General features: G+C 44.7%; 1 protein-coding gene and 2 pseudogenes across 1 annotated transcript; 2 read left to right on the plus strand and 1 right to left on the minus strand.

Annotated features, from left to right (window-relative positions):
• Nucleotides 1–16,764: 16,764 nt before the first annotated feature.
• LOC149361843 (uncharacterized) lies at nt 16,765–29,466 on the minus strand. The gene is made up of 8 exons (XM_089572841.1): nt 29,022–29,466; nt 26,281–26,384; nt 25,933–26,200; nt 25,371–25,444; nt 24,611–24,910; nt 20,651–20,722; nt 19,142–19,361; nt 16,765–16,892 (listed from the first exon to the last, which is right to left on the minus strand). Exons 1-8 carry the CDS (start codon nt 29,059–29,061, stop codon nt 16,783–16,785), a joined length of 1,188 nt encoding a protein of 395 aa, XP_089428967.1. The 5' UTR covers nt 29,062–29,466; the 3' UTR covers nt 16,765–16,782.
• A 1,928-nt stretch (nt 29,467–31,394) lies between these two features.
• Nucleotides 31,395–35,826, plus strand: LOC149361844 (uncharacterized; annotated as a pseudogene).
• Nucleotides 35,827–36,720: 894 nt separating this feature from the next.
• LOC149361845 (uncharacterized) lies at nt 36,721–38,111 on the plus strand (annotated as a pseudogene).
• The last annotated feature ends 33,978 nt before the right edge of the window (nt 38,112–72,089 follow it).

Below are 72,089 nucleotides of genomic sequence, written 5' to 3' on the forward strand. Positions count from 1 at the left end.
AACGCAAAGCAAGCACCACGGCCTTCACCAGAGCGAATGAGCTTTAGGGTACGCGCCCGGTTTTTCAGTGCGAATGAGGGAAAGGGGTGTGTCCGGTTTTGTCTAATAAGATAACCGCGGCAAGATTTCCAGAAATGGGATGTCCAAAATGTCATGTCAGATAAGGATTACAATTCCTGCACCCTCCTGATAACGTTTTCCTTATCCAGGAAGGCTGGCTAGCAGTGAGTCACGGATATCTGCATGCGTGCGTGTCCTGCGATTTTTCTGCCACCTTTGGTTAACGAATAGCCGGTTGTGTGGGGCGGCTTCTGGAAATTTCGATGAGGTGAATTCGTGACAGTGACTGCTAAGGAGCTTTGCGTTGGCACGTAAAAGCCTCGTACACGCCACGCTGCACTCAGAAAAATTAATGACACCAGCAATTAGAATTGAAGGTTTCAAAAAAAACTGAGAGAATGTATAGTTATGATCAAATACTTTTCTTAAACTGCACTGCATTAACAGACTGCGGGAAATATAAAATCCAAACCTCTGGCTACGGGATACAAAATTGTCCACGAAGTTACCTCGCTACTTAGATGCCCGCAAGTAGTAATCCATATAGTTGACCTACGTTGTATGCAGTTCATAACACGCCACGGTTGCCTTCCTTGGCTTAATGGTTTTCAAAAACTCTTTGACGGCGTTGCTTTAATTTTAAATTTCAGTAGAGTACAATCTGCAATTTTTTTTTTACCTTTTGGCTTCGCATTTGTTAAAATGATCTTGAACATATTCGTGCCTTTCCCTAGCTTTTATTTGATGATCCTATCGTTTTCTTCGTCTTGGGGCGTTTAAGTTTAGACTGCTTCAGTGAAGTTCCTTTGATTAATTAATTCTATTTCCGCTAATCGTTCAGCTAGATTTCTGGTTTAATGAAAGCTGTCTCCAAATGACCGAAACATTTGGCACCCAATCTGCCCCGCGTTGGATGCTAATTGCCTGAGTTGTTTCTATTCTGCTGTATTTCCAGTGTCGTGATATTTGTGTATATGGTGCGATATCTTCGGACGGAAAATTTGGAATAAAAAATGAATCCTACGTTCATGATTTATTAGTTTATTATATTTTGTACAATATGGCGTGTCGGTGCAAGCACTCGTTTTCATGAGTGGTTACAAAGCTTTCTATGGACGCTGCTGCATGTCATTTCGCCCTTGTGTCACTCTGTTCCACGGAGTGCATTCAAACTGGACCTGTACTTCTACTAGCAGAAGCGGTGTTCTTATCCGCCCTCAATAGCTGCTAGGCTACATCCGCGCATATTCGCGAGGTCGCACAGTATCGTTGTCACACGAGTACAACAATGTCGTCATCATCGGAATCACTGCAGGAGTCGTCCCCGGACTGCATCTTCAAAAGACTCTCGGCTTTCCGCACCATAAGTTGAACGAAAATCTCCACGATGAGCCTCACGTCTCTTCGGCGCGATCGCATCCCGTTCAGCTTCCTGCAGGAAGCAGCCAGGACTTGGCGGGCGTCGGCGTCCATGGCTAGGAAATGCTGGTTCACTGGAGCAGCACAAACGCAAAGCAAGCACCACGGCCTTCACCAGAGCGAATGAGCTTTAGGGAACGCGCCCGGTTTTTCAGTGCGAATGAGGGAAAGGGGTGTGTCCGGTTTTGTCTAATAAGATAACCGCGGCAAGATTTCCGGAAATGGGATGTCCAAAATGTCATGTCAGATAAGGATTACAATTCCTGCACCCTCCTGATAACGTTTTCCTTATCCAGGAAGGCTGGCTAGCAGTGAGTCACGGATATCTGCATGCGTGCGTGTCCTGCAATTTTTCTGCCACCTTTGGTTAACGAATAGCCGGTTGTGTGGGGCGGCTTCTGGAAATTTCGATGAGGTGAATTCGTGACAGTGACTGCTAAGGAGCTTTGCGTTGGCACGTAAAAGCCTCGTACACGCCACGCTGCACTCAGAAAAATTAATGACACCAGCAATTAGAATTGAAGGTTTCAAAAAAACTGAGAGTATGTATAATTATGATGAAATACTTTTCTTAAACTGCACTGCATTAACAGACTGCGGGAAATATAAAATCCAAACCTCTGGCCACGGGATAAAAAATTGTCCACGAAGTTACCTCGCTACTTAGATGCCCGCAAGTAGTAATCCATATAGTTGACCTACGTTGTATGCAGTTCATAACACGCCACGGTTGCCTTCCTTGGCTTAATGGTTTTCAAAAACTCTTTGACGGCGTTGCTTTAATTTTAAATTTCAGTAGAGTACAATCTGCAATTTGTTTTTTACCTTTTGGTTTCGCATTTGTTTAAATGGTCTTGAACATATTTGTGCCTTTCGCTAGTTTTTATTTGATGATTCTATTCGTTTTCTTCGTCTTGGGGCGTTTAAGTTTAGACTGCTTCAGTGAAGTTACTTTGATTAATTAATTCTATTTCCGCTAATCGTTCAGCTAGATTTCTGGTTTAATTAAAGCTGTCTCCAAATGACCGAAACATTTGGCACCCAATCTGCCCCGCGTTGGATGCTAATTGCCTGAATTGTTTCTATTCTCCTGTATTTCCAGTGTCGTGATATTCGTGTATATGGTGCGATATCTTCGGGCGGAAAATTTGGAATAAAAAAATGAATCCTACGTTCATGATTTATTAGTTTATTCAATGTTGTACAATACGGCGTGTCGGTATAAGCACTCGTTTTCATGAGTGGTTACAAAGCTTTCTATGGACGCTGCTGCATGTCATTTCGCCCTTGTGTCACTCTGTTCCACGGAGTGCATTCAAACTGGACCTGTACTTCTACTAGAAGAAGCGGTGTTCTTATCCGCCCTCAATAGCTGCTAGGCTACATCCGCGCATATTCGCGAGGTCGCACAGTATCGTTGTCACACGAGTACAACAATGTCGTCATCATCGGAATCACTGCAGGAGTCGTCCCCGGACTGCATCTTCAAAAGACTCTCGGCTTTCCGCACCATAAGTTGAACGAAAATCTCCACGATGAGCCTCACGTCTCTTCGGCGCGATCGCATCCCGTTCAGCTTCCTGCAGGAAGCAGCCAGGACTTGGCGGGCGTCGGCGTCCATGGCTAGGAAATGGTGGTTCACTGGAGCAGCACAAACGCAAAGCAAGCACCACGGCCTTCACCAGAGCGAATGAGCTTTAGGGTACGCGCCCGGTTTTTCAGTGCGAATGAGGGAAAGGGGTGTGTCCGGTTTTGTCTAATAAGATAACCGCGGCAAGATTTCCAGAAATGGGATGTCCAAAATGTCATGTCAGATAAGGATTACAATTCCTGCACCCTCCTGATAACGTTTTCCTTATCCAGGAAGGCTGGCTAGCAGTGAGTCACAAATATCTGCATGCGTGCGTGTCCTGCGATTTTTCTGCCACCTTTGGTTAACGAATAGCCGGTTGTGTGGGGCGGCTTCTGGAAATTTCGATGAGGTGAATTCGTGACAGTGACTGCTAAGGAGCTTTGCGTTGGCACGTAAAAGCCTCGTACACGCCACGCTGCACTCAGAAAAATTAATGACACCAGCAATTAGAATTGAAGGTTTCAAAAAAACTGAGAGTATGTATAATTATGATGAAATACTTTTCTTAAACTGCACTGCATTAACAGACTGCGGGAAATATAAAATCCAAACCTCTGGCCACGGGATAAAAAATTGTCCACGAAGTTACCTCGCTACTTAGATGCCCGCAAGTAGTAATCCATATAGTTGACCTACGTTGTATGCAGTTTATAACACGCCACGGTTGCCTTCCTTGGCTTAATGGTTTTCAAAAACTCTTTGACGGCGTTGCTTTAATTTTAAATTTCAGTAGAGTACAATCTGCAATTTGTTTTTTACCTTTTGGTTTCGCATTGGTTTAAATGATCTTGAACATATTTGTGCCTTTCGCTAGTTTTTATTTGATGATCCTATTCGTTTTCTTCGTCTTGGGGCGTTTAAGTTTAGACTCCTTCAGTGAAGTTACTTTGATTAATTAATTCTATTTCCGCTAATCGTTCAGCTAGATTTCTGGTTTAATTAAAGCTGTCTCCAAATGACCGAAACATTTGGCACCCAATCTGCCCCGCGTTGGATGCTAATTGCCTGAATTGTTTCTATTCTCCTGTATTTCCAGTGTCGTGATATTCGTGTATATGGTGCGATATCTTCGGGCGGAAAATTTGGAATAAAAAAATGAATCCTACGTTCATGATTTATTAGTTTATTCAATTTTGTACAATACGGCGTGTCGGTATAAGCACTCGTTTTCATGAGTGGTTACAAAGCTTTCTATGGACGCTGCTGCATGTCACTTCGCCCTTGTATCACTCTGTTCCACGCAGTGTATTCAAACTGGACCTGTACTTCTACTAGAAGAAGCGGTGTTCTTATCCGCCCTCAATAGCTGCTAGGCTACATCCGCGCATATTCGCGAGGTCGCACAGTATCGTTGTCACACGAGTACAACAATGTCGTCATCATCGGAATCACTGCAGAAGTCGTCCCCGGACTGCATCTTCAAAAGACTCTCGGCTTTCCGCACCATAAGTTGAACGAAAATCTCCACGATGAGCCTCACGTCTCTTCGGCGCGATCGCATCCCGTTCAGCTTCCTGCAGGAAGCAGCCAGGACTTGGCGGGCGTCGGCGTCCATGGCTAGGAAATGGTGGTTCACTGGAGCAGCACAAACGCAAAGCAAGCACCACGGCCTTCACCAGAGCGAATGAGCTTTAGGGAACGCGCCCGGTTTTTCAGTGCGAATGAGGGAAAGGGGTGTGTCCGGTTTTAACTAATAAGATAACCGCGGCAAGATTTCCGGAAATGGGATGTCCAAGATGTCATGTCAGATAAGGATTACAATTCCTGCACACTCCTGATAACGTTTTCCTTATCCAGGAAGGCTGGCTAGCAGTGAGTCACGGATATCTGCATGCGTGCGTGTCCTACGATTTTTCTGCCACCTTTGGTTAACGAATAGCCGGTTGTGTGGGGCGGCTTCTGGAAATTTCGATGAGGTGAATTCGTGACAGTGACTGCTAAGGAGCTTTGCGTTGGCACATAAAAGCCTCGTACACGCCACGCTGCACTCAGAAAAATTAATGACACCAGCAATTAGAATTGAAGGTTTCAAAAAAAACTGAGAGAATGTATAGTTATGATCAAATACTTTTCTTAAACTGCACTGCATTAACAGACTGCGGGAAATATAAAATCCAAACCTCTGGCTACGGGATACAAAATTGTCCACGAAGTTACCTCGCTACTTAGATGCCCGCAAGTAGTAATCCATATAGTTGACCTACGTTGTATGCAGTTCATAACACGCCACGGTTGCCTTCCTTGGCTTAATGGTTTTCAAAAACTCTTTGACGGCGTTGCTTTAATTTTAAATTTCAGTAGAGTACAATCTGCAATTTTTTTTTTACCTTTTGGCTTCGCATTTGTTAAAATGATCTTGAACATATTTGTGCCTTTCCCTAGCTTTTATTTGATGATCCTATCGTTTTCTTCGTCTTGGGGCGTTTAAGTTTAGACTGCTTCAGTGAAGTTCCTTTGATTAATTAATTCTATTTCCGCTAATCGTTCAGCTAGATTTCTGGTTTAATGAAAGCTGTCTCCAAATGACCGAAACATTTGGCACCCAATCTGCCCCGCGTTGGATGCTAATTGCCTGAGTTGTTTCTATTCTGCTGTATTTCCAGTGTCGTGATATTTGTGTATATGGTGCGATATCTTCGGACGGAAAATTTGGAATAAAAAATGAATCCTACGTTCATGATTTATTAGTTTATTCAATTTTGTACAATATGGCGTGTCGGTGCAAGCACTCGTTTTCATGAGTGGTTACAAAGCTTTCTATGGACGCTGCTGCATGTCATTTCGCCCTTGTGTCACTCTGTTCCACGGAGTGCATTCAAACTGGACCTGTACTTCTACTAGCAGAAGCGGTGTTCTTATCCGCCCTCAATAGCTGCTAGGCTACATCCGCGCATATTCGCGAGGTCGCACAGTATCGTTGTCACACGAGTACAACAATGTCGTCATCATCGGAATCACTGCAGGAGTCGTCCCCGGACTGCATCTTCAAAAGACTCTCGGCTTTCCGCACCATAAGTTGAACGAAAATCTCCACGATGAGCCTCACGTCTCTTCGGCGCGATCGCATCCCGTTCAGCTTCCTGCAGGAAGCAGCCAGGACTTGGCGGGCGTCGGCGTCCATGGCTAGGAAATGCTGGTTCACTGGAGCAGCACAAACGCAAAGCAAGCACCACGGCCTTCACCAGAGCGAATGAGCTTTAGGGAACGCGCCCGGTTTTTCAGTGCGAATGAGGGAAAGGGGTGTGTCCGGTTTTGTCTAATAAGATAACCGCGGCAAGATTTCCGGAAATGGGATGTCCAAAATGTCATGTCAGATAAGGATTACAATTCCTGCACCCTCCTGATAACGTTTTCCTTATCCAGGAAGGCTGGCTAGCAGTGAGTCACGGATATCTGCATGCGTGCGTGTCCTGCAATTTTTCTGCCACCTTTGGTTAACGAATAGCCGGTTGTGTGGGGCGGCTTCTGGAAATTTCGATGAGGTGAATTCGTGACAGTGACTGCTAAGGAGCTTTGCGTTGGCACGTAAAAGCCTCGTACACGCCACGCTGCACTCAGAAAAATTAATGACACCAGCAATTAGAATTGAAGGTTTCAAAAAAACTGAGAGTATGTATAATTATGATGAAATACTTTTCTTAAACTGCACTGCATTAACAGACTGCGGGAAATATAAAATCCAAACCTCTGGCCACGGGATACAAAATTGTCCACGAAGTTACCTCGCTACTTAGATGCCCGCAAGTAGTAATCCATATAGTTGACCTACGTTGTATGCAGTTCATAACACGCCACGGTTGCCTTCCTTGGCTTAATGGTTTTCAAAAACTCTTTGACGGCGTTGCTTTAATTTTAAATTTCAGTAGAGTACAATCTGCAATTTGTTTTTTACCTTTTGGTTTCGCATTTGTTTAAATGATCTTGAACATATTTGTGCCTTTCGCTAGTTTTTATTTGATGATCCTATTCGTTTTCTTCGTCTTGGGGCGTTTAAGTTTACACTGCTTCAGTGAAGTTACTTTGATTAATTAATTCTATTTCCGCTAATCGTTCAGCTAGATTTCTGGTTTAATTAAAGCTGTCTCCAAATGACCGAAACATTTGGCACCCAATCTGCCCCGCGTTGGATGCTAATTGCCTGAATTGTTTCTATTCTCCTGTATTTCCAGTGTCGTGATATTCGTGTATATGGTGCGATATCTTCGGGCGGAAAATTTGGAATAAAAAAATGAATCCTACGTTCATGATTTATTAGTTTATTCAATTTTGTACAATACGGCGTGTCGGTATAAGCACTCATTTTCATGAGTGGTTACAAAGCTTTCTATGGACGCTGCTGCATGTCACTTCGCCCTTGTATCACTCTGTTCCACGCAGTGTATTCAAACTGGACCTGTACTTCTACTAGAAGAAGCGGTGTTCTTATCCGCCCTCAATAGCTGCTAGGCTACAACCGCGCATATTCGCGAGGTCGCACAGTATCGTTGTCACACGAGTACAACAATGTCGTCATCATCGGAATCACTGCAGAAGTCGTCCCCGGACTGCATCTTCAAAAGACTCTCGGCTTTCCGCACCATAAGTTGAACGAAAATCTCCACGATGAGCCTCGCGTCTCTTCGGCGCGATCGCATCCCGTTCAGCTTCCTGCAGGAAGCAGCCAGGACTTGGCGGGCGTCGGCGTCCATGGCTAGGAAATGGTGGTTCACTGGAGCAGCACAAACGCAAAGCAAGCACCACGGCCTTCACCAGAGCGAATGAGCTTTAGGGAACGCGCCCGGTTTTTCAGTGCGAATGAGGGAAAGGGGTGTGTCCGGTTTTAACTAATAAGATAACCGCGGCAAGATTTCCGGAAATGGGATGTCCAAAATGTCATGTCAGATAAGGATTACAATTCCTGCACACTCCTGATAACGTTTTCCTTATCCAGGAAGGCTGGCTAGCAGTGAGTCACGGATATCTGCATGCGTGCGTGTCCTGCGATTTTTCTGCCACCTTTGGTTAACGAATAGCCGGTTGTGTGGGGCGGCTTCTGGAAATTTTGATGAGGTGAATTCGTGACAGTGACTGCTAAGGAGCTTTGCGTTGGCACGTAAAAGCCTCGTACACGCCACGCTGCACTCAGAAAATTTAATGACACCAGCAATTAGAATTGAAGGTTTCAAAAAAAACTGAGAGTATGTATAATTATGATGAAATACTTTTCTTAAACTGCACTGCATTAACAGACTGCGGGAAATATAAAATCCAAACCTCTGGCTACGGGATACAAAATTGTCCACGAAGTTACCTCGCTACTTAGATGCCCGCAAGTAGTAATCCATATAGTTGACCTACGTTGTATGCAGTTCATAACACGCCACGGTTGCCTTCCTTGGCTTAATGGTTTTCAAAAACTCTTTGACGGCGTTGCTTTAATTTTAAATTTCAGTAGAGTACAATCTGCAATTTGTTTTTTACCTTTTGGTTTCGCATTTGTTTAAATGATCTTGAATATATTTGTGCCTTTCCCTACTTTTTATTTGATGATCCTATTCGTTTTCTTCGTCTTGGGGCATTTAAGTTTAGACTCCTTCAGTGAAGTTCCTTTGATTAATTAATTCTATTTCCGCTAATCGTTCAGCTAGATTTCTGGTTTAATTAAAGCTGTCTCCAAATGACCGAAACATTTGGCACCCAATCTGCCCCGCGTTGGATGCTAATTGCCTGAATTGTTTCTATTCTCCTCTATTTCCAGTGTCGTGATATTTGTGTATATGGTGCGATATCTTCGGGCGGAAAATTTGGAATAAAAAAATGAATCCTACGTTCATGATTTATTAGTTTTTTCAATTTTGTACAATATGGCGTGTCGGTATAAGCACTCGTTTTCATGAGTGCTTACAAAGCTTTCTATGGACGCTGCTGCATGTCACTTCGCCCTTGTATCACTCTGTTCCACGCAGTGTATTCAAACTGGACCTGTACTTCTACTAGAAGAAGCGGTGTTCTTATCCGCCCTCAATAGCTGCTAGGCTACATCCGCGCATATTCGCGAGGTCGCACAGTATCGTTGTCACACGAGTACAACAATGTCGTCATCATCGGAATCACTGCAGGAGTCGTCCCCGGACTGCATCTTCAAAAGACTCTCGGCTTTCCGCACCATAAGTTGAACGAAAATCTCCACGATGAGCCTCACGTCTCTTCGGCGCGATCGCATCCCGTTCAGCTTCCTGCAGGAAGCAGCCAGGACTTGGCGGGCGTCGGCGTCCATGGCTTGGAAATGGTGGTTCACTGGAGCAGCACAAATGCAAAGCAAGCACCACGGCCTTCACCAGAGCGAATGAGCTTTAGGGAACGCGCCCGGTTTTTCAGTGCGAATGAGGGAAAGGGGTGTGTCCGGTTTTGTCTAATAAGATAACCGCGGCAAGATTTCCGGAAATGGGATGTCCAAAATGTCATGTCAGATAAGGATTACAATTCCTGCACCCTCCTGATAACGTTTTCCTTATCCAGGAAGGCTGGCTAGCAGTGAGTCACGGATATCTGCATGCGTGCGTGTCCTGCGATTTTTCTGCCACCTTTGGTTAACGAATAGCCGGTTGTGTGGGGCGGCTTCTGGAAATTTCGATGAGGTGAATTCGTGACAGGGACTGCTAAGGAGCTTTGCGTTGGCATGTAAAAGCCTCGTACGCGCCACGCTGCACTCCGAAAAATTAATGACACCAGCAATTAGAATTGAAGGTTTCAAAAAAACTGAGAGAATGTATAGTTATGATCAAATACTTTTCTTAAACTGCGCTGCATTAACAGACTGCGGCAAATATAAAATCCAAACCTCTGGCTACGGGATACAAAATTGTCCACGAAGTTACCTCGCTACTTAGATGCCCGCAAGTAGTAATCCATATAGTTGACCTACGTTGTTTGCAGTTCATAACACGCAACGGTTGCCTTCCTTGGCTTAATGGTTTTCAAAAACTCCTTGACGGCGTTGTTTTAATTTTAAATTTCAGTAGAGTACAATCTGCAATTTTTTTTTTAACTTTTGGCTTCGCATTTGTTTAAATGATCTTGAACATATTTGTGCCTTTCCCTAGTTTTTATATGATGATCCTATTCGTTTTCTTCGTCTTGGGGCGTTTAAGTTTAGACTGCTTCAGTGAAGTTCCTTTGATTAATTAATTCTATTTCCGCTAATCGTTCAGCTAGATTTCTGGTTTAATTAAAGCTGTCTCCAAATGACCGAAACATTTGGCACCCAATCTGCCCCGCGTTGGATGCTAATTGCCTGAATTGTTTTTATTCTCCTGTATTTCTAGTGTCGTGATATTTGTGTATATGGTGCGATATCTTCAGGCGGAAAATTTGGAATAAAAAAATGAATCCTACGTTCATGATTTATTAGTTTATTCAATTTTGTACAATATGGCGTGTCGGTATAAGCACTCGTTTTCATGAGTGGTTACAAAGCTTTCTATGGACGCTGCTGCATGTCACTTCGCCCTTGTATCACTCTGTTCCACGCAGTGTATTCAAACTGGACCTGTACTTCTACTAGAAGAAGCGGTGTTCTTATCCGCCCTCAATAGCTGCTAGGCTACATCCGCGCATATTCGCGAGGTCGCACAGTATCGTTGTCACACGAGTACAACAATGTCGTCATCATCGGAATCACTGCAGGAGTCGTCCCCGGACTGCATCTTCAAAAGACTCTCGGCTTTCCGCACCATAAGTTGAACGAAAATCTCCACGATGAGCCTCACGTCTCTTCGGCGCGATCGCATCCCGTTCAGCTTCCTGCAGGAAGCAGCCAGGACTTGGCGGGCGTCGGCGTCCATGGCTAAGAAATGGTGGTTCACTGGAGCAGCACAAACGCAAAGCAAGCACCACGGCCTTCACCAGAGCGAATGAGCTTTAGCGAACGCGCCCGGTTTTTCAGTGCGAATGAGGGAAAGGGGTGTGTCCGGTTTTGTCTAATAAGATAACCGCGGCAAGATTTCCGCAAATGGGATGTCCAAAATGTCATGTCAGATAAGGATTACAATTCCTGCACCCTCCTGATAACGTTTTCCTTATCCAGGAAGGCTGGCTAGCAGTGAGTCACGGATATCTGCATGCGTGCGTGTCCTGCGATTTTTCTGCCACCTTTGGTTAACGAATAGCCGGTTGTGTGGGCCGGCTTCTGGAAATTTCGATGAGGTGAATTCGTGACAGTGACTGCTAAGGAGCTTTGCGTTGGCACGTAAAAGCCTCGTACACGCCACGCTGCACTCAGAAAAATTAATGACACCAGCAATTAGAATTGAAGGTTTCAAAAAAAACTGAGATTATGTATAATTATGATGAAATACTTTTCTTAAACTGCACTGCATTAACAGACTGCGGGAAATATAAAATACAAACCTCTGGCTACGGGATACAAAATTGTCCACGAAGTTACCTCGCTACTTAGATGCCCGCAAGTAGTAATCCATATAGTTGACCTACGTTGTATGCAGTTCATAACACGCCACGGTTGCCTTCCTTGGCTTAATGGTTTTCAAAAACTCTTTGACGGCGTTGCTTTAATTTTAAATTTCAGTAGAGTACAATCTGCAATTTGTTTTTTACCTTTTGGTTTCGCATTTGTTTAAATGATCTTGAACATATTTGTGCCTTTCCCTAGTTTTTATTTGATGATCCTATTCGTTTTCTTCGTCTTGGGGCGTTTAAGTTTAGACTCCTTCAGTGAAGTTCCTTTGATTAATTAATTCTATTTCCGCTAATCGTTCAGCTAGATTTCTGGTTTAATTAAAGCTGTCTCCAAATGACCGAAACATTTGGCACCCAATCTGCCCCGCGTTGGATGCTAATTGCCTGAATTGTTTCTATTCTCCTCTATTTCCAGTGTCGCGATATTTGTGTATATGGTGCGATATCTTCGGGCGGAAAATTTGGAATAAAAAAATGTATCCTACGTTCATGATTTATTAGTTTTTTCAATTTTGTACAATATGGCGTGTCGGTATAAGCACTCGTTTTCATGAGTGCTTACAAAGCTTTCTATGGACGCTGCTGCATGTCACTTCGCCCTTGTATCACTCTGTTCCACGCAGTGTATTCAAACTGGACCTGTACTTCTACTAGAAGAAGCGGTGTTCTTATCCGCCCTCAATAGCTGCTAGGCTACATCCGCGCATATTCGCGAGGTCGCAGAGTATCGTTGTCACACGAGTACAACAATGTCGTCATCATCGGAATCACTGCAGGAGTCGTCCCCGGACTGCATCTTCAAAAGACTCTCGGCTTTCCGCACCATAAGTTGAACGAAAATCTCCACGATGAGCCTCACGTCTCTTCGGCGCGATCGCATCCCGTTCAGCTTCCTGCAGGAAGCAGCCAGGACTTGGCGGGCGTCGGCGTCCATGGCTAGGAAATGGTGGTTCACTGGAGCAGCACAAACGCAAAGCAAGCACCACGGCCTTCACCAGAGCGAATGAGCTTTAGGGAACGCGCCCGGTTTTTCAGTGCGAATGAGGGAAAGGGGTGTGTCCGGTTTTGTCTAATAAGATAACCGCGGCAAGATTTCCGGAAATGGGATGTCCAAAATGTCATGTCAGATAAGGATTACAATTCCTGCACCCTCCTGATAACGTTTTCCTTATCCAGGAAGGCTGGCTAGCAGTGAGTCACGGATATCTGCATGCGTGCGTGTCCTGCGATTTTTCTGCCACCTTTGGTTAACGAATAGCCGGTTGTGTGGGGCGGCTTCTGGAAATTTCGATGAGGTGAATTCGTGACAGTGACTGCTAAGGAGCTTTGCGTTGGCACGTAAAAGCCTCGTACACGCCACGCTGCACTCAGAAAAATTAATGACACCAGCAATTAGAATTGAAGGTTTCAAAAAAAACTGAGAGTATGTATAATTATGATGAAATACTTTTCTTAAACTGCACTGCATTAACAGACTGCGGGAAAAATAAAATCCAAACCTCTGGCTACGGGATACAAAATTGTCCACGAAGTTACCTCGCTACTTAGATGCCCGCAAGTAGTAATCCATATAGTCGACCTACGTTGTATGCAGTTCATAACACGCCACGGTTGCCTTCCTTGGCTTAATGGTTTTCAAAAACTCTTTGACGGCGTTGCTTTAATTTCAAATTTCAGTAGAGTACAATCTGCAATTTGTTTTTTACCTTTTGGTTTCGCATTTGTTTAAATGATCTTGAACATATTTGTGCCTTTCCCTAGTTTTTATTTGATGATCCTATTCGTTTTCTTCGTCTTGGGGCGTTTAAGTTTAGACTGCTTCAGTGAAGTTCCTTTGATTAATTAATTCTATATCCGCTAATCGTTCAGCTAGATTTCTGGTTTAATTAAAGCTGTCTCCAAATGACCGAAACATTTGGCACCCAATCTGCCCCGCGTTGGATGCTAATTGCCTGAATTGTTTCTATTCTCCTGTATTTCTAGTGTCGCGATATTTGTGTATATGGTGCGATATCTTCGGGCGGAAAATTTGGAATAAAAAAATGAATCCTACGTTCATGATTTATTAGTTTATTCAATTTTGTACAATATGGCGTGTTGGTATAAGCACTCGTTTTCATGAGTGGTTACAAAGCTTTCTATGGACGCTGCTGCATGTCACTTCGCCCTTGTATCACTCTGTTCCACGCAGTGTATTCAAACTGGACCTGTACCTCTACTAGAAGAAGCGGTGTTCTTATCCGCCCTCGATAGCTGCTAGCCTACATCCGCGCATATTCGCGAGGTCGCACAGTATCGTTGTCACACGAGTACAACAATGTCGTCATCATCGGAATCACTGCAGGAGTCGTCCCCGGACTGCATCTTCAAAAGACTCTCGGCTTTGCGCACCATAAGTTGAACGAAAATCTCCACGATGAGCCTCACGTCTCTTCGGCGCGATCGCATCCCGTTCAGCTTCCTGCAGGAAGCAGCCAGGACTTGGCGGGTGTCGGCGTCCATGGCTAGGAAATGGTGGTTCACTGGAGCAGCACAAACGCAAAGCAAGCACCACGGCCTTCACCAGAGCGAATGAGCTTTAGGGAACGCGCCCGGTTTTTCAGTGCGAATGAGGGAAAGGGGTGTGTCCGGTTTTGTCTAATAAGATAACCGCGGCAAGATTTCCGGAAATGGGATGTCCAAAATGTCATGTCAGATAAGGATTACAATTCCTGCACCCTCCTGATAACGTTTTCCTTATCCAGGAAGGCTGGCTAGCAGTGAGTCACGGATATCTGCATGCGTGCGTGTCCTGCGATTTTTCTGCCACCTTTGGTTAACGAATAGCCGGTTGTGTGGGGCGGCTTCTGGAAATTTCGATGAGGTGAATTCGTGACAGTGACTGCTAAGGAGCTTTGCGTTGGCACGTAAAAGCCTCGTACACGCCACGCTGCACTCAGAAAAATTAATGACACCAGCAATTAGAATTGAAGGTTTCAAAAAAAACTGAGAGTATGTATAATTATGATGAAATACTTTTCTTAAACTGCACTGCATTAACAGACTGCGGGAAAAATAAAATCCAAACCTCTGGCTACGGGATACAAAATTGTCCACGAAGTTACCTCGCTACTTAGATGCCCGCAAGTAGTAATCCATATAGTCGACCTACGTTGTATGCAGTTCATAACACGCCACGGTTGCCTTCCTTGGCTTAATGGTTTTCAAAAACTCTTTGACGGCGTTGCTTTAATTTCAAATTTCAGTAGAGTACAATCTGCAATTTGTTTTTTACCTTTTGGTTTCGCATTTGTTTAAATGATCTTGAACATATTTGTGCCTTTCCCTAGTTTTTATTTGATGATCCTATTCGTTTTCTTCGTCTTGGGGCGTTTAAGTTTAGACTGCTTCAGTGAAGTTCCTTTGATTAATTAATTCTATTTCCGCTAATCGTTCAGCTAGATTTCTGGTTTAATTAAAGCTGTCTCCAAATGACCGAAACATTTGGCACCCAATCTGCCCCGCGTTGGATGCTAATTGCCTGAATTGTTTCTATTCTCCTGTATTTCCAGTGTCGTGATATTTGTGTATATGGTGCAATATCTTCGGGCGGAAAATTTGGAATAAAAAAATGAATCCTACGTTCATTATTTATTAGTTTATTCAATGTTGTACAATATGGCGTGTCGGTATAAGCACTCGTTTTCATGAGTGGTTACAAAGCTTTCTATGGACGCTGCTGAATGTCATTTTGCCCTTGTGTCACTCTGTTCCACGGAGTGCATTAAAACTGGACCTGTACTTCTACAAGAAGAAGCGGTGTTCTTATCCGCCCTCAATAGCTGCTAGGCTACATCCGCGCATATTCGCGAGGTCGCACAGTATCGCCCTATTGAAAAAAAATGTACAAGATATGTATGAGAATTCTGTACGCAATTATTGCTGCGTACACCCTATGAGGACGTACACCTTATGAGGACGTACACCCCACGAGGACGTACACCCTACGAGGACGTACACCCTATGAGGACGTACACTCTACGAGGTCGTACACCTTAAGAGGTCGTACACCCTAAGAGGTCGTACACCCTAAGAGGTCGTACACCGTAAGAGGTCGTGTAGTCAACGAGGTCGTACAGCTAGAAGGTGTGCAATGCATACTCGAGGCATGATGGCATAATTCCAAGTCATAAAACTAAAGGGTAATATGAGAAAGATATGTTATTAGTTTCAGACTTATTTTCATGATGTACTACAAGAATCATAATGCTTGGATCACGGTACCACAATTTAATTACCCATCGACCAGGCATCACAATCTGGACATGAGTTGAGATGTAAGCTTCAGGTGGGATTAGCCTTGTGGTTGCTGCTGGCAATTGCTCCACCGTAACGACACTTACAATAACAAAATCATATAATCAGACACTAACCTATCAACACAAATAGTCACTCGTGCTGTCACCATCTGGGGACTACCGTCCATGTCCAGAATGTCCTTTAAAAAAAGACGCAAGGCCTCCTATCTACATAATTTGTTCCTGCACAGGAAAACATTGTTCTGTAGGGAACGATATTGGTGAGCATAGCAGGGCAAAAGATAGACAATCTTTCACCCTGCTACGCTCACCAGCAATGTTGGCCATGCATGAAGCCCATGAAAAAGAGAAATGTCACAATGCCTGCACCACGGGCAATGGTCGGCCTTGTGAATCCACATTAACCTGTTGGTATTTGCATTCAAGATTCATAAAATTGAACTACTTGAACATTAGAGAAGAAAGCTTAGGTTAGAATTTATTTCTCTTATTACATAACAAACTTGGTTTGGATCCCTCATCATACTTAACGCCGGCACCAACCAGACAAACTCGTCAACACCATTCCACTTCTCTAACCCCTATATTCGCTAGAACAGACAAGTTTTCGTTCTTTCCACGCACAATAACAGATTGGAATCAGCTAGTTAAACCATTGTCTCATGAGTTGTAACCAATTATTGCTGTATTGTGTTGTTCTTTTTTTGAACTGTTGCGTTTTTTGCTGTTTGATTGACTTGTTCGCCCACCCTGCTTGGACTCAGTGTCCGCAGTATTTTGTAAATAATAATAAAAAAAATTAAACAAATGTCTTCAAAATATGCATCATAATGTTGCTGCACCACGCATGCGTAAAAAGGATGGTGCTGTAAAGCTCAGCTTGAAGGACTGCAATGCTTTCGCGGACATCCTTTATTAATGCATGTCGCGCAGCATTGAGGCGAGATGTTTGTTCAGGAACTTTATCCTCTCGTCCTCACTGTGCTTTTCATTCGGGTGTCCCTGCACATATGCACCATAAGCCCCTACAAAGAAAAAAAAATACAAATCAGAAAACCGATTCAAGTCACTGTGATTGAAGGACAAGAAATCTCGAAATGCAGCTGAAAAAGAAAAGTGGCAAAATTCTGTCCTTCGCAAAAAAGCAGATAAACACAAGCCACTGTTAATCACACATTGAATCGGTGGTCTTCAGCACAATGTGCCCTTTGTAAGCATGACAAAATGAAGTTTTGTTCCAATTCTAAATAGCAAGCAGGCTTGCTAGTTAACATATACTGGCTATTCAAAACAATTAATTCTGTTAGGAATGACTGCTGCACAGAAATTAGACATCCTACAGATGGATGCAGAAAGAAGTTAAATTGATGCAATCACTGAAAATGCCAAGAACGCCTGCCTTGAAAGTACAACACTTTTATTATTCACTTCTAAAAAAGACACTTCGGGTCCATCACTGGATTCATATGTGGGGGACGCGATGAAAGGGAACCGTGCCTCTCTCTCTCGCTTGTTTCCTCCTTCCCACTTATGTTGTTCCCTTGGAGCGAAAAATAACCCAGTCTGCACGACATCTCAATGCTGTCCTGACGTCCTTTATTCTGCCTCTTGAATGAACCTAGTGCGCCTATACATACATGCAGTGATAAGATGGCCGAAGCCACTACGGAGCAGCTCGGTGCAACTCACATAGGACAAAGTGTCACGCGTCACCGCACACCATATTTTGCTGTTCCTAGCAGCTATGTTTGAAAAGAAAAACAATGTGTAAAAGAAAACAATCGAGTTATCAGATAGTTTTACCACAGCATGGTCCGCTTTCGCAGATGAGTCGCAGACAAAACTATGCCTGCGCAATGGCCGATGTGCGCTCTTCAAGGTGATCAAAGCACGTGCAGATAGCTCAACGCGGGCACGGTTTACGGTAGCAGTATGCGAATCGCCTCCACGTAACAAAGAGGGTTCAGCTTAAGTTAAGAACAATGCAGCGAGCTATGGAAAGGAAAATGATAGGTGTAACCTTAAGAGATCGGAAGAGGGCGGAGTGGGTGAGGGAACAAATGCGGGTTAATGACATCCTTGTTGAAATCAAGAGGAAGAAGTGGGCTTGGGCAGGGCATGTAATGCGAAGGCAAAATAACCGCTGGTCCTTAAGGGTAACGGTGTGGATTCCAAGAGAAAGCAAACGTAGCAGGGGACGGCAGAAAGTTAGGTGGGCGGATGAGATTAAGAAGTTTGCGGGGATACAGTGGCGGCTACTAGCAAAGGACAGGGTTAAATGGAGAGAGACATGGGAGAGGCCTTTGCCCTGCAGTGGGTGTAGTCAGGCTGATGATGATGATGATGCGAATCGCACTACGCTAAAACTATTTAAAATGTTACCCTGCAGCTATGAACAAGTAATCTAGCATCAATCAGATGAATGCGGCAGTATACTAAAGCGGCGGCGTGAAGTGCCGCCGCTGCACCAGTACAGTCACTTTCTCGAGAGTTCCAATTTTAGCGTCGCATGCGAGGCACCTGTATGACTTTGCGCGCATCGTGCACTGTTCTTACTGTTCTCACTCAACATGACGATGCAAAACTGAAGTTGCGTGCAGTTGACTATGCCGAGCAATGACATGGAATTCACGGCCGGCACCAATTGTGAATGTTTGTGCCATGCGCATACCCAGCGTACCCTCCCCGCCGCAGGATGACCAGAGTAAATCCCTCCGTGCTGCAGGCCTATTTCGCTCCTGTTTTCATGACTCTGGGAAGCAACGGGCACCAGGCCAGCATACATATGTTCACGAGGGATAAAACGCAGCTCCCGAGAATTTTGTTCCCATGGAAATACGGAGTTCCGGTGCAGGCCTGGCGCAGACTTCTTGTAATTTGGCATAATGTAGCAGCATGTAGCAGGCTATGCCTTTTGGCACAGTTTGGCGCAGCAATCACATCACTGTGCATGTGAACATATGCCATATTCTGTCCTCATGGCGAAAACATCCAAGTTCACACATAGTAGTTGCCTGTGTCCCCATTTTTTTTGTTTATACACAGCGGGTGCCATAATGTAGTGCTGAAAGGCTACTAGTAAAATAAAAATAGCAAAAGAGACTGATAACACTGTTTTAAAGAATAAAGCAGGAAGGCAATTACGTTACCATTCAAGATTTCAGTGACGGAAAAAAGAACCTGACATGGTTTAGCTGAAAGCTTGACATATTCAAGCCTTTACAATTCGTTGAATCACATTGAGATTTCATTTAAGCAATGTAAGCCTACTCACTCCGCACTGCTTTGAGCTTTTCGGGCGTCAGTGCTGGCTTTGCCTGGGCCCCGTCTTTCAGCTTGTATTGGCAAGCTCTTCCAGTAACGCTCCTGTTTTTCAGCGTCGCAGAATCCCAGAAGTAACGCATGATTTCTCGGGCAAACTGCGAGTCTGTACTTGCCGCGCACATCCACTTCCATCTCTCAGCGTCTATGAAAAAGTTATTGCCAATGTGGACCTAACAAAAGAAGCAAAACATTTTAGTGAACTCAATTGAAAACTCCAACTCAATGAAAGTACTGAGTTCTAACTGAGCGCTGTGAGAAAAGAGGAGGTTAGAGAGAGCATCATTTTCTTATCTTTATTCGAGAAATCTGCCAAGCTTCTTGTTCACACTACTGCCCAAGACAGCTACGTTTTGCTGACTGATAAAAGCAGCCACTGCCACTAACCTCAGAACCACCATTCAACTGTAGTCTGTCATGGGCAGAGCAGGCAGCATAAAGTTAGCGGCGCTTTACCAAGTCACAAATGAGAATGCTTTAATAGCGTTGCATTAGGTGCACAGTGCTCGCCTACACATCACACTTTTTTTCTTGACCTTCCATTTTGCTGAAGAAAAAAAGGGCAATGCTAAAGCTGTTGTCAAATGCACCAATGTCGGCCATTTACACGCTATAAAAACATTTCAGTTCCCACCTGAGCATGTGAGGGGGGACATAGGTTTCGAGAGCCAAAAATTTGCGAAAATAACATTTTCGTCATATTTCGACTCGCGTAAGTCCAAGGCAGGAAAAAAAAGCCGGTCCACACACCTTTCCCAAAAATGTGGAGAAAGGGCAGACAGGACGGGAGGCGAGGGTGGGGATAATAGGTGGAGGGGGACACCTTCAATCTTACCAACAAAGAAACATCTAGGAGCTTCTTTTGTTGGGCTCTGCCCTGCCCTCCAAATGCTCAGATGTGGGCTGCACCAGCATAGCAAAAATCGCATGCAAGCTTCCACTGCCTACTAGGCACAGTTCCAATTGGTAGCGCCTTATCTCAGTACTGGGTGGGTGAAACAGGCGAGCGAAATGAGTTTTCATCTCATCTCTTTATTTTGAATTTTCAAAGTAATAACTCATTTGCATGCTTTGATTTGAATAATTCTTTTTACACTGTTCTCTGGAACGCATGCTGATTCAATTTAATGTGATTAATAGGCACCGAAGAAAACATCGCAGCGGCCTTTTAAAACCAGTCCCCCCCCTTTTTTTAATTAAGGCACATTTTTAAATTTAAGCTTCTTGTATAATTCGTGAACTACACTGACATTTGACATTATAGCCATCATTTGGCTTTTCAAAGAATGTCAATTATAAAGTATTTAGTTGTTGGGAAATACCAGCTGTTTTTCATCTATTGAGATGTCTTAAACATTAATAAAAAGGAGAAAATATGCAACTAAAATTTGGTGTCTATTATCATCACCCACACAAATATAAGTGAAAAGCAGTTTGTTGTAAAGTGTAAAATTGAGCTTGCCTTTCCATCCACAGCCACGAAGAGTGGAGCCTTTGAAATGGTGTCGCCTCCAGCAGCTGCTGGCTGGAGTGTCTGCAATTTATACACATTTTAGTAGAAATCAAAGCCGCATATCCTCTTTCAATGCTTACAAACAGGAAGAAAATTTGCCAACATGACCAGCAGCTCACTCTTGAGTCTAGCATGGGCGTACTGAAGTAAACTTTGCACCACAATTAGCATGAAATTACTCATTAGCCTTCAGGTCAAAAGAATGCAGTGAGCGCATCAGCGACAATTTGAGCATATGGATGGGAGTACATGCAACAAGTTGCGGACAAAAGAAACGGGTGTGCCAAAGAGGGCGTTACATAAGCAGAGGAGTTACCAAGGGTTGAGGTCTTGGGGCTCGAGACCTCTAACCAAAATAAAGTTCACAATATGGCATCTTCATGTCTACTCGGAGCAGCACTAATTATGATCGCCAGTCAGCCTCCACAGCTGCTGTTAAACTAAAATAAGAGGCAGCAAAATAAGGGCAAGAGCCCTACTTCTTATGAAGCCAGAGGAGAGAAGAAACAGTGAAAGCTTCATTTAAGCAAGCAAGAAGGCTACACGTAACTATGGGAGAGGGGAAATGACAAAACATGCAAGCAGCAATGACCAGCGTCACACACAAGAACGCGCACCGACTGCATTATCGTTACACGTGGGTGCATGAGCCATGAAAGCATTTCTGATAGTAAAATCTACATATACACTACACACAGTGACAGCAACTATATTCAATGCCTTCAGGTTTTGATGGCTCTTCTTGGTCCAAGACTACCTGCACTACAGAACACAGGCTAAAAAAAAAAGAGAAAATCCAGAATTCAGCAGCCGAAGTGGTATAATAAAAGCTTCATTTGCACAGCATGACTGGCAGGTTCCATCCTGCTGTGGTCCGGTTTCTCCTGCTACTTCCTCCATCGCTTTGAAAGAACAGCAATCATCATCGGCACCAAAGCTGCATGCAGCTATTCATATGTGTAAAAAGGGACTAGCAGGCAGCTCCTGCGTGTGCTTTGAAACTAAGGTATTCCTCTCATCTACAAGCCATTTTCAATGCTCGGGCACTGACTCCTATGTTTCAAAACTTTGTTGCCACGAAAAAAGAATTGAACTGGTTGTTTATCAGGAGACCTAATGACTTCATGATTTGAACAGCACGAACTACAAGGGACAAGAAAAGAAGGGACACAGGACGAGCGCTGACTCGCAACTAAAAGGTTTATTCACTGAAACCTTCTTATATGAAGAAACAATCAACGGGAAAAAACAACATAAAAAAACTAAAAACCATGAAACGCAACATTCGTCAGGTGCTCCCGAGAAAATTCATCTCCCTATCGCAGAGGAAAACAGATGGTTTGCTGACGCAATTCAGTTGATCCCCTGCGATGTGAAAAGCCTCGACAACTTCTCGTGTCGTCAGGTCACTGTGGGTGTATAGTACACGTGTTTGATTGAATATTGCAGTGCATTTTTTCTTTTTCATTACTTTACATTCTAGACAATGTTTGACCAAATGTGAAAGGTCATCACCGTTGTTTAAGTTGTTCCTGTGCTCTTGCAGGCGCTTGTTAAGGCAACGCCCTGTCTGACCAATGTAACGCGATCCACAGGAAAGGGGCACACTGTATACAACACATGTTTTACAGGCCACAAACTTATCCCTGTGCGCAACGCCACATCCTTCTTTTTTCTTCTTGGCCTCTTTCTTTCAATGGCAGGGCATATCTGTTTGAGCTTGACGGGGGCTGAAAGGAACACGCCAACTTTGTACCTACTTGCTACGTTCTTTAGTCCGTGGGAGACGCGGTGAACATATGGCAAAACGGCAAATTTCTTCTTTTCAGGCTGGACGTCTGTCGTAAGCGGAGTGGCCTGACGCTTTAATGACTGAATTAAACGAGAACACGCCCCTGCTATCATCTGGTCTTGATATCCAGCAAACTTAACCCTAGACAACTGGGTCTGGAAGCTATCTTGAATGGCGTGATGACAGGATTTGGTCAAAGCACTTCGCAAGCAGGAACTGATTATGCTATTTTTTACCAATTTGGAATGACCGGAGAGAGAATTAAGAAGTGTCTTTGACGACCTCGGGTTATACTTCCAGCAAACATGGTTCTGCTCGAAATGCAGCCGCAGGTCTAAAAACTGCAGTTCGTCGTTAACTGGTGCCTCAAAAGGGAACTGTAACCCCGACCCACACTCCCTGAACACTTTTAGAATGTCAACCATTCGAGCCGGAAAACGCCCACGTTCTACAAAAATAAGATAGTCATCGACATATCTGACGGTCTTGAGATGTAGGCCAGACAGGTTCTTTTCCAGATCCCTGTCAACGTACAACAGAAAAATGTCACTTAAGACAGGGGCCATGTCACAGACCTGTATTATAGCCTTCCACATGACTGCCTGTTAAAGCGTGTGAAAAGGTACATTACAGAAGATAATGACGAAGTGGCGTTCGTAACACAATGCGGGATTTCTGTGGAAAACTTCCTAGAATTGCTACGGTTTTATTTGCATTCCACTTTCATAGGGTGGCAAGGCAAGCTATTTGCGCAGAAATCAGGAGTGTGCATCGGGTCCAGCGTCGCCCCTGTCTTAAGTGACATTTTTCTGTTGTACGTTGACAGGGATCTGGAAAAGAACCTGTCTGGCCTACATCTCAAGACCGTCAGATATGTCGATGACTATCTTATTTTTGTAGAACGTGGGCGTTTTCCGGCTCGAATGGTTGACATTCTAAAAGTGTTCAGGGAGTGTGGGTCGGGGTTACAGTTCACTTTTGAGGCACCAGTTAACGACGAACTGCAGTTTTTAGACCTGCGGCTGCATTTCGAGCAGAACCATGTTTGCTGGAAGTATAACCCGAGGTCGTCAAAGACACTTCTTAATTCTCACTCCGGTCATTCCAAATTGGTAAAAAATAGCATAATCAGTTCTTGCTTGCGAAGTGCTTGGACCAAATCCTGTCATCACACCATTCAAGATAGCTTCCAGACCCAGTTGTCTAGGGTTAAGTTTGCTGGATATAAAGACCAGATGATAGCAGGGGCGTGTTCTCGTTTAATTCAGTCATTAAAGCGTCAGGCCACTCCGCTTACGACAGACGTCCAGCCTGAAAAGAAATTTGCCGTTTTGCCATATGTTCACCGCGTCTCCCACGGACTAAAGAACGTAGCAAGTAAGTACAAAGTTGGCGTGTTCCTTTCAGCCCCCGTCAAGCTCAAACAGATATGCCCTGCCATTGAAAGAAAGAGGCCAAGAAGAAAAAAGAAGGATGTGGCGTTGCACACAGGGATAAGTTTGTGGCCTGTAAAACATGTGTTGTATACAGTGTGCCCCTTTCCTGTGGATCGCGTTACATTGGTCAGACAGGGCGTTTCCTTAACAAGCGCCTGCAAGAGCACAGGAACAACTTAAACAACGGTGATGACCTTTCACATTTGGTCAAACAATGTCTAGAATGTAAAGTCATGAAAAAGAAAAAAATGCACTGCAATATTCAATCAAACACGTGTACTATACACCCACAGTGATCTGACGACACGAGAAGTTGTCGAGGCTTTTCACATCGCAGGGGATCAACTGAATTGCGTCAGCAAACCATCTGTTTTCCTCTGCGATAGGGAGATGAATTTTCTCGGGAGCACCTGACGAATGTTGCGTTTCATGGTTTTTAGTTTTTTTATGTTGTTTTTTCCCGTTGATTGTTTCTTCATATAAGAAGGTTTCAGTGAATAAACCTTTTAGTTGCGAGTCAGCGCTCGTCCTGTGTCCCTTTTTTTCTTGTCCCTTGTAGTTCGCGCTGTTCAAATCATGAATATCTACCAACTCGCCCAACTGAACATTTTGCTAATGACTTCAGTAACACAAAAAGATGCCCGCATTTGTGAAGCTTTCAAGAGACACAGAGCCTCTTACTTGAATCTGCGACCTGGGTGAAGGCTGGTGCTCTTCTGGCTCTTGCGGGTTGGCCTGCCTGTTGCATAAGGATGACAGCCGAAAGTTTGGTGGCACCTCTTGCCTCTCAGGGGTGCCTGAAGTTCTGCTTGTGTTCGGAGGGGCAATTACTGGCCCCAAATATTCAGACACAGGGCTGGCCTCCTGCTGGTAGCTCTCACAAGCCTCTTGGGGGAGTACCATCTCCATGACTGAATCTTGGGAGCGGGCTGCTGAGTTTGGACTCTGCAACCCTCGGTTGGTTGGGTCAAAATCAGTCTCCTAAAAGTGGTGTCAAGAAAGCGTTCAACACATCGAAGAGCAAAGATATTTCAGTGAATGCCTCGAATCGGCATGGCGTTGAATGGCTACAGGATTGCCATGTTGTGCTACCCATAGGCAGGCAATTATTTTGTAGAAATAGCCACCTTACATTGGCTGTACAATCTCTAGAATCATACTGTGATTTCCTATCGGTGTGCTTTAAATCTTTCAGTCTTCTCTTCGGGACCCTGATCTAGGAAGGCATTAAAAATGAAAAATTAGTTTAAAGATGTTGCCAACCATGCGTTATGTTAGCTAGTTAATTCTTAGAGCACATCGAGACACAAGTGAGCAACTGGGTTTTACCTAAACATAAAAAGCGACACAAATATGCTGCACATATAGTATGAGGTTCATTACACTGAATGTATATCTGTAGATGAGAGATAATGCAATGTTATTGTACTGTGATTCATACCTCAGATGGCTGCCTCGAAGCTGCTTGCGTTTTCTTGCATGCTAGTGCAGCCATCACGTTGTGTTCCAGTTGCCCTGCAGAAGCCATGAACACAATGACCAATTGGACATTCCACAATAAGAGCTTTCAGTGGGCATTAATCGATATTTAGCACAGTTGCCAGCCATGAGATTTAAATGTCTGATATTTTCGCCTCAGAAATACCCAAGCATGGCTTGCAAAATGCAACAGATGAGAAATTGTTCCTAACTCCCTGCCAATCAAATCCAGGAACCCCTTGCAGCAATGATTTATAGTCAGTACTCACTTCACTGCAAGATAATGGTTTAATATCCTGCTTGTGCACTTCCAGAGCAAAGTCATACACTAAATGCTCAGTCAAACTGCACACTAGACACAGGTTTTACTGAAAGCAAAGTACATATTTTTTATTTCCAAAAATAAAAATTACTGCATTGCCGACATCTTTCTCATGCTGCCTGCTTCAAACAGTGCAAAAGCCACTTATTTTTTTTTCCTTTCTGGGACAATCAGATGTCTGCAATATTAATTAGCCACTTACTTATGGTCGTGCCCATGAGCTCCTGGAGCTCATGATTTCGCTGCACTTCATCCAGCCGGGCCCTCTCTGATACCTTGAGTTTCTCTTCAAGCGTTAAGATCCGCTTTTCAGCTCTCCTCAACAGTTTGCCAGGCACCACGTCATCGTCGCTGTCTGTGTCAGACTGACAGGCTTGTGCCCGCTTTTTGGCGATATGCTTCATTGTTGCTCTTTTTGCAGAAGCTGCACTTTTTTTCATTTCTTTTGCTGTGGGGTTCAGCTGATGAGCCTTGAAACAAATACGAAAACAAAATTACAGTAATGCATTAAATGCAAAGGCTACAGAATTCACATGAGCAGTAAGGCTACCTCTAATGGTCGATTGATGACCCGGTGGCTTGCCTCTTCTATCACTGTGCGTGGCACACTCTTCCGCTTCTTCATCATCCTTTTGATGAGGTCTGCCTTGTCAACTGCAAAAGAAATTAATTTTACTGAGTAATATTTGCAAGCCTTGAAGGACTGTGCAAGTACAAACCATGTGACAAAAACCTTACTGAGGTTTTCTCCCACAAACCGAGCACAGCTATTACATCCGTGTTTAAAGAAAACAACATCTATTCTGCGGGCAGCCGGCCAAAATGCGCCGCTGAAATATTGGCACTCATCGTTTTTTTTATGCTTAGTTTAAGCATTTTCTCTGTTCTTTTTCTCACGGTTCTCTGTTCTTTTTCTCACGGTCCAAGACACCCTTAAAGCAGCGCAGCAGCAGCTACTAATTTGTTATATCAAAGAGGAGCCACTAATTGTTGTCGTCCCGACTCTGCCTGCTGTGTATGCATGTGTGTCGTGCACATTACGGCAGATGGAGCCACTGCCCCAGCAACTGACCCAGTAGCAACAGTTACGTGTGCGTCTGTGTGAACTGACAGAGATGCTGCTGAGCTGTGGTGTGTGTGGCCAGACAATGATTGATGTAAGAATGTAACCAGTGTGAATTAAAACCATTGCTACGCTAAAGGAACACAACACTGCTATTGGCAGCTACACAACGTGAAGTGAAAGCCACTCAATGTAATTTTCATTACCTCTTTTGGCTAGCAGAACTTCGCACTCTACTCAATATTGGCCATTGACAACAGCCAAGAGCAGCAGCAGTGAGTGATCAATCTGCTTCTGTAGTAGTCTGACCTCTGGTGAAATACGCTTACCACCAACGGCTGCAAGCACATAGCTCGAAACCACCAGCAATGTAAAGCCTCGTGGGTAGTGCAGAAGGGATACACAAGTGGCCCTTTATGAAGTCGAAGATAGAAGTGCTGCAGTCGCAGCGAATTTGAGCACATGGAGCAAGCTGCCCCATAATACTTCAAAAATTTTCACGGGCTTTTATTTGTGCTAAAAAAACAAGCTTGAGCCATGCAAAGGGTAGTTTTTCAGAAGCATCTATTCCACACCATTTTCATGGCACTCAACAACTTTCCAAATCTTAATTGAGCATTTAAAGAACCATAGACACAAATTTCAGTCACATGTTTTCTTCTTGCAAAGGATGTGTTGGCTTTTAAAATACAGATGGTTCACAATGTGGTATTCAACCACTACGACTAAATTATTTATAATTCAATTTCTTCTTGAAGCTTTTTCTGGGTTTGGGTTCATCAACCAAGCGATAGCAATGACAAGTAACAGTGTGTGTTCAGGTCATGACAGCTGCTAAAAACTAAGGTTGTTAATTTGTTTTAATTTCTGCAACACAAACAAGCCTGCTGCAACAGGCGGTACGACGCATCAGCAGTCATATTGGCTTTTTTTTTTCATGCTACACGACTGAAACATGAACCACATGTCACAGCAATCAAATGGCTGATGAGAGCAAAACCGAACCAGCATAAAGAGGAAATCTAATTATAAATCATTTAGTGGTCGTAGCCTAATACCACAATGTAATTCATGTATACTAATGTCTAGCACATCATCTGAAAGAACAGAACACGCAAGCAAAAATTTTTGGTCTAACTCTTCAAACCCATATTAAAAGAGTGAATTATTAATGTCGACTATAAAGTGAATTTTGGGGTTTAACATCCCAAACGGCAGATGGGCTTCAAAACGCCATAGTGGCGGGCTATTGAATAATTTATCCCACGGCAGAATAATTTATACAATTTGGGGTTCTTCAACGTCACACGCTCTGTCATCACTGCACATGGGGGGACCTTGTGCATTTCACTCCCATTGAATCGCACGGCTCCCGCAGTGGGGATTGGGCCTAGGATCTACTAATTATTAAAGTAGGAATTACAAGAAAACACTGACAGATGACACTGACACTACTCCTTACAATGTTCACTTCATCCCAATTCAAAAGAATGATTGGATTTTCTTTTCTTTAATCTTTATCCAGCCTAGCTCAGACAGCAGCGTGCCCTTCGATCAATGCAAACCACTATAGACTAATTTTTTATTCAAACCGTGGCAGCTGTATTTTTGTGATGACAATCAAAAATGCCCGTGTGCCGTGAAATGTCAGTGGGTAGTTGAAAATAATTCGCGGCAGGCAGGTATCTAAGGAGGAGTAAAGAAGGGGCTCAATTTGCTTTGCAGTGCTACTGTACAGCTGGCATCTCAACAAGCACCCCCCTCCCTCCTTCCAGGAACAATACCTTTGGTGCCCATGAAGCATGTCAAGAAGCTACAGTGTGTGTGTAATTGCCTTAGCCCTTCCTCCACCAACCTGCGCCCTGAAGCTGGGAGTAGGACACCAAATAATATCCATGAAATCACATGAATACTTCCAGTTGTATGTTCTTGATTGGTACCTTCAGTTGTGGTCTGTTAGCTATAAGGTGTAGCCTTTCGATTTTCAGCTCCCCCTCTACACCATCGTCTTTCGCCGCTCTGCATAATACCTATGGCTGGTTAAAAAGAATGAATTTTTAAATTCGTGCCCTTCATATACGCGGGCGCAGCCAGCAGCTACATGATCACGCTGCCGCACTGTGAACATCAAAAGCAATAGCAATGTACAGGAAATATTCAATAAACGTAAACAAACGATATGGTGCTTAATATTCTAGGCACTATAATATACATGCAACATGACTAACATGGTGTAAAGTGGAGAAACGCGAAACGTGCAGATGACATCGTAAACGTGAGGAGCTAAGTTACAACTTCAAGCAATCCAGAGCTAAACGCACGCGGAACGCCAACCAACAAGAAGCACAGAACCCAAAATGACTGACGGTCCCTGGCAGGGCCGTGCCTTGTCCTCGGCCGCTGCCGGATACGAGAGGAATGGCTATCCACGACCGACAACCTACTTTGCGAATAGTTTCATGCCAAAATTAACAAATTTTTTAGCAGAACTGGATTAAAGAAATTTAAACTTTGGCGGCGCGCACATTATCTTTCTCTTTCCTTGTTTCTGCTGCGTACATGACGTCTCGAGACATCATCGAAGTACGAGATCGAATGCGAGTGGCTCGAGTTCGGACATCATTCGAACCCAACGACATTCAATGTCCCATGCGCCAGCTCATTAAAGATATTTGATGCTAACGCTATTCAATTTGAATGATATTAGCTACTGAGACAGCGGTATAAGAAAATCGACATCTGAAATGCGTACTTACGTCCTAAAATCACAACATCGCCGTCGTAGAATCCTTCTTCGCCTTCATGGCCGCCATCGCCCGGCCGCCAATAAATCTTCCTGTTGTTTGTGACTTGCCACACGTCCTTTGGTTCGAAGTCCTTGACCATTGAAATGTGCACAATGGCTTTTGCGCCGTCCTTGTATTCAACGTAAGCGTACGATGGTGCTGTCATCTTCGACCGCGGTCTTACTGCGATGAAAGGTAACACAGCTAAACGGCAAAAACAGCGCGGGCGAGGCCTGAGCACACTAGCACACAAACAACAACGACGACGAACGAGCATGAGACGAGCACGCAAACATGTGGCCACATGGAGGAAAGAAAAAAATCATGTGACCGGAAAACGACCCCGCCGCTGGGGGCAGCACGGAGAGATGCCTCCCCTATTCATGGCGCACGAGCAGAAAGTTTGCCAGATTCGTCATCAAATTAGCCAACCTTGATATATCCCTATTATCTTTGTTCAACAACTTAATTCTGAGACGGTACAAGCTTTTATCCAGCTCGCTGTCCAAGCACCTATATTTCCGACCATAGAGAGGAGCGGCGTCGTCTGCTCGAGCAGACGACGTTGGGCGCTCGCCTGCTCTGCGCCTCGGAGCAGGCGCACACAAAGGTTTTAAGAGCCGTGTCATGTAATCGTGCCACAAGTAGCAATCCCTGATTCAGGACCGAGCTGAGCTTACAGGTGTGCAAACAATGCGAAGGACCCGACTGTGCTCCTTTCGAATGAGACTGCAGAGACGCACATGCTTCGGTCCATTGTCGTGAATATTTCGCGTATTTGGCTACTGCAAGAAAATTATAATTACATGGCTGCAATGGGAGCTACACAACCTACATGAAGCAGGCCTAGCTCTTTAGTGTTCCCAAAGACGGAACTAGCCTGGAAGCATGGCGAGAGGCTATTTCCAGTAGCAACCACGTTTACCTTACTAAGAAGGCGAAAAGAATTTTGTCAGCGAGACAAGTGCGATGAAGTATGAGTCAGTCTCCTTTCACTGTATCTATTTTAAAAAAAGTGGTTTGGTTTGGTTTATTGGGGTTTAACGTCACGAAATGACTCAGGTTGTAATGGACGTCGTAGTGAAGGGCTCCGGAAATTTCGACCACCTGGGGTTCTTTAACGTGCACTGACATCGCACAGCACACGGGCCTCTAGAATTTCGCCTTCGTCGAAATTCGGCCGGAAAGGGTGGGGCTGCCCCTTAATCTGTATGAACCGGAATCCCCGGAAGTTATTACCACGTCCTGTTTCTTTCACTACTTACTTTTGTCATGTTACACCAATTAGCCCGCAGTACTCTCGCTGCTACCAGATTTCGAGACCGGTTGTAAACGGCACTTGTTCAGAGGGTTAATACTGCATTTGCTTGCAGAGCAGGTGGCTCGCCTTAGCTGCTTTCTTCTCGCGCTCGTACCCCTGCTGGGAACACAAAGGGATAGAGAGCAAGTATTGTGCCTTTACTAGAGGCTGGAGCTGAAATGGGATGCGACCATGGTGCCCTAAGCTGCCCTAAGCCGCGCTTACATCAATGCCAAATAATGCACCTTGAGTATACTTCGTGTGGCGCTTCGCCCTTAGCTTTTGCTTTGCCTTCTTTTTGTTTTGTTGGTTTTGTTTGGTTCTTGGATCCTGTGGTACACTTGCGCCCTTGTCGTTCCCTCTGTTTTTTGTTCTCCTCCCTGTAAAGAATTAAAGAAGTATAGACACCTAATTTTGGTGGCATGCTTTCTTCTCTACAATGATGCGGAAGACACCACTATGAATGAACCACCGTGTGATATTCGCCTACGACTGTCAAATAATTGATAAACAATTTTTTTTTCTGTCGTGCTGTTTCGGTTTCGGTTTCCACACCCGTACGATGGCTGTGACGACCATCCATATAATCGCTGCTTCATCGTTTTAATTTAATGCAGTGCTGAAGCCATTCTTCAAGAGCCGGAATGACAACAAATGTGGAAGCAGCGATGATATGAACGTTTTTCATGTCTCACTTGACCTGTAAGTACACGTTGATGTCGTAGTGCTGAGTCGGCTGTTGAACCGAAACCGAAACAGCACGAGAAAGAAATGCGATTATAAATTATGTAGCGGTAGTAGGAAGAATACCAGGTGGTAACCCATGTATAATAATGCCTTACGCATGAATACAAACAAGAAAACATGCACCCAAAATTTAGTTTTTTGCACTCTTTTAATGTTCAGTTGAAACCCTGCGCTCGTGCGTGGCGCTGTATAACATCTGACGTGTGCTCTATGCATAGAGTTAATATAACCAACTATGTCTCTATGTCTTGCTAGCCCAGCAAATGTCGAAGTGCTGGCTTCGTTGTAATATCCTGTCGTTGATTCTGGTCGATTTCTAATTTGTATTTACCTTTTGTTGTAGGGTGAAGGCATTTGCCGTTATCGATGGTTCGTCTTACCTGCACTTGAACAAGTTGCGCTTTGACTTTTCGTGTGTCTTTTTTTTTTTGACTCTACACAATGTGCGATCGCTCGGAGAGGAAGAGGCGCAAAGAATACCTGCACGAGGATCATGAATTTTCTGTGCCTGCATCGACGCGTCGCTACAGGCAGCGGCTAGAGGTCGTGAATGAAGCAGCCGCAACGGACGACGATACTGCCGAAGCTTCTGTAGCCTCTGGCGCTGTCACCGGTGGCTCGCCGTGTCCGTCAAGCAGCACTGAGAACAACGTGCCACCATCGCACGAAGACGACGAAAGCGCGTGTAGTGCCGGAGTAGGGGAATCCATGCACTATGAGGAAACTCTTGGTGCTACTCTGGATGAATACGGAGACGAAACTCTTCCCGGCTCCTCAACAACAAAAGCGGCCGCCATCGTGATGATTTTAGCCTTCGTGGTTGCACATGGGCTGCCATGGGACGCCGTTGACGGCTTGCTTCGGCTCATCAACGGACTGTTTGGTCTTGAGCGTGATGTACTGCCTCGGAGCAAATACCTGCTTAGGAAGCTATGGGCGCCTCAAGTGAGCGGCAGTGTAGAACACCACTACTATTGCGATGTTTGCGGCAGCCTTTTGCGCAGCGACTGTAGTGTGCCAGATCAGATGCGGTGTGACACGTGCAAAAGAGCGCTAAGAAAATCGCAGCTGAAAGAACGAGGTTGTTTTTTTTCTATTCTTAACTTGAAAAAGCAACTTCTTCACAAAATCGAAACATGCAAGGATTTGATACTACAGCAAATGAGAAAGATAGAACAAAATTTTACAGAAGATGGAATCTGGGATATAACAACTGGAAATCTCTACAAAAACCTCCGGAGCCAAGGACACATCTCTTCTGGCGACCTCACTGTTACCATTAATACTGATGGGAGCCCGGTGTACAAGTCCTCAAAGACGTCGGTATGGCCGATACAGCTGATAATCAATGAGCTTCCTCCAAAGCTTCGCCAAAAAACTCCAGTCCTGGCTGGTCTTTGGTTCGGCCCGAAGCATCCAAATATGGGTGTCTTCATTGACAAATTTGTCGAAGCTATTACATCCGTTGGGACGCTTTTGTGGACATGTGGCCAAGAAACTATAAGGTCAACTGTCCACGTGATTTGCTGCACACTGGATGCTCCTGCTCGTGCTGCAGTGGCCAACTACGTCCAATTCAACGGAAGGTTTGGTTGCCCATGGTGTGAAACATGCGGAGAAATGGTTCAAGGTATGATTTTCATTGTTTAACTATAATGAGAGGTCTTACTTGCATGATATCATACATCACTGTCTAAACATCAACCATGCAGGCCCCCACTTATCGTGGTACACAAGTGCTTTTATGAAATGCTTTAAGGACAAAAAGACGCGTATTTGGCAGCAAAACCATAATATGCCGCATCAAGAATTCGCATCGATTTTGTTAAAATCATTAAGGTGACTGTTAGAAATACATGCAAATATTCACACAGCAACATTTTTACTTATGCTATTGATTATATAGCATATCAATAGTCCATATAATTAAACAATAGATTAATGTCTCTTGTTAGCCATAACCGTTTACAATGATGGCTTGATTTTGTGTCACGGTATGCATATCGCCACCTTTTTTTGTTTCAGTTTTTACTTTCAAATTTTCTTATCAAAGTTCGTTCCAGAACTAATTTCAAGTGCATGATTTCAGGTGCTCGGTGTTACCGTGAGGTTACCATAAAGAACCCAAGGACGGCAGCCGGTGTGCTTCAGGATATGGACCGGGCCCTTGAATATGGTGTACATGTGAATGGTCTGAAGGGGCCGTCGCCTCTGATCAATTTGAAAAATTTTGACGTCGTCAATGGCCTGGCAGTGGAGTACATGCATTGTGTCTTGCTTGGCGTTGCCAGGCAGATGACAGAGTATTGGCTGGACTCGACGAATTCTCATGAGCCTTTCTACATCGGTGAGTATTCCACTTACCAACCTCAATTCGTGATTGGACAGTATCGCAGCATCATTTGTTTTATTCCTTTTCAAGCTATTTTCATGATACTACGGTATCGCAGTGTATACACAGTTTTACGGGGGGAGCGACTCTCAGGCTGGTACCTAGCTGTACTGCGACTGGCTTGCCGTTGCCATTCCCCATTAGCACCTTTGTTTCGATGAAAAGAAGCAATGTTATATGCAACATACAGATCATGTGAAGCCTAGACCTTAAAATGCCACATGCGCATGACACTGTCAGCAGCACGTACTTTGTGTAACAGCACGCTGTAATGTAGTTTTTCCTAATGCAATGGTTCATGCTTAATTATATGGCTTGCTCGTAGGTGCATATTATTCGCTATTTTTTGCAGGCACTCCATCAACCGTAGCCACTTTGGACAAGAGACTTTTGAGTATCCGGCCACCTCACAGCTTCACACGGCTTCCGAGATCCCTGGTTAACCGGTGTTTCTGGAAGGCCAGTGAATGGAAACACTGGCTGCTGTTCTACTGCCTCCCAGTAACGCTTGGAGTTTTGCAGCCACGATTTTGGAAACATGCAGCTCTGTTGATGGAAGGAATCTACTCTTTGCTGATGATGGAGATATCAACAGCACGTCTTCAGCGTGCAGGTAAATTGGACCCATCCCACTTTTCCAAAGGAAGCATGATTACTACATGCTTTTATTTTCATAAAATGCGTGCAGTGAAAGTGAAACAAGGTGCTTAAATTTACCTGTTTCTTAGGTACGCAGATGCGATCTTCAAAGTCTGAAAATTAATTTCGCCGATTGTGCACGAGTCTATGGATGTTCATTGTTCGATTACATTGGCCTTCATGTGCATTAAGACAACAAGAAAATTGAAAGCTTTTTTCATAATTACATAAAGAGCTTAAGTAACTCATTTGAGCAGCTATTTTATATATTTCTTTTGAACACCTTATATGTGACAGAGAAACATGAGCATGAATTTGTTTACTTTTATTATTTTATTTACTATAGCTACATGACTTTTCTTTTTCAGAAAATCTGCTGACAGCGTATGTCTCAAAAGCAGAAGAACTGTATGGGGCCCGCTTTATGACATTCAACCTTCATCAACTTTTGCACCTCACTTCAAGTGTCAAAAATCTCGGACCACTATGGGCTCATTCAGCTTTTCCGTTCGAAAGTGGCAATGGTAAAGTGACAAAAATGGTTAATGCTGCAAAGGGGGGCCCATCTCAAATCATAGAGAGAGTAATCATTGAGCAGGAATTAGAGCTAGCACTCCAGATGCTTTCTATGCCAGAAAAGGTTATGTCTTTCTGCTCTAGCTTGGTGGCCAATGGGACTACCAAGAAAGCTCTTCGGGTTGGTGACGTGTGTCTCTTTGGTGCACCAGTAAAGGGATCTCTGACACCACAGGAGCTACATGTGGTGTACAACACATTGAGTGTGCCGATCAGCATCATAAATGAGTATCACAGAATCAGCTTCGAAGGCACTATAATCAACAGTGAGCAGTACAGAAAGGCAAAAAAAAAGCGACTCCTCTGCTGTACTGGCTTCGTATGGGGATTTTTTGCTTGTTCGCCACATCCTGCATGTGCTTCAACCAGATGTTGAACCTTCTGAGACAGTTCTTTTCATTTGTCAGAAGTTAGTTGTGGAGCAGAGCGGTGTAGAATTTCCTCCACACATTAGAGAGTGCGTCCGCTCACCTGTTACAACGTGTGCTGTGCTCAGGCCCTCAGATATTGCAACGCCGTGTTTGTTCATTGATATGAAGACTGAAGGACGATGTTATGTTTGTACACTGCCGAACATTATTGAGCGTGATTAAGCGAGGAATATGGTTTTAAGGAGTCACAATCGTGAAAACAGCGGAAACTGTACAAAGCACGTAAGAATGGGCAAGAATGTGCAAGTTCCTTGTTTTATGTGATGTCATTTCATCCATATTAACCTCGTTTTATTTTGTTGTTTACTTGTATCCGCTGTTTGACTTGCTTTGCAGAGAATCCAGCAGTAAATCCTTGTCACTGCTTTAATTAACAGTATATTGTAATTAGCCCAAACTGCATATATGGAGTCTTGCTTGATGTGTTGATGGGGCTCCTCTAGCTACCTGTCAAGGTTCTAGAGGACAGTGCTGCTCAGTGAGAGATGTACTATTGTAAGCCATCGTACGACGCAATTTCTCATCGGCGCCTACCCCCGTCGAGACGGCGGCAGTCGTCCCCTCGACTCAAGAGGCTCACGTGAATCTGGCTCGGTGCCCCGGTCGGTCCAGAGTGCACACCGCATCGCCTGCCTCGAGTGGCGCTCACGTGAATGTGGCTCGGTGCGTTGGTCGGTCCTCCTGCCTATCCTCTTCCATTTCATCCCGGCGCCGTCAGGACGCCGTTTGTGTTTGTGATGCTTTGTGTTTTCGCGAGTGCAGCGCGTCGACTCATCAGCGTCGGCGGCAAGAAGCGCAGCGAGAGTGTGTGGTGCGCGAGCGATCTGAGCGGACGTGCGTGTAAGACAGTGCGAACCCTTTTGAAGTGCGCGAACTTGAATTGTAACCACAATATATCCGTTTTTATTCCCCAAAAATTGTGTGTGCGTGGGTATTCTTACCCGCTCCCCCTTCCCTTTTTTGGTCATCACTAACATATCAGAAGTGGGATCAAAGCCAACAAGAACCGGAGAAGAGTGCGAATTCAGTGACTTGGGCGTGTGCACAGAGCGAATCATGAGCGATACACCTGGAGAAGGAGTGGACACCAGCGACGCCCAGGATGGCGCTAGGGCGAGCGAGAGCGTTACTGTGACGGAGCTGCTGAGCGCAATGCGTGAAAAGGACCGGCTTCTGACAAGCCTATTGGAGCGACTCGACCTTCCATCAGGAACTCCAAGCACGGCAACACCCAGCTATCATATGATGCATGACCTGAGTAAGAACATCGCGGACTTCGAGGGAGGTGGAGACGCAGCATCGGCTAAGGAGTGGCTCAAAAACATCCAAATGACGGCGACCTTGCACCGCTGGCCAGAAGAGTTTCGGTTAGAAACGGCCAAATGCCATCTCGTTGGACCTGCCAAGGACTGGCTGCGTTCACGCGTCGAGGTGTCCACGTCTTGGGAAAGTTTCTCATACCACTTCCGCCGCACCTTCTGTGGACAGACCCGAGCGGCAGAAAGGTGGAGAAAGAGATGCAGGAGCGCGTGCAGCAGCGCAACGAGAGCACGACGACATACTTCCACTCGAAGGTTCGCCTCTGTCGGGAGGCAAATCTCGACTTCTGCGACACCCGTGAGCAAGTGTTGACTGGCTTACGTTGAAGACAACTTTGTACGATGCTACTAGGACGCACCCACGAAGACGACGACGATCTCCTCCACGACATCATGGAGTTTGAGCGCATTGATCGTGAGCGGGAGCAGAGATTCGGCAGTACGCACAAGAAGAGGCCTTTCGGCGCGACCACCACGAGTAGCCCAACAAGACTTCCTGCACGGAAGAGCACCTACCAGTGGCCGAGCAAGGACTGGAGACCACCCCTGATGAACGATAAAGGCGAGATGAAGTGCTACAACTGCGGCCTATTCGGGCACATCTCCCGCGACTGTCCAGGCGAAAGGCGTGAGATGCGATGTTTACGTTGCGGAAAAAGCGGGCACACTCAGCGTCACTGTTCTGAAAAAACTAAAAGTAACGAGACCAATGCAGTTACTGACTCCGAAGAGGAGAAAATCGTTCCGGGAGCTTTACTCAAGCAAGTGACATGGAATGGGACCACGGAACTCGTCGGCATGATTGCTAACAGGAGCTCTGGGTGCCTCTTGCGCGCGTCGGCGGTGGCACGCTGCGGCGCAGTGCTGACAAAAGATTCCACAGCGCTCTACGGTTTCGGCAGCCAAGGCACCCCGTCCGCAAGAGCGATTGGAAAGTGTTACGCCGACCTGCAAATCGACGGCATCACAGGCAAGAACATTCCAATTTTTGTTGTCCCGGACGATGCTTTGTCACTCGATTTAATCGTGGGCAGAACTGCCATACATAGCTTACGGAAGGCTTGGTGGTTGCCTCCGCTTTTGGCGTCAGCAAGAATGCCCATTCTGCCATTTAGAGCCGGTGAATAAGTCGAAATTGCGTGTGCAGACTACTGACAAGAGTGTCCTGCACCCTAACACAATCAACTGGATCTCACTGTCGATGGCATCTGACCTTTCCGGGCCGGTTTTGCATGGTACCTTTGGGAACGAAAATCTTCTTGAAATGAAAGATGGGGAAATCACCGTGCCGGTTTTTACGAGCGGAGACCATGAAGTGGTTATCAGAAAAGGACAGCCATTCGGGCGCGTAACAGAGGATGTTGTTGGTGTACCTGAAGAGCTTGATGCCGAGTGGACGAGCCAGAGATTCTCTGTGTGAGAGCAGATCGCCAACCAATTGAGGAGCAACAGGTGGAGGTGGGGCCCTCAGTGACCACAGAGCAGAAGGGTGAGCTTCTTTGCCTCCTAAACGAGTATCGGGAGTGTTTCGCCAACAATTTGAGCGAGCTTGGATGCACGGCCGTCCTGAAAATGGACTCCCTGCTTGAAGACAGGTTTGAAGTGTGTATTACATGTGACCTCGCCGATCAAGTAAATGTTCTTCAGAGAGGAGATGAAGAACTGCGAGAACTTATAACCGTTCTGGAGTAGCCTGGGAGCGCACGTACCAAAGAAGAGAAGGCGAAAGTAAAAGACTACAGCCTTAGAGAAGGCAGGCTAGTGAGAGAACTCGAACAAGACGGAAGAACAGTGTTCTAGTTCGTACTACCCAAGTGCACGAGAAAGGCATTTCTGGTACAGTCTCATGGTTTGATGGGACATTTCGCAGTCGACAAGACAGTCTCCAAACTTCAAGAGAACTTTTGGTTCCCGTGAATGAGGAATTACATCCGGAAGCATATTTCTCAATGTTTCCAGTGTATTTACAACAAAGCGCCTGCCGGCAGATGAGCTGGTCTTCTACATCCGATCCCACCAGGTAAACGACCGTTCGAGGCAATACACATGGATCACATGGGGCCGTTCGTCCCAAGCAAGAAGCGCAACCAGTATCTACTTGTATTCATTGACAACCTCACAAGATTCGTGAGACTCATCGCTACACGCGACACTTCAACGAAGCACGTGCTCCGTGCACTGGAAGAGTTCGTCCTTGAAAGGGGCCTTCCATGAACTATTATTACCGATAGAGGCAGTTGTTTCACATCGCGCGCCTTCGAAGAATTTTGCACTGCGCGATCCATACACCATGTGCTCAACTCGACACGCCACCCACAGGCAAACGGCCTCGTGGAGAGAGTGAATAGAACCATTCTGCCGGTCCTTACGACTTCAATGGACGACCCAAGCCAGCGCGACTGGGACGCAAACCTTGGCAAGGCAGAGCGCGACATCAATAATTCCGTTAACAAGACATCTGGGAAAACACCGTTCGAGATGCTGTACAGATACCAGCCGAACTTTTACGGCGCCGCGCTGAAAAGAATTGTGAGCAGCGACGACTCCCGGTCCGGGAATCTCAAAGAAATGCGAACTCGTGCTCGGCAGCGCATTCTCGCCGAACAGAAGAAGGGCAAGACAGCCTACGACCGCAGACACTTCCCAGCGCGTCTCTTCAGTGCCGGCGACATCGTATTCATGACCAGAGCGCCTAATCAGACAGGGAAGCCGACGAAGGCTCAGCCGAACTACAGAGGGCCTTTGTTGGTCACTCAGGTCTTACCGTCAGACACGTACAGGGTGACCGAGCTTGATCAGGGCAAGAGCACCCGTTTTGCGACCACAGCTCACATTTCGCAGCTAAAAGGCTGGACGTCGACAACATCTCAAGATTGTCTCGAAGACGATGAGTTGTCAGCTGAGGAATAAGAGAATGGGACTGAGGCGGACAGTATACCGCTTCCGAGGCGTTCAACACGCAAGCGAGCGGTGAAGAGATAAACAGCATTTTACGAATCGTTTGAGCATGCAGGCAACTTCTGCTGACTGATGTTCCCGTCAGTTAAATATTTTTTACGTGTGTGTACTGTTTCTGTTCGTTCTAAGCTTTTATTCGTTGGTTTTAACGAGGACGTTAAATTCTGTCAGGATGCCCGAATGTAAGCGATCATACGACGCAATTTCTCATCGGCGCCTACTCCCGTCGAGACGGCGGCAGTCGTCCCCTCGACTCAAGAGGCTCACGTGAATCTGGCTCAGTGCGCCGGTCGGTCCAGAGTGCACACCGCATCGCCTGCCTCGAGTGGCGCTCACGTGAATGTGGCTCGGTGCGTTGGTCGGTCCGGAGTGCATACCGCATCTCCTGCCTATCCTCTTCCATTTCATCCCGGTGCCGTCAGGACGCCGTTTGTGTTTGTGATGCTTTGTGTTTTTGCGAGTGCGGCGCGTCGACTCATCAGCGTCGGTGGCAAGAAGCGCAGCGAGAGTGTGTGGTGCGCGAGCGATCTGAGCGGACGTGCGTGCAAGACAGTGCGAACCCTTTTGAAGTGCGCGAACTTGAATTGTAACCACAATATATTATCCGTTTTTATTCCCCAAAAATTGTGTGTGCGTGGGTATTCTTACCCGCTCCCCCTTCCCTTTTTCGGTCATCACTAACACTATCATGAATGTTTTCTTATTTTGGTTTGTTTTGTTGTAGCATTGATAACAGCTAGGTTGATTTTTAAGCCGGAAGCCTTTAATGCCTCATCGTTGTAAGGAGGAGTTGTTGACAAAAATGTCACGCTTTTCAATTGGTCGAAGTGGTCATGACGTCACAGAGCGCGAATTTCAAACCGGGCTAATTGTACTTTGGCTAGTAACCATGCAACCAATTAAAGGGATGGTATAGTGATGCTCCAAGTAAGAGGGTCTGAGTTCAGTTAATTAACCAATTAGCCTAATTAACATTTCTAGTCAGGCCAGAAAGATAAATAAAACCAAGTAGGAAATTGACCGAGTTGGGGAACCGAACCAGAGTCTCCGAAGCGCAAGACGAGCACGCTAACCACTCCGCCATGCCAGTTCGATGGTTTGGAATGAACAAAGGCACGTCTAGTGAATAAGGTGTCCTCGTTCACTCCCATCTTCCTGCCTTCCTTTAGGCTAGGTTAAGGTGTCCGAGATATTCCAGACAAATACATTTCCTTTTTTCAAAAACTAATTTACCGACAAGCAAGGGGTAGAGCCGAATGGGCGATGGCATTCTGTGGATTCCCTGGCAACGTTGCAAGACGCTGACGTGTTCCACTATTGGAGGCGAAGCTTACATCTTAACCACACATCAGTGACACAAGTAGCAACACCGCGCTTAAGGGTTTCACCTCGCCGCACTTTAGTAGGTCAACAAAGTGCACCCTTAATTTTTTTGTCCCTCTGCAGTGCTGTGGGGTATATCTGCTTCTTGATGTTATCATTGTTATTTTATGTATTGTCTTCTGTAAATAATATTTGATGTGTTTCTCTTATATGTAAGTAAACAAATTTTCTACTGTTACCATGTATGTGATTTTTTAAGACGTAATAAACACACATTTTCCGCATATCTTTTCATGATTAATAAGACCGAGTCAATGCAATACTTTATGATCACTTGCCATATTTGACTGATTAACTGATTATAATTTTCAACTTTATATATTTATTCAGTGTCTTTAGCAAACTTGAATGAAATTGTTGTGAAATTTTGCCTGTGAAATTATACATTCAACAGATTAAGGACGAACAAACTATAGGTACGAATTTAGTGGTGTTGCATATAGCCACACAGTTTGGTTACCTTAACATCAGCTGCACAAGTGATCGATCGATGCATTCTATTTTTTCATGCCCAGTGCGATTATTAGACGTTTTTGTAACTGCACACCCAGGCCTTCCGAGTGACAAGTGGGATCCTCTACGGTCTTTGTGGATGAGGCCTATATGATAGCCTTCAATAAAAGGCAATGTATGACGCCAGTGCGATTTTACGCCAGCTGTATGACGTCTTTACGACGCTGCCTACGAGCCCTACAAGGTTCAGTCTGCTGTACGAGACCGTGTATGACGGCTACGAGTTTTTACGCGATAATTGAACGAGATCTCTAAGATGTCTCGTTCATATGTACGAGACGTGGTGCATATGAACGAGACAACGTAGAGATCTTGTACAGTTGTACGAGGCATCATAGAAGCTTTACGAGACATCATAGAATTCTTGTACAAATCGCCCCATCTCGTAGATATCTCATTCATAACACATACATCTCCTAGAATTCTCGTTCATTTCTCATACATTTTTTCAGTAGGGCGTTGTCACACGAGTACAACAATGTCGTCATCATCGGAATCACTGCAGGAGTCGTCCCCGGACTGCATCTTCAAAAGACTCTCGGCTTTCCGCACCATAAGTTGAACGAAGATCTCCACGATGAGCCTCACGTCTCTTCGGCGCGATCGCATCCCGTTCAGCTTCCTGCAGGAATCAGCCAGGACTTGGCTGGCGTCGGCGTCCATGGCTAGGAAATGGTGGTTCACTGGAGCAGCACAAACGCAAAGCAAGCACCACGGCCTTCACCAGAGCGAATGAGCTTTAGGGAACGCGCCCGGTTTTTCAGTGCGAATGAGGGAAAGGGGTGTGTCCGGTTTTGTCTAATAAGATAACCGCGGCAAGATTTCCGGAAATGGGATGTCCAAAATGTCATGTCAGATAAGGATTACAATTCCTGCACCCTCCTGATAACGTTTTCCTTATCCAGGAAGGCTGGCTAGCAGTGAGTCACGGATATCTGCATGCGTGCGTGTCCTGCGATTTTTCTGCCACCTTTGGTTAACGAATAGCCGGTTGTGTGGGGCGGCTTCTGGAAATTTCGATGAGGTGAATTCGTGACAGTGACTGCTAAGGAGCTTTGCGTTGGCACGTAAAAGCCTCGTACACGCCACGCTGCACTCAGAAAATTTAATGACACCAGCAATTAGAATTGAAGGTTTCAAAAAAAACTGAGAGAATGTATATTTATGATCAAATACTTTTCTTAAACTGCGCTGCATTAACAGACTGCGGGAAATATAAAATCCAAACCTCTGGCTACGGGATACAAAATTGTCCACGAAGTTACCTCGCTACTTAGATGCCCGCAAGTAGTAATCCATATAGTTGACCTACGTTGTATGCAGTTCATAACACGCCACGGTTGCCTTCTTTGGCTTAATGGTTTTCAAAAACTCTTTGACGGCGTTGCTTTAATTTTAAATTTCAGTAGAGTACAATCTACAATTTGTTTTTTACCTTTTGGTTTCGCATTTGTTTAAATGATCTTGAACATATTTGTGCCTTTCCCTAGTTTTTATTTGATGATCCTATTCGTTTTCTTCGTCTTGGGCCGTTTAAGTTTAGACTGCTTCAGTGAAGTTCCTTTGATTAATTAATTCTATATCCGCTAATCGTTCAGCTAGATTTCTGGTTTAATTAAAGCTGTCTCCAAATGACCGAAACATTTGGCACCCAATCTGCCCCGCGTTGGATGCTAATTGCCTGAATTGTTTCTATTCTCCTGTATTTCTAGTGTCGTGATATTTGTGTATATGGTGCGATATCTTCGGGCGGAAAATTTTGGAATAAAAAAATGAATCCTACGTTCATGATTTATTAGTTTATTCAATTTTGTACAATATGGCGTGTTGGTATAAGCACTCGTTTTCATGAGTGGATACAAAGCTTTCTATGGACGCTGCTGCATGTCACTTCGCCCTTGTATCACTCTGTTCCACGCAGTGTATTCAAACTGGACCTGTACTTCTACTAGAAGAAGCGGTGTTCTTATCCGCCCTCAATAGCTGCTAGGCTACATCCGCGCATATTCGCGAGGTCGCACAGTATCGTTGTCACACGAGTACAACAATGTCGTCATCATCGGAATCACTGCAGGAGTCGTCCCCGGACTGCATCTTCAAAAGACTCTCGGCTTTCCGCACCATAAGTTGAACGAAAATCTCCACGATGAGCCTCACGTCTCTTCGGCGCGATCGCATCCCGTTCAGCTTCCTGCAGGAAGCAGCCAGGACTTGGCGGGCGTCGGCGTCCATGGCTAGGAAATGGTGGTTCACTGGAGCAGCACAAACGCAAAGCAAGCACCACGGCCTTCACCAGAGCGAATGAGCTTTAGGGAACGCGCCCGGTTTTTCAGTGCGAATGAGGGAAAGGGGTGTGTCCGGTTTTGTCTAATAAGATAACCGCGGCAAGATTTCCGGAAATGGGATGTCCAAAATGTCATGTCAGATAAGGATTACAATTCCTGCACCCTCCTGATAACGTTTTCCTTATCCAGGAAGGCTGGCTAGCAGTGAGTCACGGATATCTGCATGCGTGCGTGTCCTGCGATTTTTCTGCCACCTTTGGTTAACGAATAGCCGGTTGTGTGGGGCGGCTTCTGGAAATTTCGATGAGGTGAATTCGTGACAGTGACTGCTAAGGAGCTTTGCGTTGGCACGTAAAAGCCTCGTACACGCCACGCTGCACTCAGAAAATTTAATGACACCAGCAATTAGAATTGAAGGTTTCAAAAAAAACTGAGAGAATGTATATTTATGATCAAATACTTTTCTTAAACTGCGCTGCATTAACAGACTGCGGGAAATATAAAATCCAAACCTCTGGCTACGGGATACAAAATTGTCCACGAAGTTACCTCGCTACTTAGATGCCCGCAAGTAGTAATCCATATAGTTGACCTACGTTGTATGCAGTTCATAACACGCCACGGTTGCCTTCTTTGGCTTAATGGTTTTCAAAAACTCTTTGACGGCGTTGCTTTAATTTTAAATTTCAGTAGAGTACAATCTACAATTTGTTTTTTACCTTTTGGTTTCGCATTTGTTTAAATGATCTTGAACATATTTGTGCCTTTCCCTAGTTTTTATTTGATGATCCTATTCGTTTTCTTCGTCTTGGGCCGTTTAAGTTTAGACTGCTTCAGTGAAGTTCCTTTGATTAATTAATTCTATATCCGCTAATCGTTCAGCTAGATTTCTGGTTTAATTAAAGCTGTCTCCAAATGACCGAAACATTTGGCACCCAATCTGCCCCGCGTTGGATGCTAATTGCCTGAATTGTTTCTATTCTCCTGTATTTCTAGTGTCGTGATATTTGTGTATATGGTGCGATATCTTCGGGCGGAAAATTTTGGAATAAAAAAATGAATCCTACGTTCATGATTTATTAGTTTATTCAATTTTGTACAATATGGCGTGTTGGTATAAGCACTCGTTTTCATGAGTGGATACAAAGCTTTCTATGGACGCTGCTGCATGTCACTTCGCCCTTGTATCACTCTGTTCCACGCAGTGTATTCAAACTGGACCTGTACTTCTACTAGAAGAAGCGGTGTTCTTATCCGCCCTCAATAGCTGCTAGGCTACATCCGCGCATATTCGCGAGGTCGCACAGTATCGTTGTCACACGAGTACAACAATGTCGTCATCATCGGAATCACTGCAGGAGTCGTCCCCGGACTGCATCTTCAAAAGACTCTCGGCTTTCCGCACCATAAGTTGAACGAAAATCTCCACGATGAGCCTCACGTCTCTTCGGCGCGATCGCATCCCGTTCAGCTTCCTGCAGGAAGCAGCCAGGACTTGGCGGGCGTCGGCGTCCATGGCTAGGAAATGGTGGTTCACTGGAGCAGCACAAACGCAAAGCAAGCACCACGGCCTTCACCAGAGCGAATGAGCTTTAGGGAACGCGCCCGGTTTTTCAGTGCGAATGAGGGAAAGGGGTGTGTCCGGTTTTGTCTAATAAGATAACCGCGGCAAGATTTCCGGAAATGGGATGTCCAAAATGTCATGTCAGATAAGGATTACAATTCCTGCACCCTCCTGATAACGTTTTCCTTATCCAGGAAGGCTGGCTAGCAGTGAGTCACGGATATCTGCATGCGTGCGTGTCCTGCGATTTTTCTGCCACCTTTGGTTAACGAATAGCCGGTTGTGTGGGGCGGCTTCTGGAAATTTCGATGAGGTGAATTCGTGACAGTGACTGCTAAGGAGCTTTGCGTTGGCACGTAAAAGCCTCGTACACGCCACGCTGCACTCAGAAAATTTAATGACACCAGCAATTAGAATTGAAGGTTTCAAAAAAAACTGAGAGTATGTATAATTATGATGAAATACTTTTCTTAAACTGAACTGCATTAACAGACTGCGGGAAATATAAAATCCAAACCTCTGGCTACGGGATACAAAATTGTCCACGAAGTTACCTCGCTACTTAGATGCCCGCAAGTAGTAATCCATATAGTTGACCTACGTTGTATGCAGTTCATAACACGCCACGGTTGCCTTCTTTGGCTTAATGGTTTTCAAAAACTCTTTGACGGCGTTGCTTTAATTTTAAATTTCAGTAGAGTACAATCTACAATTTGTTTTTTACCTTTTGGTTTCGCATTTGTTTAAATGATCTTGAACATATTTGTGCCTTTCCCTAGTTTTTATTTGATGATCCTATTCGTTTTCTTCGTCTTGGGCCGTTTAAGTTTAGACTGCTTCAGTGAAGTTCCTTTGATTAATTAATTCTATATCCGCTAATCGTTCAGCTAGATTTCTGGTTTAATTAAAGCTGTCTCCAAATGACCGAAACATTTGGCACCCAATCTGCCCCGCGTTGGATGCTAATTGCCTGAATTGTTTCTATTCTCCTGTATTTCTAGTGTCGTGATATTTGTGTATATGGTGCGATATCTTCGGGCGGAAAATTTTGGAATAAAAAAATGAATCCTACGTTCATGATTTATTAGTTTATTCAATTTTGTACAATATGGCGTGTTGGTATAAGCACTCGTTTTCATGAGTGGTTACAAAGCTTTCTATGGACGCTGCTGCATGTCACTTCGCCATTGTATCACTCTGTTCCACGCAGTGTATTCAAACTGGACCTGTACTTCTACTAGAAGAAGCGGTGTTCTTATCCGCCCTCAATAGCTGCTAGGCTACATCCGCGCATATTCGCGAGGTCGCACAGTATCGTTGTCACACGAGTACAACAATGTCGTCATCATCGGAATCACTGCAGGAGTCGTCCCCGGAGTGCATCTTCAAAAGACTCTCGGCTTTTCGCACCATAAGTTGAACGAAAATCTCCACGATGAGCCTCACGTCTCTTCGGCGCGATCGCATCCCGTTCAGCTTCCTGCAGGAAGCAGCCAGGACTTGGCGGGCGTCGGCGTCCATGGCTAGGAAATGGTGGTTCACTGGAGCAGCACAAACGCAAAGCAAGCACCACGGCCTTCACCAGAGCGAATGAGCTTTAGGGAACGCGCCCGGTTTTTCAGTGCGAATGAGGGAAAGGGGTGTGTCCGGTTTTGTCTAATAAGATAACCGCGGCAAGATTTCCGGAAATGGGATGTCCAAAATGTCATGTCAGATAAGGATTACAATTCCTGCACCCTCCTGATAACGTTTTCCTTATCCAGGAAGGCTGGCTAGCAGTGAGTCACGGATATCTGCATGCGTGCCTGTCCTGCGATTTTTCTGCCACCTTTGGTTAACGAATAGCCGGTTGTGTGGGGCGGCTTCTGGAAATTTCGATGAGGTGAATTCGTGACAGTGACTGCTAAGGAGCTTTGCGTTGGCACGTAAAAGCCTCGTACACGCCACGCTGCACTCAGAAAAATTAATGACACCAGCAATTAGAATTGAAGGTTTCAAAAAAAACTGAGAGTATGTATAATTATGATGAAATACTTTTCTTAAACTGCACTGCATTAACAGACTGCGGGAAATATAAAATCCAAACCTCTGGCTACGGGATACAAAATTGTCCACGAAGTTACCTCGCTACTTAGATGCCCGCAAGTAGTAATCCATATAGTTGACCTACGTTGTATGCAGTTCATAACACGCCACGGTTGCCTTCCTTGGCTTAATGGTTTTCAAAAACTCTTTGACGGCGTTGCTTTAATTTTAAATTTGAGTAGAGTACAATCTGCAATTTGTTTTTTACCTTTTGGTTTCGCATTTGTTTAAATGATCTTGAACATATTTGTGCCTTTCCCTAGTTTTTATTTGATGATCCTATTCGTTTTCTTCGTCTTGGGGCGTTTAAGTTTAGACTGCTTCAGTGAAGTTCCTTTGATTAATTAATTCTATTTCCGCTAATCGTTCAGCTAGATTTCTGGTTTAATTAAAGCTGTCTCCAAATGACCGAAACATCTGGCACCCAATCTGCCCCGCGTTGGATGCTAATTGCCTGAATTGTTTCTATTCTCCTGTATTTCCAGTGTCGTGATATTTGTGTATATGGTGCGATATCTTCGGGCCGAAAATTTGGAATAAAAAAATGAATCCTACGTTCATGATTTATTAGTTTTTTCAATTTTGTACGATATGGCGTGTCGGTATAAGCACTCGTTTTCATGAGTGGTTACAAAGCTTTCTATGGATGCTGCTGCATGTCACTTCGCCCTTGTATCACTCTGTTCCACGCAGTGTATTCAAACTGGACATGTACTTCTACTAGAAGAAGCGGTGTTCTTATCCGCCCTCAATAGCTGCTAGGCTACATCCGCGCATATTCGCGAGGTCGCACAGTATCGTTGTCACACGAGTACAACAATGTCGTCATCATCGGAATCACTGCAGGAGTCGTCCCCGGACTGCATCTTCAAAAGACTCTCGGCTTTCCGCACCATAAGTTGAACGAAAATCTCCACGATGAGCCTCACGTCTCTTCGGCGCGATCGCATCCCGTTCAGCTTCCTGCAGGAAGCAGCCAGGACTTGGCGGACGTCGGCGTCCGTGGCTAGGAAATGGTGGTTCACTGGAGCAGCACAAACGCAAAGCAAGCACCACGGCCTTCACCAGAGCGAATGAGCTTTAGGGAACGCGCCCGGTTTTTCAGTGCGAATGAGGGAAAGGGGTGTGTCCGGTTTTGTCTAATAAGATAACCGCGGCAAGATTTCCAGAAATGGGATGTCCAAAATGTCATGTCAGATAAGGATTACAATTCCTGCACCCTCCTGATAACGTTTTCCTTATCCAGGAAGGCTGGCTAGCAGTGAGTCACGGATATCTGCATGCGTGCGTGTCCTGCGATTTTTCTGCCACCTTTGGTTAACGAATAGCCGGTTGTGTGGGGCGGCTTCTGGAAATTTCGATGAGGTGAATTCGTGACAGTGACTGCTAAGGAGCTGTGCGTTGGCACGTAAAAGCCTCGTACACGCCACGCTGCACTCAGAAAAATTAATGACACCAGCAATTAGAATTGAAGGTTTCAAAAAAAACTGAGAGTATGTATAATTATGATGAAATACTTTTCTTAAACTGCGCTGCATTAACAGACTGCGGGAAATATGAAATCCAAACCTCTGGCTACGGGATACAAAATTGTCCACGAAGTTACCTCGCTACTTAGATGCCCGCAAGTAGTAATCCATATAGTTGACCTACGTTGTTTGCAGTTCAGAAGACGCAACGGTTGCCTTCCTTGGCTTAATGGTTTCCAAAAACTCCTTGACGGCGTTGTTTTAATTTTAAATTTCAGTAGAGTACAATCTGCAATTTTTTTTTACCTTTTGGCTTCGCATTTGTTAAAATGATCTTGAACATATTTGTGCCTTTCCCTAGCTTTTATTTGATGATCCTATCGTTTTCTTCGTCTTGGGGCGTTTAAGTTTAGACTGCTTCAGTGAAGTTCCTTTGATTAATTAATTCTATTTCCGCTAATCGTTCAGCTAGATTTCTGGTTTAATTAAAGCTGTCTCCAAATGACCGAAACATTTGGCACCCAATCTGGCCCGCGTTGGATGCTAATTGCCTGAGTTGTTTCTATTCTCCTGTATTTCCAGTGTCGTGATATTTGTGTATATGGTGCGATATCTTCGGGCGGAAAATTTGGAATAAAAAAATGAATCCTACGTTCATGATTTATTAGTTTATGCAATTTTGTACAATATGGCGTGTCGGTGTAAGCACTCGTTTTCATGAGTGGTTACAAAGCTTTCTATGGACGCTGCTGCATGTCATTTCGCCCTTGTGTCACTCTGTTCCACGGAGTGCATTCAAACTGGACCTGTACTTCTACTAGAAGAAGCGGTGTTCTTATCCGCCCTCAATAGCTGCTGGGCTACATCCGCGCATATTCGCGAGGTCGCACAGTATCGTTGTCACACGAGTACAACAATGTCGTCATCATCGGAATCACTGCAGGAGTCGTCCCCGTACTGCATCTTCAAAAGACTCTCGGCTTTCCGCACCATAAGTTGAACGAAAATCTCCACGATGAGCCTCACGTCTCTTCGGCGCGATCGCATCCCGTTCAGCTTCCTGCAGGAAGCAGCCAGGACTTGGCGGGCGTCGGCGTCCATGGCTAGGAAATGGTGGTTCACTGGAGCAGCACAAACGCAAAGCAAGCACCACGGCCTTCACCAGAGCGAATGAGCTTTAGGGAACGCGCCGGGTTTTTCAGTGCGAATGAGGGAAAGGGGTGTGTCCGGTTTTGTCTAATAAGATAACCGCGGCAAGATTTCCGGAAATGGGATGTTCAAAATGTCATGTCAGATAAGGATTACAATTCCTGCACCCTCCTGATAACGTTTTCCTTATCCAGGAAGGCTGGCTAGCAGTGAGTCACGGATATCTGCATGCGTGCGTGTCCTGCGATTTTTCTGCCACCTTTGGTTAACGAATAGCCGGTTGTGTGGTGCGGCTTCTGGAAATTTCGATGAGGTGAATTCGTGACAGTGACTGCTAAGGAGCTTTGCGTTGGCACGTAAAAGACTCGTACACGCCACGCTGCACTCAGAAAAATTAATGACACCAGCAATTAGAATTGAAGGTTTCAAAAAAAAACTGAGAGTATGTATAATTATGATGAAATACTTTTCTTAAACTGCACTGCATTAACAGACTGCGGGAAATATAAAATCCAAACCTCTGGCTACGGGATACAAAATTGTCCACGAAGTTACCTCGCTACTTAGATGCCCGCATGTAGTAATCCATATAGTTGACCTACGTTGTATGCAGTTCATAACACGCCACGGTTGCCTTCCTTGGCTTAATGGTTTTCAAAAACTCTTTGACGGCGTTGCTTTCATTTTAAATTTCAGTAGAGTACAATCTGCAATTTGTTTTTTACCTTTTGGTTTCGCATTTGTTTAAATGATCTTGAACATATTTGTGCCTTTCCCTAGTTTTTATTTGATGATCCTATTCGTTTTCTTCGTCTTGGGGCGTTTAAGTTTAGACTCCTTCAGTGAAGTTCCTTTGATTAATTAATTCTATTTCCGCTAATCGTTCAGCTAGATTTCTGGTTTAATTAAAGCTGTCTCCAAATGACCGAAACATTTGGCACCCAATCTGCCCCGCGTTGGATGCTAATTGCCTGAATTGTTTCTATTCTCCTGTATTTCCAGTGTCGTGATATTTGTGTATATGGTGCGATATCTTCGGGCGGAAAATTTGGAATAAAAAAATGAATCCTACGTTCATGATTTATTAGTTTATTCAATTTTGTACAATATGGCGTGTCGGTATAAGCACTCGTTTTCATGAGTGGTTACAAAGCTTTCTATGGACGCTGCTGCATATCACTTCGCCCTTGTGTCACTCTGTTCCACGGAGTGCATTCAAACTGGACCTGTACTTCTACTAGAAGAAGCGGTGTTCTTATCCGCCCTCAATAGCTGCTAGGCTACATCCGCGCTTATTCGCGAGGTCGCACAGTATCGTTGTCACACGAGTACAACAATGTCGTCATCATCGGAATCACTGCAGGAGTCGTCCCCGGACTGCATCTTCAAAAGACTCTCGGCTTTCCGCACCATAAGTTGAACGAAAATCTCCACGATGAGCCTCACGTCTCTTCGGCGCGATCGCATCCCGTTCAGCTTCCTGCAGGAAGCAGCCAGGACTTGGCGGGCGTCGGCGTCCATGGCTAGGAAATGGTGGTTCACTGGAGCAGCACAAACGCAAAGCAAGCACCACGGCCTTCACCAGAGCGAATGAGCTTTAGGGAACGCGCCCGGTTTTTCAGTGCGAATGAGGGAAAGGGGTGTGTCCGGTTTTGTCTAATAAGATAACCGCGGCAAGATTTCCGGAAATGGGATGTCCAAAATGTCATGTCAGATAAGGATTACAATTCCTGCACCCTCCTGATAACGTTTTCCTTATCCAGGAAGGCTGGCTAGCAGTGAGTCACGGATATCTGCATGCGTGCGTGTCCTGCGATTTTTCTGCCACCTTTGGTTAACGAATAGCCGGTTGTGTGGGGCGGCTTCTGGAAATTTCGATGAGGTGAATGCGTGACAGTGACTGCTAAGGAGCTGTGCGTTGGCACGTAAAAGCCTCGTACACGCCACGCTGCACTCAGAAAAATTAATGACACCAGCAATTAGAATTGAAGGTTTCAAAAAAAACTGAGAGTATGTATAATTATGATGAAATACTTTTCTTAAACTGCACTGCATTAACAGACTGCGGGAAATATAAAATCCAAACCTCTGGCTACGGGATACAAAATTGTCCACGAAGTTACCTCGCTACTTAGATGCCCGCAAGTAGTAATCCATATAGTTGACCTACGTTGTATGCAGTTCATAACACGCCACGGTTGCCTTCCTTGGCTTAATGGTTTTCAAAAACTCTTTGACGGCGTTGCTTTAATTTTAAATTTGAGTAGAGTACAATCTGCAATTTCTTTTTTACCTTTTGGTTACGCATTTGTTTAAATGATCTTGAACATATTTGTGCCTTTCCCTAGTTTTTATTTGATGATCCTATTCGTTTTCTTCGTCTTGGGGCGTTTAAGTTTAGACTGCTTCAGTGAAGTTCCTTTGATTAATTAATTCTATTTCCGCTAATCGTTCAGCTAGATTTCTGGTTTAATTAAAGCTGTCTCCAAATGACCGAAACATCTGGCACCCAATCTGCCCCGCGTTGGATGCTAATTGCCTGAATTGTTTCTATTCTCCTGTATTTCCAGTGTCGTGATATTTGTGTATATGGTGCGATATCTTCGGGCGGAAAATTTGGAATAAAAAAATGAATCCTACGTTCATGATTTATTAGTTTTTTCAATTTTGTACAATATGGCGTGTCGGTGTAAGCAGTCGTTTTCATGAGTGGTTACAAAGCTTTCTATGGACGCTGCTGCATGTCATTTCGCCCTTGTGTCACTCTGTTCCACGGAGTGCATTCAAACTGGACCTGTACTTCTACTAGAAGATGCGGTGTTCTTATCCGCCCTCAATAGCTGCTGGGCTACATCCGCGCATATTCGCGAGGTCGCACAGTATCGTTGTCACACGAGTACAACAATGTCGTCATCATCGGAATCACTGCAGGAGTCGTCCCCGTACTGCATCTTCAAAAGACTCTCGGCTTTCCGCACCATAAGTTGAACGAAAATCTCCACGATGAGCCTCACGTCTCTTCGGCGCGATCGCATCCCGTTCAGCTTCCTGCAGGAAGCAGCCAGGACTTGGCGGGCGTCGGCGTCCATGGCTAGGAAATGGTGGTTCACTGGAGCAGCACAAACGCAAAGCAAGCACCACGGCCTTCACCAGAGCGAATGAGCTTTAGGGAACGCGCCGGGTTTTTCAGTGCGAATGAGGGAAAGGGGTGTGTCCGGTTTTGTCTAATAAGATAACCGCGGCAAGATTTCCGGAAATGGGATGTTCAAAATGTCATGTCAGATAAGGATTACAATTCCTGCACCCTCCTGATAACGTTTTCCTTATCCAGGAAGGCTGGCTAGCAGTGAGTCACGGATATCTGCATGCGTGCGTGTCCTGCGATTTTTCTGCCACCTTTGGTTAACGAATAGCCGGTTGTGTGGTGCGGCTTCTGGAAATTTCGATGAGGTGAATTCGTGACAGTGACTGCTAAGGAGCTTTGCGTCGGCACGTAAAAGACTCGTACACGCCACGCTGCACTCAGAAAAATTAATGACACCAGCAATTAGAATTGAAGGTTTCAAAAAAAAACTGAGAGTATGTATAATTATGATGAAATACTTTTCTTAAACTGCACTGCATTAACAGACTGCGGGAAATATAAAATCCAAACCTCTGGCTACGGGATACAAAATTGTCCACGAAGTTACCTCGCTACTTAGATGCCCGCATGTAGTAATCCATATAGTTGACCTACGTTGTATGCAGTTCATAACACGCCACGGTTGCCTTCCTTGGCTTAATGGTTTTCAAAAACTCTTTGACGGCGTTGCTTTCATTTTAAATTTCAGTAGAGTACAATCTGCAATTTGTTTTTTACCTTTTGGTTTCGCATTTGTTTAAATGATCTTGAACATATTTGTGCCTTTCCCTAGTTTTTATTTGATGATCCTATTCGTTTTCTTCGTCTTGGGGCGTTTAAGTTTAGACTCCTTCAGTGAAGTTCCTTTGATTAATTAATTCTATTTCCGCTAATCGTTCAGCTAGATTTCTGGTTTAATTAAAGCTGTCTCCAAATGACCGAAACATTTGGCACCCAATCTGCCCCGCGTTGGATGCTAATTGCCTGAATTGTTTCTATTCTCCTGTATTTCCAGTGTCGTGATATTTGTGTATATGGTGCGATATCTTCGGGCGGAAAATTTGGAATAAAAAAATGAATCCTACGTTCATGATTTATTAGTTTATTCAATTTTGTACAATATGGCGTGTCGGTATAAGCACTCGTTTTCATGAGTGGTTACAAAGCTTTCTATGGACGCTGCTGCATATCACTTCGCCCTTGTGTCACTCTGTTCCACGGAGTGCATTCAAACTGGACCTGTACTTCTACTAGAAGAAGCGGTGTTCTTATCCGCCCTCAATAGCTGCTAGGCTACATCCGCGCTTATTCGCGAGGTCGCACAGTATCGTTGTCACACGAGTACAACAATGTCGTCATCATCGGAATCACTGCAGGAGTCGTCCCCGTACTGCATCTTCAAAAGACTCTCGGCTTTCCGCACCATAAGTTGAACGAAAATCTCCACGATGAGCCTCACGTCTCTTCGGCGCGATCGCATCCCGTTCAGCTTCCTGCAGGAAGCAGCCAGGACTTGGCGGGCGTCGGCGTCCATGGCTAGGAAATGGTGGTTCACTGGAGCAGCACAAACGCAAAGCAAGCACCACGGCCTTCACCAGAGCGAATGAGCTTTAGGGAACGCGCCGGGTTTTTCAGTGCGAATGAGGGAAAGGGGTGTGTCCGGTTTTGTCTAATAAGATAACCGCGGCAAGATTTCCGGAAATGGGATGTTCAAAATGTCATGTCAGATAAGGATTACAATTCCTGCACCCTCCTGATAACGTTTTCCTTATCCAGGAAGGCTGGCTAGCAGTGAGTCACGGATATCTGCATGCGTGCGTGTCCTGCGATTTTTCTGCCACCTTTGGTTAACGAATAGCCGGTTGTGTGGTGCGGCTTCTGGAAATTTCGATGAGGTGAATTCGTGACAGTGACTGCTAAGGAGCTTTGCGTTGGCACGTAAAAGACTCGTACACGCCACGCTGCACTCAGAAAAATTAATGACACCAGCAATTAGAATTGAAGGTTTCAAAAAAAAACTGAGAGTATGTATAATTATGATGAAATACTTTTCTTAAACTGCACTGCATTAACAGACTGCGGGAAATATAAAATCCAAACCTCTGGCTACGGGATACAAAATTGTCCACGAAGTTACCTCGCTACTTAGATGCCCGCATGTAGTAATCCATATAGTTGACCTACGTTGTATGCAGTTCATAACACGCCACGGTTGCCTTCCTTGGCTTAATGGTTTTCAAAAACTCTTTGACGGCGTTGCTTTCATTTTAAATTTCAGTAGAGTACAATCTGCAATTTGTTTTTTACCTTTTGGTTTCGCATTTGTTTAAATGATCTTGAACATATTTGTGCCTTTCCCTAGTTTTTATTTGATGATCCTATTCGTTTTCTTCGTCTTGGGGCGTTTAAGTTTAGACTCCTTCAGTGAAGTTCCTTTGATTAATTAATTCTATTTCCGCTAATCGTTCAGCTAGATTTCTGGTTTAATTAAAGCTGTCTCCAAATGACCGAAACATTTGGCACCCAATCTGCCCCGCGTTGGATGCTAATTGCCTGAATTGTTTCTATTCTCCTGTATTTCCAGTGTCGTGATATTTGTGTATATGGTGCGATATCTTCGGGCGGAAAATTTGGAATAAAAAAATGAATCCTACGTTCATGATTTATTAGTTTATTCAATTTTGTACAATATGGCGTGTCGGTATAAGCACTCGTTTTCATGAGTGGTTACAAAGCTTTCTATGGACGCTGCTGCATATCACTTCGCCCTTGTGTCACTCTGTTCCACGGAGTGCATTCAAACTGGACCTGTACTTCTACTAGAAGAAGCGGTGTTCTTATCCGCCCTCAATAGCTGCTAGGCTACATCCGCGCTTATTCGCGAGGTCGCACAGTATCGTTGTCACACGAGTACAACAATGTCGTCATCATCGGAATCACTGCAGGAGTCGTCCCCGGACTGCATCTTCAAAAGACTCTCGGCTTTCCGCACCATAAGTTGAACGAAAATCTCCACGATGAGCCTCACGTCTCTTCGGCGCGATCGCATCCCGTTCAGCTTCCTGCAGGAAGCAGCCAGGACTTGGCGGGCGTCGGCGTCCATGGCTAGGAAATGGTGGTTCACTGGAGCAGCACAAACGCAAAGCAAGCACCACGGCCTTCACCAGAACGAATGAGCTTTAGGGAACGCGCCCGGTTTTTCAGTGCGAATGAGGGAAAGGGGTGTGTCCGGTTTTGTCTAATAAGATAACCGCGGCAAGATTTCCGGAAATGGGATGTCCAAAATGTCATGTCAGATAAGGATTACAATTCCTGCACCCTCCTGATAACGTTTTCCTTATCCAGGAAGGCTGGCTAGCAGTGAGTCACGGATATCTGCATGCGTGCGTGTCCTGCGATTTTTCTGCCACCTTTGGTTAACGAATAGCCGGTTGTGTGGGGCGGCTTCTGGAAATTTCGATGAGGTGAATGCGTGACAGTGACTGCTAAGGAGCTGTGCGTTGGCACGTAAAAGCCTCGTACACGCCACGCTGCACTCAGAAAAATTAATGACACCAGCAATTAGAATTGAAGGTTTCAAAAAAAACTGAGAGTATGTATAATTATGATGAAATACTTTTCTTAAACTGCACTGCATTAACAGACTGCGGGAAATATAAAATCCAAACCTCTGGCTACGGGATACAAAATTGTCCACGAAGTTACCTCGCTACTTAGATGCCCGCAAGTAGTAATCCATATAGTTGACCTACGTTGTATGCAGTTCATAACACGCCACGGTTGCCTTCCTTGGCTTAATGGTTTTCAAAAACTCTTTGACGGCGTTGCTTTAATTTTAAATTTGAGTAGAGTACAATCTGCAATTTCTTTTTTACCTTTTGGTTACGCATTTGTTTAAATGATCTTGAACATATTTGTGCCTTTCCCTAGTTTTTATTTGATGATCCTATTCGTTTTCTTCGTCTTGGGGCGTTTAAGTTTAGACTGCTTCAGTGAAGTTCCTTTGATTAATTAATTCTATTTCCGCTAATCGTTCAGCTAGATTTCTGGTTTAATTAAAGCTGTCTCCAAATGACCGAAACATCTGGCACCCAATCTGCCCCGCGTTGGATGCTAATTGCCTGAATTGTTTCTATTCTCCTGTATTTCCAGTGTCGTGATATTTGTGTATATGGTGCGATATCTTCGGGCGGAAAATTTGGAATAAAAAAATGAATCCTACGTTCATGATTTATTAGTTTTTTCAATTTTGTACACTATGGCGTGTCGGTATAAGCACTCGTTTTCATGAGTGCTTACAAAGCTTTCTATGGACGCTGCTGCATGTCACTTCGCCCTTGTATCACTCTGTTCCACGCAGTGTATTCAAACTGGACCTGTACTTCTACTAGAAGAAGCGGTGTTCTTATCCGCCCTCAATAGCTGCTAGGCTACATCCGCGCATATTCGCGAGGTCGCACAGTATCGTTGTCACACGAGTACAACAAAGTCGTCATCATCGGAATCACTGCAGGAGTCGTCCCCGGACTGCATCTTCAAAAGACTCTCGGCTTTCCGCACCATAAGTTGAACGAAAATCTCCGCGATGAGCCTCACGTCTCTTCGGCGCGATCGCATCCCGTTCAGCTTCCTGCAGGAAGCAGCCAGGACTTGGCGGGCGTCGGCGTCCATGTCTAGGAAATGGTGGTTCACTGGAGCAGCACAAACGCAAAGCAAGCACCACGGCCTTCACCAGAGCGAATGAGCTTTAGGGAACGCGCCCGGTTTTTCAGTGCGAATGAGGGAAAGGGGTGTGTCTGGTTTTGTCTAATAAGATAACCGCGGCAAGATTTCCGGAAATGGAATGTCCAAAATGTCATGTCAGATAAGGATTACAATTCCTGCACCCTCCTGATAACGTTTTCCTTATCCAGGAAGGCTGGCTAGCAGTGAGTCACGGATATCTGCATGCGTGCGTGTCCTGCGATTTTTCTGCCACCTTTGGTTAACGAATAGCCGGTTGTGTGGGGCGGCTTCTGGAAATTTCGATGAGGTGAATTCGTGACAGTGACTGCTAAGGAGCTTTGCGTTGGCACGTAAAAGCCTCGTACACGCCACGCTGCACTCAGAAAAATTAATGACACCAGCAATTAGAATTGAAGGTTTCAAAAAAAACTGAGAGTATGTATAATTATGATGAAATACTTTTCTTAAACTGCACTGCATTAACAGACTGCGGGAAATATAAAATCCAAACCTCTGGCTACGGGATACAAAATTGTCCACGAAGTTACCTCGCTACTTAGATGCCCGCAAGTAGTAATCCATATAGTTGACCTACGTTGTATGCAGTTCATAACACGCCACGGTTGCCTTCCTTGGCTTAATGGTTTTCAAAAACTCTTTGACGGCGTTGCTTTAATTTTAAATTTCAGTAGAGTACAATCTGCAATTTGTTTTTTACCTTTTGGTTTCGCATTTGTTTAAATGATCTTGAACATATTTGTGCCTTTCGCTAGTTTCTATTTGATGATCCTATTCGTTTTCTTCGTCTTGGGGCGTTTAAGTTTAGACTGCTTCAGTGAAGTTCCTTTGATTAATTAATTCTATTACCGCTAATCGTTCAGCTAGATTTCTGGTTTAATTAAAGCTGTCTCCAAATGACCGAAACATTTGGCACCCAATCTGCCCCGCGTTGGATGATAATTGCATGAATTGTTTCTATTCTCCTGTATTTCCAGTGTCGTGATATTTGTGTATATGGTGCGATATCTTCGGGCGGAAAATTTGGAATAAAAAATGAATCCTACGTTCATGATTTATTAGTTTATTCAATTTTGTACAATAAGGCGTGTCGGTATAAGCACTCGTTTTCATGAGTGGTTACAAAGCTTTCTATGGACGCTGCTGCATGTCACTTCGCCCTTGTATCACTCTGTTCCACGCAGTGTATTCAAACTGGACCTGTACTTCTACTAGAAGAAGCGGTGTTCTTATCCGCCCTCAACAGCTGCTAGGCTACATCCGCGCATATTCGCGAGGTCGCACAGTATCGTTGTCACGCGAGTACAACAATGTCGTCATCATCGGAATCACTGCAGGAGTCGTCCCCGGACTGCATCTTCAAAAGACTCTCGGCTTTCCGCACCATAAGTTGAACGAAAATCTCCACGATGAGCCTCACGTCTCTTCGGCGCGATCGCATCCCGTTCAGCTTCCTGCAGGAAGCAGCCAGGACTTGGCGGGCGTCGGCGTCCATGGCTAGGAAATGGTGGTTCACTGGAGCAGCACAAACGCAATGCAAGCACCACGGCCTTCACCAGAGCGAATGAGCTTTAGGGAACGCGCCCGGTTTTTCAGTGCGAATGAGGGAAAGGGGTGTGTCTGGTTTTGTCTAATAAGATAACCGCGGCAAGATTTCCAGAAATGGGATGTCCAAAATGTCATGTCAGATAAGGATTACAATTCCTGCACCCTCCTGATAACGTTTTCCTTATCCAGGAAGGCTGGCTAGCAGTGAGTCACGGATATCTGCATGCGTGCGTGTCCTGCGATTTTTCTGCCACCTTTGGTTACCGAATAGCCGGTTGTGTGGGGCGGCTTCTGGAAATTTCGATGAGGTGAATTCGTGACAGGGACTGCTAAGGAGCTTTGCGTTGGCACGTAAAAGCCTCGTACGCGCCACGCTGCACTCCGAAAAATTAATGACACCAGCAATTAGAATTGAAGGTTTCAAAAAAAACTGAGAGAATGTATAGTTATGATCAAATACTTTTCTTAAACTGCGCTGCATTAACAGACTGTGGGAAATATAAAATCCAAACCTCTGGCTACGGGATACAAAATTGTCCACGAAGTTACCTCGCTACTTAGATGCCCGCAAGTAGTAATCCATATAGTTGACCTACGTTGTATGCAGTTCATAACACGCCACGGTTGCCTTCCTTGGCTTAATGGTTTTCAAGAACTCTTTGACGGCGTTGCTTTAATTTTAAATTTCAGTAGAGTACAATCTGCAATTTGTTTTTTACCTTTTGGTTTCGCATTTGTTTAAATGATCTTGAACATATTTGTGCCTTTCGCTAGTTTTTATTTGATGATCCTATTCGTTTTCTTCGTCTTGGGGCGTTTAAGTTTAGACTGCTTCAGTGAAGTTCCTTTGATTAATTGATTCTATTTCCGCTAATCGTTCAGCTAGATTTCTGGTATAATTAAAGCTGTCTCCAAATGACCGAAACATTTGGCACCCAATCTGCCCCGCGTCGGATGCTAATTGCCTGAATTGTTTCTATTCTCCTGTATTTAAAGTGTCGTGATATTTGTGTATATGGTGCGATATCTTCGGGCGGAAAATTTGCAATAAAAAAATGAATCCTACGTTCATGATTTATTAGTTTATTCAATTTTACAATATGGCGTGTCGGTATAAGCACTCGTTTTCATGAGTGGTTACAAAGCTTTCTATGGACGCTGCTGCATGTCATTTCGCCCTTGTGTCACTCTGTTCCACGGAGTGCATTCAAACTGTGCCTGAACTTCTACTAGAAGAAGCGGTGTTCTTATCCGCCCTCAATAGCTGCTAGGCTACATCCGCGCATATTCGGGAGGTCGCACAGTATCGTTGTCACAGGAGTACAACAATGTCGTCATCATCGGAATCACTGCAGGAGTCGTCCCCGGACTGCATCTTCACCATAAGTTGAACGAAAATCTCCATGATGAGCCTCACGTCTCTTCGGCGCGATCGCATCCCGTTCAGCTTCCTGCAGGAAGCAGCCAGGACTTGGCGGGCGTCGGCGTCCATGACTAGGAAATGGTGGTTCACTGGAGCAGCACAAACGCAAAGCAAGCACCACGGCCTTCACCAGAGCGAATGAGCTTTAGGGAACGCGCCCGGTTTTTCAGTGGGAATGAGGGTAAGGGGTGTGTCCGGTTTTGTCCAATAAGAGAACCGCGGCAAGATTTCCGGAAATGGGATGTCCAAAATGTCACGTCAGATAAGGATTACAATTGCTGCACCCTCCTGATAACGTTTTCCTTATCCAGGAAGGCTGGCTAGCAGTGAGTCACGGATATCTGCATGTGTGCGTGTCCTGCGACTTTTCTGCCACCTTTGGTTAACGAAATAGCCGGTTGTGTGGGGCGGCTTCTGGAAATTTCGGTGAGGTGAATTCGTGACAGTGACTGCTAAGGAGCTTTGCGTTGGTATGTAAAAACCTCGTACGCGCCACGCTGCACTCAGAAAAATTAATGACACCAGCAATTAGAATTGAAGGTTTCAAAAAAAACTGAGAGTATGTATAATTATGATGAAATACTTTTCTTAAACTGCACTGCATTAACAGACTGCGGGAAATATAAAATCCAAACCTCTGGCTACGGGATACAAAATTGTCCACGAAGTTACCTCGCTACTTAGATGCCCGCAAGTAGTAATCCATATAGTTGACCTACGTTGTTTGCAGTTCATAAGACACAACGGTTGCCTTCCTTGGCTTAATGGTTTTCAAAAACTCTTTGACGGCGTTGCTTTAATTTTAAATTTCAGTAGAGTACAATCTACAATTTTTTTTTACCTTTTAGCCTCGCATTTGTTTAAATGATCTTGAACATATTTGTGCCTTTCCCTAGTTTTTATTTGATGATCCTATTCGTTTTCTTCGTCTTGGAGCGTTTAAGTTTAGACTGCTTCTGTGAAGTTCCTATGATTAATAATTCTGTTCCCGCTATTCGTTAAGCTAGATTTCTGGTTTATTTAAAGCTGTCTCCAAATGACCGAAACATTTGGCACCCAATCTGCTCCGTGTTGGATGCTAATTGCCTGAATTGTTTCTATTCTCCTGTATTTCCAGTGTCGTGATATTTGTGTATATGGTGCGATATCTTCGGGCGCGAAAATTTGGAACAAAAAAATCAATCCTACGTTCATGATTTATTAGTTTATTCAATGTTGTACAATATGGCGTGTCGGTATAAGCACTCGTTTTCATGAGTGGTTACAAAGCTTTCTATGGACGCTGCTGCATGTCATTTCGCCCTTGTGTCACTCTGTTCCCCGGAGTGCATTCAAACTGGACCTGTACTTCTACTAGAAGAAGCGGTGTTCTTATCCGCCCTCAATAGCTGCTAGGTTACATCCGCGCATATTCGCGAGGTCGCACAGTATCGTTGTCACACGAGTACAACAATGTCGTCATCATCGGAATCACTGCAGGAGTCGTCCCCGGACTTCATCTTCACCATAAGTTGAACGAAAATCTCCATGATGAGCCTCACGTCTCCTCGGCGCGATCGCATCCCGTTCAGCTTCCTGCAGGAAGCAGCCAGGACTTGGCGGGCGTTGGCGTCCATGGCTAGGAAATGGTGGTTCACTGGAGCAGCAGAAACGCAAAGCAAGCACCACGGCCCTCACCAGAGCGAATGAGCTTTAGGGAACGCGCCCGGTTTTTCAGTGCGAATGAGGGAAAGGGGTGTGTCCGGTTTGTCCAATAAGAGAACCGCGGCAAGATTTCCGGAAATGGGATGTCCAAAATGTCACCTAAGACAAGGATTACAATTGCTGCACCCTCCTGATAACGTTTTCCTTATCCAGGAAGGCTGGCTAGCAGTGAGTCACGGATATCTGCATGCGTGCGTGTCCTGCGACTTTTCTGCCACCTTTGGTTAACGAAATAGCCGGTTGTGTGAGTCGGTTTCTGGAAATTTCGGTGAGGTGAATTCGTGACAGGGACAGCTAAGGAGCTTTGCGTTGGCACGTAAAAACCTCGTACGCGCCACGCTGCACTCCGAAAAATTAATGACACCAGCAATTAGAATTGAAGGTTTCAAAAAAAACTGAGAGTATGTATAATTATGATGAAATACTTTTCTTAAACTGCACTGCATTAACAGACTGCGGCAAATATAAAATCCAAACCTCTGGCTACGGGATACAAAATTGTCCACGAAGTTACCTCGCTACTTAGATGCCCGCAAGTTGTAATCCACATAGTTGACCTACGTTGTTTGCAGTTCCTTGGCTTAATGTTTTTCAAAAACTCCTTGACGGCGTTGCTTTAATTTTAAATATCAGTAGTGTACAATCTGCAATTTTTTTTTTACCTTTTGGCTTCGCATTTGTTAAAATGATCTTGAACATATTTGTGCCTTTCCCTAGTTTTTATTTGATGATCCTATTCGTTTTCTTCGTCTTGGGGCGTTTAAGTTTAGACTGCTTCAGTGAAGTTCCTTTGATTAATTAATTCTATTTCCGCCATTCGTTAAGCTATATTTCTGGTTTAATTAAAGCTGTCTCCAAATGAGCGAAACCTTTGGCACCCAATCTGCCCCGCGTTGGATGCTAATTGCCTGAATTGTTTCTGTTCTCTTGTATTTCCAGTGTCGTGAAATTTGTGTATATGGTGCGATATCTTCGGGCGGAAAATTTGGAATAAAAAAATGAATCCTACGTTCATGATTTATTAGTTTATTCAATTTTGTACAATATGGCGTGTCGGTAGAAGCACTCGTTTTCATGAGTGGTTACAAAGCTTTCTATGGACGCTGCTGCATGTCATTTCGCCCTTGTGTCACTCTCTTCCACGCAGTGCATTCAAACTGGACCTGTACTTCTACTAGATGAAGCGGTGTTCTTATCCGCCCTTAATAGCTGCTAGGTTACATCCGCGCATATTCGCGAGGTCGCACAGTATCGTTGTCACACGAGTACAAAAATGTCGTCATCATCGGAATCACTGCAGGCGTCGTCCCCGGACGGCATCTTCAAAAGACTCTCGGCTTTTCGCACCATAAGTTGTACGAAAATCTCCACGATGAGCCTCACGTCTCTTCGGCGCGATCGCATCCCGTTCAGCTTCCTGCCGGAAGCAGCCAGGAATTGGCGGGCATCGGCGTCCATGGCTAGGAAATGGTGGTTCACTGGAGCAGCACAAACGCAAAGCAAGCACCACGGCCTTCACCAGAGCGAATGAGCTTTAGGGAACGCGCCCGGTTTTTCAGTGGGAATGAGGGTAAGGGGTGTGTCCGGTTTTGTCCAATAAGAGAACCGCGGCAAGATTTCCGGAAATGGGATGTCCAAAATGTCACGTCAGATAAGGATTACAATTGCTGCACCCACCTGATAACGTTTTCCTTATCCAGGAAGGCTGGCTAGCTGTGAGTCACGGATATCTGCATGCGTGCGTGTCCTGCGACTTTTCTGCCACCTTTGGTTAACGAAATAGCCGGTTGTGTGGGGCGGCTTCTGGAAATTTCGGTGAGGTGAATTCGTGACAGTGACTGCTAAGGAGCTTTGCGTTGGTATGTAAAAACCTCGTACGCGCCACGCTGCACTCCGAAAAATTAATGACGCCAGCAATTAGAATTGACGGTTTCAAAAAAAACTGAGAGTATGTATAATTATGATGAAATACATTTCTTAAACTGCACTGCATTAACAGACTGCGGCAAATATAAAATCCAAACCTCTGGCTACGGGATACAAAATTGTCCACGAAGTTACCTCGCTACTTAGATGCCCGCAAGTAGTAATCCATATAGTTGACCTACGTTGTTTGCAGTTCATAACAAGCCACGGTTGCCTTCCTTGGCTTAATGGTTTTCAGAAACTCCTTGACGGCGTTGCTTTAATTTTAAATATCAGTAGTGTACAATCTGCAATTTGTTTTATACCTTTTGGACTCGCATTTGTTTAAATGATCTTGAACATATTTGTGCCTTTCCCTAGTTTTTATTTGATGATCCTATTCGTTTTCTTCGTCTTGGAGCGTTTAAGTTTAGACTGCTTCAGTGAAGTTCCTATGATTAATAATTCTGTTTCCGCTATTCGTTAAGCTAGATTTCTGGTTTATTTAAAGCTGTGTCCAAATGGCCGAAACATTTGGCACCCAATCTGCCCCGCGTTGGATGCTAATTGCCTGAATTGTTTCTATTCTCCTGTATTTCCAGAGTCGTGATATTTGTGTATATTGTGCGATATCTTCGGGCGGAAAATTTGGAATAAAAAAATGAATCCTCCGTTCATGATTTATTAGTTTATTCAATTTTGTACAATATGGCTTGTCGGTATAAGCACTCGTTTTCATGAGTGGTTACAAAGCTTTCTATGGACGCTGCTGCATGCCATTTCGCCCTTATGTCACTCTGTTCCACGGAGTGCATTCAAACTGGACCTGTACTTCTACTAGAAGAAGCGGTGTTCTTATCCGCCCTCAATAGCTGCTAGGTTACATCCGCGCATATTCGCGATGTCGCACAGTATCGTTGTCACACGAGTACAACAATGTCGTCATCATCGGAATCAGTGCAGGAGTCGTCCCCGGACTGCATCTTCAAAAGACTCTCGGCTTTCCGCACCATAAGTTGAACGAAAATCTCCACGATGAGCCTCACGTCTCCTCGGCGCGATCGCATCCCGTTCAGCTTCCTGCAGGAAGCAGCCAGGACTTGGCGGGCGTTGGCGTCCATGGCTAGGAAATGGTGGTTCACTGGAGCAGCAGAAACGCAAAGCAAGCACCACGGCCCTCACCAGAGCGAATGAGCTTTAGGGAACGCGCCCGGTTTTTCAGTGCGAATGAGGGAAAGGGGTGTGTCCGGTTTGTCCAATAAGAGAACCGCGGCAAGATTTCCGGAAATGGGATGTCCAAAATGTCACCTAAGACAAGGATTACAATTGCTGCACCCTCCTGATAACGTTTTCCTTATCCAGGAAGGCTGGCTAGCAGTGAGTCACGGATATCTGCATGCGTGCGTGTCCTGCGACTTTTCTGCCACCTTTGGTTAACGAAATAGCCGGTTGTGTGAGTCGGTTTCTGGAAATTTCGGTGAGGTGAATTCGTGACAGGGACAGCTAAGGAGCTTTGCGTTGGCACGTAAAAACCTCGTACGCGCCACGCTGCACTCCGAAAAATTAATGACACCAGCAATTAGAATTGAAGGTTTCAAAAAAAACTGAGAGTATGTATAATTATGATGAAATACTTTTCTTAAACTGCACTGCATTAACAGACTGCGGCAAATATAAAATCCAAACCTCTGGCTACGGGATACAAAATTGTCCACGAAGTTACCTCGCTACTTAGATGCCCGCAAGTTGTAATCCACATAGTTGACCTACGTTGTTTGCAGTTCACAACACGCAACGGTTGCCTTCCTTGGCTTAATGTTTTTCAAAAACTCCTTGACGGCGTTGCTTTAATTTTAAATATCAGTAGTGTACAATCTGCAATTTTTTTTTTACCTTTTGGCTTCGCATTTGTTAAAATGATCTTGAACATATTTGTGCCTTTCCCTAGTTTTTATTTGATGATCCTATTCGTTGTCTTCGTCTTGGGGCGTTTAAGTTTAGACTGCTTCAGTGAAGTTCCTATGATTAATTAATTCTGTTTCCGCTATTCGGTAAGCTAGATTTCTGGTTTATTTAAAGCTGTCTCCAAATGACCGAAACATTTGGCACCCAATCTGCCCCGCGTTGGATGCTAATTGCCTGAATTGTTTCTATTCTCCTGTATTTCCAGAGTCGTGATATTTGTGTATATTGTGCGATATCTTCGGGCGGAAAATTTGGAATAAAAAAATGAATCCTCCGTTCATGATTTATTAGTTTATTCAATTTTGTACAATATGGCTTGTCGGTATAAGCACTCGTTTTCATGAGTGGTTACAAAGCTTTCTATGGACGCTGCTGCATGTCATTACGCCCTTGTGTCACTCTGTTCCACGGAGTGCATTCAAACTGGACCTGTACTTCTACTAGAAGAAGCGGTGTTCTTATCGGCCCTCAATAGCTGCTAGGCTACATCCGCGCATATTCGCGAGGTCGCACAGTATCGTTGTCACACGAGTACAACAATGTCGTCATCATCGGAATCACTGCAGGAGTCGTCCCCGGAGTGCATCTTCAAAAGACTCTCGGCTTTTCGCACCATAAGTTGTACGAAAATCTCCACGATGAGCCTCACGTCTCTTCGGCGCGATCGCATCCCGTTCAGCTTCCTACAGGAAGCAGCCAGGACTTGGCGGGCGTCGGCGTCCATGGCTAGGAAATGGTGGTTCACTGGAGCAGCACAAACGCAAAGCAAGCACCACGGCCTTCACCAGAGCGAATGAGCTTTAGGGAACGCGCCTGGTTTTTCAGTGGGAATGAGGGAAAGGGGTGTGTCCGGTTTTGTCCAATAAGAGAACCGCGGCAAGATTTCCGGAAATGGGATGTCCAAAATGTCACGTCAGATAAGGATTACAATTGCTGCACCCTCCTGATAACGTTTTCCTTATCCAGGAAGGCTGGCTAGCAGTGAGTCACGGATATCTGCATCCGTGCGTGTCCTGCGACTTTTCTGCCACCTTTGGTTAACGAAATAGCCGGTTCTGTGGGGCGGCTTCTGGGAATTTCGGTGAGGTGAATTCGTGACAGTGACTGCTAAGGAGCTCTGCGTTGGTATGTAAAAACCTCGTACGCGCCACGCTGCACTCCGAAAAATTAATGACACCAGCAATTAGTATTGAAGGTTTCAAAAAAAACTGAGAAATATGTATAATTATGATGAAATACTTTTCTTAAACTGCACTGAATTAACAGACTGCGGGAAATATAAAATCCAAACCTCTGGCTACGGGATACAAAATTGTCCACGAAGTTACCTCGCTACTTAGATGCCCGCAAGTAGTAATCCATATAGTTGACCTACGTTGTTTGCAGTTCATAAGACGCAACGGTTGCCTTCCTTGGCTTAATGGTTTTCAAAAACTCTTTGACGGCGTTGCTTTAATTTTAAATTTCAGTAGAGTACAATCTGCAATTTTTTTTTACCTTTTGGCTTCGCATTTGTTAAAATGATCTTGAACATATTTGTGCCTTTCCCTAGTTTTTATTTGATGATCCTATTCGTTTTCTTCGTCTTCGGGCGTTTAAGTTTAGACTGCTTCAGTGAAGTTCCTTTGATTAATTAATTCTATTTCCGCCATTCGTTAAGCTAGATTTCTGGTTTAATTAAAGCTGTCTCCAAATGACCGAAACCTTTGGCACCCAATCTGCCCCGCGTTGGATGCTAATTGCCTGAATTGTTTCTGTTCTCCTGTATTTCCAGTGTCGTGAAATTTGTGTATATGGTGCGATATCTTCGGGCGGAAAATTTGGAATAAAAAAATGAATCCTACGTTCATGATTTATTAGTTTATTCAATTTTGTACAATATGGCATGTCGGTAGAAGCACTCGTTTTCATGAGTGGTTACAAAGCTTTCTATGGACGCTGCTGCATGTCATTTCGCCCTTGTGTCACTCTCTTCCACGCAGTGCATTCAAACTGGACCTGTACTTCTACTAAATGAAGCGGTGTTCTTATCCGCCCTCAATAGCTGCTAGGCTACATCCGCGCATATTGGCGAGGTCGCACAGTATCGTTGTCACACGAGTACAACAATGTCGTCATCATCGGAATCACTGCAGGAGTCGTCCCCGGACTGCATCTTCAAAAGACTCTCGGCTTTCCGCACCATAAGTTGAACGAAAATCTCCACGATGAGCCTCACGTCTCTTCGGCGCGATCGCATCCCGTTCAGCTTCCTGCAGGAAGCAGCCAGGACTTCGCGGGCGTCGGCGTCCATGGCTAGGAAATGGTGGTTCACTGGAGCAGCACAAACGCAAAGCAAGCACCATGGCCTTCACCACAGCGAATGAGCTTTAGGGAACGCGCCCGGTTTTTCAGTGCGAATGAGGGAAAGGGGTGTGTCCGGTTTTGTCCGATAAGAGAACGGCGGCAAGATTTCCGGAAATGGGATGTCCAAAATGTCATGTCAGATAAGGATTACAATTGCGGCACCCTCCTGATAACGTTTTCCTTATCCAGGAAGGCTGGCTAGCAGTGAGTCACGGATATCTGCATGCGTGCCTGTCCTGCGACTTTTCTGCCACCTTTGGTTAACGAATAGCCGGTTGTGTGGGGCGGCTTCTGGAAATTTCGATGAGGTGAATTCGTGACAGGGACTGCTAAGGAGCTTTGCCTTGGCACGTAAAAGCCTCGTACGCGCCACGCTGCACTCCGAAAATTTAATGACACCAGCAATTAGAATTGAAGGTTTAAAAAAAACTGAGAGAATGTACAGTTATGATCAAATACTTTTCTTAAACTGCGCTGCATTAACAGACTGCGGCAAATATAAAATCCAAACCTCTGGCTACGGTATACAAAAATGTCCACGAAGTTACCTCGCTACTTAGATGCCCGCAAGTAGTAATCCATATAGTTGACCTACGTTGTTTGCAGTTCATAACACGCCACGGTTGCCTTCCTTGGCTTAATGGTTTTCAAAAACTCCCTGACGGCGTTGCTTTAATTTTAAATATCAGTAGTGTACAATCTGCAATTTGATTTTTACCTTTTAGCCTCGCATTTGTTTAAATGACTTTGAACATATTTGTGCCTTTCCCTAGTTTTTATTTGATGATCCTATTCGTTTTGTTCGTCTTGGAGCGTTTAAGTTTAGACTGCTTCAGTGAAGTTCCTATGATTAATAATTCTGTTTCCGCTATTCGTTAAGCTAGATTTCTGGTTTATTTAAAGCTGTCTCCATATGACCGAAACATTTGGCACCCAATCTGCCCCGCGTTGGAGGCTAATTGCCTGAATTGTTTCTATTCTCCTGTATTTCCAGTGTCGTGATATTTGTATATATGGTGCGATATCTTCGGGCGGAAAATTTGGAATAAAAAAATGAATACTACGTTCATGATTTATTAGTTTATTCAATTTTGTACAATATGGCGTGTCGGTATAAGCACTCGTTTTCATGAGTGGTTACAAAGGTTTCTATGGACGCTGCTGCATGTCATTTCGCCCTTGTGTCACTCTGTTCGACGCAGTGCATTCAAACTGGACCTGTACTTCTACTAGATGAAGCGGTGTTCTTATCCGTCCTCAATAGCTGCTAGGTTACATCCGCGCATATTCGCGAGGTCGCACAGTATCGTTGTCACACGAGTACAACAATGTCGTCATCATCGGAATCACTGCAGGAGTCGTCCCCGGACTGCATCTTCAAAAGACTCTCGGCTTTTCGCACCATAAGTTGTACGAAAATCTCCACGATGAGCCTCACGTCCCTTCGGCGCGATCGCATCCCGTTCAGCTTCCTGCAGGAAGCAGCCAGGACTTGGCGCGCGTCGGCGTCCATGGCTAGGAAATGGTGGTTCACTGGAGCAGCACAAACGCAAAGCAAGCACCACGGCCTTCACCAGAGCGAATGAGCTTTAGGGAACGCGCCCGGTTTTTCAGTGCGAATGAGGGAAAGGGGTGTGTCCGGTTTTGTCCAATAAGAGAACCCCGGAAAGATTTCCGGAAATGGCATGTCCAAAATGTCACCTCAGATAAGGATTACAATTGCTGCACCCTCCTGATAACGTTTTGCTTATCCAGGAAGGCTGGCTAGCAGTTAGTCACTGGTATCTGCATGCGTGCGTGTCCTGCGACTTTTCTGCCACCTTTGGTTAACGAATAGCCGGTTGTGTGGGGCGGCTTCTGGAAATTTCGATGAGGTGAATTCGTGACAGGGACTGCTAAGGAGCTTTGCGTTGGCACGTAAAAGCCTCGTACGCGCCACGCTGCACTCCGAAAAATTAATGACGCCAGCAATTAGAATTGAAGGTTTCAAAAAAAACTGAGAGTATGTATAATTATGATTAAATACATTTCTTAAACTGCACTGCATTAACAGACTGCGGCAAATATAAAATCCAAACCTCTGGCTACGGGATACAAAATTGTCCACAAAGTTACCTCGCTACTTAGATGCCCGCAAGTAGTAATCCATATAGTTGACCTACGTTGTTTGCAGTTCATAACAAGCCACGGTTGCCTTCCTTGGCTTAATGGTTTTAAAAAACTCCTTGACGGCGTTGCTTTAATTTTAAATATCAGTAGTGTACTATCTGCAATTTGTTTTATACCTTTTGGCCTCGCATTTGTTTAAATGATCTTGAACATATTTGTGCCTTTCCCTAGTTTTTATTTGATGATCCTATTCGTTTTCTTCGTCTTGGAGCGTTTAAGTTTAGACTGCTTCAGTGAAGTTCCTATGATTAATAATTCTGTTTCCGCTATTCGTTAAGCTAGATTTCTGGTTTATTTAAAGCTGTGTCCAAATGACCGAAACATTTGGCACCCAATCTGCCCCGCGTTGGATGCTAATTGCCTGAATTGTTTCTATTCTCCTGTATTTCCAGAGTCGTGATATTTGTGTATATTGTGCGATATCTTCGGGCGGAAAATTTGGAATAAAAAAATGAATCCTCCGTTCATGATTTATTAGTTTATTCAATTTTGTACAATATGGCTTGTCGGTATAAGCACTCGTTTTCATGAGTGGTTACAAAGCTTTCTATGGACGCTGCTGCATGTCATTACGCCCTTGTGTCACTCTGTTCCACGGAGTGCATTCAAACTGGACCAGTACTTCTACTAGAAGAAGCGGTGTTCTTATCGGCCCTCAATAGCTGCTAGGCTACATCCGCGCATATTCGCGAGGTCGCACAGTATCGTTGTCACACGAGTACAACAATGTCGTCATCATCGGAATCACTGCAGGAGTCGTCCCCGGACTGCAT

This window comes from Amblyomma mixtum, chromosome 2 (assembly GCF_055824585.1).
Source record: "Amblyomma mixtum isolate Tamu chromosome 2, ASM5582458v1, whole genome shotgun sequence".
NCBI classification, from domain to species: Eukaryota; Metazoa; Arthropoda; class Arachnida; order Ixodida; family Ixodidae; genus Amblyomma; species Amblyomma mixtum.

What these genes read in the sequence shown, in the direction of transcription:
- LOC149361843 (XM_089572841.1), bottom strand. Translation starts at nt 29,061, where the DNA reads ATGTCATCTGCACGTTTCGCGTTTCTCCACTTTACACCAT. An exon ending in GTTTCTCCACTTTACACCAT is followed by an intron (nt 26,385 to 29,021) that starts GTTAGTCATGTT and finishes TTTCTTTTGCAG; the next exon opens with TTGACAAGGCAGACCTCATC. An exon ending in CACCCAGGTCGCAGATTCAA is followed by an intron (nt 20,723 to 24,610) that starts GTAAGAGGCTCT and finishes TATAAATTGCAG; the next exon opens with ACACTCCAGCCAGCAGCTGC.